General features: G+C 37.9%; 3 protein-coding genes across 5 annotated transcripts; 2 read left to right on the top strand and 1 right to left on the bottom strand.

Annotated features, from left to right (window-relative positions):
- Window positions 1-9,632: 9,632 nt before the first annotated feature.
- On the bottom strand, window positions 9,633-14,770 carry s100z (S100 calcium binding protein Z). The gene is made up of 3 exons (XM_058415875.1): window positions 14,640-14,770; window positions 12,473-12,632; window positions 9,633-10,259 (listed from the first exon to the last, which is right to left on the bottom strand). The coding sequence occupies exons 2-3, from the start codon at window positions 12,611-12,613 to the stop codon at window positions 10,107-10,109; spliced, it is 294 nt and encodes a 97-aa protein (XP_058271858.1). The 5' UTR covers window positions 12,614-12,632; window positions 14,640-14,770; the 3' UTR covers window positions 9,633-10,106.
- An 11,875-nt stretch (window positions 14,771-26,645) lies between these two features.
- Window positions 26,646-33,383, top strand: ch25hl2 (cholesterol 25-hydroxylase like 2). 3 transcript variants are annotated; one of them, XR_009207199.1, is made up of 3 exons: window positions 29,788-30,478; window positions 31,282-31,454; window positions 31,963-33,383. XR_009207199.1 is itself a non-coding variant. In XM_058414975.1 (2 exons), exon 1 carries the CDS (start codon window positions 26,862-26,864, stop codon window positions 27,765-27,767), a length of 906 nt encoding a protein of 301 aa, XP_058270958.1. In that variant the 5' UTR covers window positions 26,646-26,861; the 3' UTR covers window positions 27,768-28,075; window positions 31,963-33,371. The 3 variants fall into 3 exon arrangements, 1 of the variants encoding a protein (XP_058270958.1); XR_009207198.1 differs by having other exon boundaries at window positions 31,277-31,454; XM_058414975.1 differs by lacking the exons at window positions 29,788-30,478; window positions 31,282-31,454 and adding an exon at window positions 26,646-28,075 and having other exon boundaries at window positions 31,963-33,371.
- An 8,638-nt stretch (window positions 33,384-42,021) lies between these two features.
- LOC131369337 (ubiquitin-conjugating enzyme E2 B) lies at window positions 42,022-53,480 on the top strand. Its single transcript, XM_058415929.1, has 6 exons — window positions 42,022-42,181; window positions 46,431-46,511; window positions 46,633-46,658; window positions 47,066-47,155; window positions 48,863-48,951; window positions 51,965-53,480. The coding sequence occupies exons 1-6, from the start codon at window positions 42,138-42,140 to the stop codon at window positions 52,091-52,093; spliced, it is 459 nt and encodes a 152-aa protein (XP_058271912.1). The 5' UTR covers window positions 42,022-42,137; the 3' UTR covers window positions 52,094-53,480.
- Window positions 53,481-61,649: the final 8,169 nt, after the last annotated feature.

Here is a 61,649-nt window from a genome sequence, read left to right as displayed (position 1 = left end):
ACCCCACAACAGCTGTAGTTTTGGAGATGCTCTGATCCAGTGGTCTAGCCATCACAATTTGGCCCTTCAAACTCACTCAAATCCTTATGCTTGTCCATTTTTCCTGCTTCTAACACATCAACTTTGAGGACAAAATGTTCACTTGCTGCGTAATATATCCCACCCACTAACAGGTGCCATGATGAGGAGATGCTGTGTCAGTGCTCATAATGTTATGCCTGATCAATGTAAATGTGAAATAATATGCTTTCCTACACAAAAAAACCCACTGTAGTTCTTAAACAGTCCTTAAATGTTTTTCTGTAAATAATTATGGAATCGGTCAATCCAAACAGAGAGAAGTTTGTGTAATAATAATCAATTGACAATGAATTTAAAACTATTTTTGGTAACAGAAAATCAAAGTAAATGCTTCCACATTGAGCATATTAATATATTTATACCTTCTATATTGAGACCCAACATAATATATATTATGATATAAAAATTATTAATATACTTAAATTGTTATTGTAAAATTCTGCATCATTTCATCTAGGCTGATCAAAACAATTCATTAATAATGTTAATAATGTTTATAAAACAAACAAATCAATACAAGTTGCATATTAAGAGTCAAACAATACAATAATACAAACAAAATCAGTGTACACCATGAGTGGACAAAATGGTACTGTTTACTCCTATTTTGCTGTTTTTAAGTATTTTTTAAAACATCAACCACATCATTTTAATTATCATCAAATAACTCCTATTAAACTCAGAAAAATATTGTGGGAAATTCCAAGGTCTGATGAAATAATAGAACACTATTCCCAAAGATTAATTTTTTGGAGAGGCAAATCAAAACGTATGTTTGGCTTGTGCTCCATTCACTTACAAGGCAAGTGATAGAACTGTCCTGTTGCTAGCCAGTAGAGGGCCACAAAATAATTTGGCTTTACGTTTTAAAGTAAAGTGTATATTTCATTTCAAATGTCATTTGATTAGGTGTCCTGAATGTTACATTACATTTTTATCTGTATATCAGTTTGCCACCGGATGTTTGGCAATGTTATCTAAAGCATTCCCAAACTGGACACTCTATATGTAAACCTTTCAGACCAAAAGCATGCTGCTAAAACACAAGCAAGTCAAAGTCTCCAGAACTGTGGCAGATTCTCCAAGGTGTTCAGTACAACCTAATTTCCTTATAAGCATGTACCTGAGACTACAACCTTTTTATAGTTATCACACCAAATATTGTTTCATTTATTACTGCTCTTTAAAGTATTTCATGTACAATGTTTAAGTTATCCTTATCTTTGCTTTACAACATTTCTTTACATGTGCCGAAGATGTTTGCACAGAACTGTAACTGGTTAAGCTTTCAAAAAGTGCTATTAAGGAAGAGAGAAATCCATGGACTGCATTATATCAGTCATTACACCAGTCTTCTAACGTGCTACAATCCGTCACGCTCCTTGAGTTCACAAAACTCCGGACTTCTGGTAGTTCCCAGAACAGCAAAGTCTACGAAAGGGAGTAGAGCGTGTTTGTATTTAGCTCCTAAACTTTGGAATAGCCTTCCTGACAGTGTTCAAGGCTCAGACACAGTCTCCCAGTTTAAACATAGATTAAAGACATATCTCTTTAGCCTGGCATACACATAATACATACTATAACCTTATGCTCCAGTACATCTGATTAAATGCACAGCTTGCTAATATTATGAACAGCAGCTACGCTAATTCCATTCCACTTGTTTCCCTTTTTCTACCCATCCCAGGGCTTCTAGAGTTTGTGCCAGCTCCAGCAGACCTTCAGTGAGCAGAGGCCAACCCTGCGAGGATCCTGAGGCATCCAGAGATGGACCAGCTCCATTTGGATTCTGCTTTGTAATGATTTGGGTATTCGAAGCAACAATGCCAACCCTATGTGGACTTCGAGGACAACAACAACCTCCTACTCAATACACACAACATTTTACATGTGCTGTATCTACATCACACGACTCCATCTGACTGTATATGACTGTAGAAAGTACATTGTTCATAGTCATACTCTCTGGTGTTTATAATAATTTATAATCACACCCAGTGTCACCCAAATGACGAAGAGGTTCCCTTTTGAGTCTGGCTCCTCACACGGTTTCTTCCTCATACCATCTAAGGTAGTTAGTTATCGCCTCAGGCTTGCACACTAGGGATGATTTTGTCTAACATCTAAGACTTTTGTACTATGTTTCTTATGTTCTGTAAAGCTGCTTTGAGACAATGTCCATTGTTAAAAGTGCTATTCAAATAAAATTGAATTGAATATATGAAAAAAATAATAAATTAAATATTCCTTCATTTTTATTAACCACTTAATCCTGGTCAGTGTCATGCACCTGGATCCCAAAATATATATGCACACTGAGTGCATGTACAAATATACAAGCTGGAAGGAAAACCAGTCAGGCACATGGTATATGTGTGTTAGATAACAGATGGTACAAGGATGCACTATAGGAAAAACAGTGGAGGCAGTGTGATGCTATGGGCAATGTTCTACTGGAAAAGCCTGGGTCCTGGAATTCAAGTGGATGTTAACACGTACCACCTACCTAAATTATGGTACACACCAAGTACACCTCATCAAGGCAACAGTATTCCCTAATGGAGTTCAAGGTGTTAACCTGGCCTACAAATCCCCCAGACCTCAATCCATCCTAGAATCTGGGGATGTGCTGGACAAACAAGTGAGATTCATGAAAGTCCCATCTTACAACTTAGAGGACTTGGATCTGATGGTAGTGTCCTGTTGCTGAATAACACAGCATAGATATGCAAGTGTGTGTGTGTGTGTGTGTGTGTGTGTGTGTTTTCCTACATCCGTGATGCATTTCTAAAATGAAGTCAGACAATTCTTGTCAACCAAGCTGGCCCTGGCAGTCTGTGTAGCTGCTGAAGTTGTTCCAGATTAATTCCAGAGCTGTTTCTTTCACAACTAGCTAATACAATGTATTAAAGATCTCAACACGGTTTATAACATTCTGATGGTGTACCCTGGCAGACAATAATAAGAAGCACTCAAATCATGTAAATATCATACTTCATTGTGCCTGAGTGTCATGCTGTTAAAATTATTCTTTAGGTGATTGAGTCCTAAGTGATGTTACTGGTATTCTGTGAACTCACTGTGTGAAGCCACTTCATGCAAGTCGACAACTGACACACTTCCAGTCAGGAGGTATCCATAGTGCACGTCAAATGGCATTTAATTAAATTCGGTTGCATTTTATTTGTATAGTGCTTTCAAATAGATCCCATCCTCATCTCGGTGACACTGGAGAGTGTGATTATAAACAATTTCCTTTCTATAACTATCTATAGTTCAGTTCAATTTATTTGTGTAGCGTTTTTAACAATGGACATTGTCTGAAAGCAGCTTTACAGAAGTATAGAAACATTGAAATAAAATAATAAAGTTTAAAGGTAAGTTACTATTTTATCCCTATTTTATCTTTCAGTTCTATCAGTTCTAGCTATGTTTTAGTTAAAAAATAATCAACATTAGAAACACCATCACCTACAATGCACCTTCAGGGATCCTCTAAAGGTTCAACAGTAAAGGGGTTAACAAAAATCTAAGGATTTAGAAAGCTATACTCAGACTCTTGAACACACCTCAAGTACTTGACTAGGAATCATTAGGCAGATTCTCAGCATTATTCTGAGTAGCTGGGCAAGGCTAATAATACAGGGCACTATAAAAATCCCCCAAAAACTCTTTCTAAGTATCTGTACTTTGAAACTTTTGCACTTTTTTGCCATTTTAAAATTGGATTATCAGTAGTCATCTTATATTAGGTTAATTCTCATGGGGTGGGCAGCTTGGGAGAGTATTATTCTTAGGTTATGAACTAAAAACAAATAGCTCCACTCACTTTAATTTGAGCTAATTTGCAAAATATATCCAAAGTTAATACCTAGGCATAGATTTTTTTCCCCAAAAAGAGAAAATATTTTTTAATATCAGTTTACTCATGCAGCAAAATGAAAAGCAAAACCTTAAACGCAAATGCTCTTACATATCTTTATCTCTGCAGTGTAAAGCAATCCGTGGGATAATGCTTCTTTAAAAATTAAATGCTCACTATGCATGTAAAATGAATTTAATTCTTGATTTCACGTTCACATTTTCACATTTGTGAAATATAATCCCTGCCCTACGCTGTAACACCATAGGCTCTTCTTTCCTAGAGCACAAACACTTATTCAGGCATTCCTGAATGACTGTTAGAGTCCAATATTGTTAATATGCCGAAAAATCTTTACAGCTCACAGCGAAGATGTGTTATATAATTTGTAGACTTTTTAACACAGAATGAGTTACTGCTCTTCTCCCAGGATGAACAGGAGAGTAAGTAACAGTAAAGAGCATGACCTACTACATATTTTAGGTATGTTTAATATGTTGCACACATGCAAGGTGCTACAGTGGAGGAGTAGGATTATTGGGCAGTGAAATCCCTTCAGTGAATTTTGATTCATTGATTTTGAAGGAAACATCAGATATCGGATCCTGTTAAGATATATCAAAGAATGGAACAGGATTTTGAAAAATAAATTCATTTTTGGAACTGAAAATGAGTATTGGTCAAGGGTCTGTTATTTTCCCTGAAATTTGTTCTCTGAAGTTAGTTATTGAACACCTCAAACTGCATATTTTGTCTTTCTTTTAAATCACTGTCTTTACAATTTCACTTCCATAAGGAATATTATTCGAGGCCCTGTGTGCTAGCAAAAACTTTCAAATGAAGTATTTTCAACTGCAATTAGACAATGACACTCATGACATATAAAATTAATCTAATAGCTGTTACTGGACTGCTGTAATGTAACTTTTATAAGGCAGTTTGATTATCTATTAAAAAAATTCAGTTGCTTAGCTTTAGCAATTAGCTAACACACGTAAATACAAATTTTTTTGATTTAAGCCAACAACTTGCTGTCTGGTTAAGACATTTCTGTAAAGAGCACACTAATGTAAATGGCGAGTAGGAAAATAGCTTAGGCACTTAAATCTCATAAAAACTATTTTTATTGACAACCAACAAGACAAACGGAAATGCTGGATGAAACGAGTGACTATTTTTTTAGCGAGTTTGACCAGGGCCAAATTGTGATGGCTAGACAACTGGATCAGAGCATCTCCAAAACTGCAGCTCTTGTGGGGTGTTCCCGGTCTGCAGTGGTCAGTATCTATCAAAAGTGATCCGAGGAAGGACCAGTGGTGAACCGGCAACAGGGTCATGGGCGGCCAAGGCTCATTGATGCACGTGGGGATCGAAGGCTGGCCCATGTGATCTGATCCAATAGGCGAGCTACTGTTGGTCAAATTGCTGAAGAAGTCAGTCAGGGCTGTTTTGGCAGCAAAAAGGGGACCAACACAATATTAGGCAAGTGGTCATAATGTTATAGATCTCTCTGTAACACCGTTCTCATGGAGTCGAGAAAACCAGTAAGACACCAAAAAAGGAGGCCTCTTGCTGCCCTCTATCATGTCTTGGATTTTTATAAAATAAATGTAAATAAAAGATACAAATGTAAGACACCCAAAATAGGTCGATCGATTGAACCAAAGCCTCGTGCTGACATCTACTGTTGCAGAGTGGTATAGCAGGTACATTTCCTTAATCAGATAATAGCATTAATCACGTCCCATGAACAGCATTTTTGAGGGTATTGGTTAGTTCTGGATTGATCGGCCCACCTAATCACAGATAACTTGCTTAGGATAGTAGTGCATTAGTTCTTTGTATGAAGAACTAATGCACTAATGCATTATCTGAAGTCAGTTTTCTGAAACCTACACTGTTTGAGGAAGTGAATTCTCAACAATGGGCTATGTTTTGTTCATAAGGATGTGTTTGGTGCCTTCATGCCTAAATTTGCCACTAGCTTAACCACCTTACCAAACCAAATAACAGCTAATGTTAGTGAATGAGTACCAGTTCCAACAAAAATCCTCCAAGAACTTCTACCAATACCAAATTTGTCACCACTTTTTCGAACCAGTCCTTTGGCTGTTCTTGTGAACTATAATGACCCACATGGCCCTGGCAATCCTCCACATGTTAGTAGTGTAGTAACCATTTCATATATAGTGCAAATATAGGAACTGACCCTGAAGTATTTGGCAGATGTTACAGTAGAATTCAGGCATGTCTGTCTTGTGGAGATAATGGTGATCTTCAACAGTATTACAAACAGTACTATCCAAGGTAACTCATTAATATTAATGGAAGTTTTACTGCATTGTTGATTATAAGTAAATTATTCACAACACTTTTAAAAGTTTGTTAATGGAGAATATTTGTTTACTCTTTTTTTTGTCTGTTTGAATCGCATTTGAAATATTTTATGAAAAGTCAAAATGCTTATTTGTAGATGGCATTTATAACACACACACTGTGCAGCATATATTCACCATGTACTGATTATAACAATTTTTGTGCATTTTCAGTGAAATAATCATTAAAGTGGTTCATTTCCTAATCATATTATTAATGATTGCAGGAACACAGTCTTTATTACAGAAAAGCTTGGTGTGTGTGTGTGTGTGTGTGAGATCAACATCTACATCAATCTAAAAATTCTGCTTATTCTTTTAGCTTCATTGAACATCCACTACAAAAAAAAGTCACAGAAATATCCATAACATGCTGGCATCTTAAAACAAATTAATATGAATATCAGACTCTCTCTATCTATCTGTCTGTCTCTCTTTCCCCCTCTCCCTCTCTCGCTCTCTTTCTCTCTCTAACGGTTTATAGGTCTATAATCCCCTCATTCCTCTGTCCGTCCGTCAGTCCATCCATCCGTCTACTAACAACCCCCCTTTCTCCCCTAGTGCTGCATAGTTGCATAGTTAGTGTGCTATGGAAAATTATTCTAAATTGCATCTCCCCCCCCCATTTTGACACTGATCAGAAAACACAAAGTTCAAACCAAATTTCTACCAAACAGGTTTCAGATGTTGTGTGAGCTGAGCTCCATATCCTAACTTAAACACACTTGATGCATTAAGCCACTGTAGTTCCAGTTTATGTCAGCAGCCTCAGCATTACTATTTAGAACTATTCTAAGGTCAAACTGGGTATCCTCAACTGTCTCACACTGGAACAGGTGCCGTTTCTGCTGGAATTTAGCTTTGACAACTAACAGATGGCTGACATAATGTGTGCAAACCTGTGAGTAAGGTGTGCTGCTACTAGCTAGTCCTGATTACTATTCAGTAATGTTCCACTTTTTCCCAACAGGCAATTCAACTTTACTGGGGCAATACACTGATGTGACTGATCATAATCCTTGATGAAAGAATCATTGATCTGGTTGCCAGAAATGATGAACTTGAGAGGGTCATAGCTTCACTTTTGCTTAGATCATTCTGTAATCATGGGCCCAGACATGGGCTGAGACAGGACAAGTGTTTTTTTTTTTATACTAATTTTCAAGTATAAATCCTGCCCATGATAACCTCAGATTCCTGTTCATGAGTGACAGGAATAAAGCCCGATGTGGTCTACTGCTGTTGTAGTTTATTCACCTGAAGGGTTGATGTTTTCTGCTTGCTAATGTGTTGTTGTTTTTTTCTTTTTTGTTTCATTAAGTTCAGTGGAGAAAAAAATAGATGCTAGTAAGGGAATAACTATATATGTAACTCATATAATGTAACAGTCCTCTAAGAATGCTGAACACTCTCCTAACAGAAAATTGCACTATTAAAACAATTATATCTTTTTTTCTTTTACATATTTATGGAGTAATTTTTACCTAATTAGGCTATTAGGCTTAGATTAGTCCAAGCCAAAGTCCAAGCCCATCTATCTATCTCTAAACGAGATGAATATTTTGTCACTACTATGCATTTCATAAAGCAATCTAGCACTATTTGTTTAACTCTATAAATATCAGTAGTAAAATATAACACGTTATATACAGGACTGGGTCATTAAAATTAAAGGAGCAATAAAATAAAACAAAACAAAATTAAATTAAATTAAAATAATTTTAAAAAGAAATTCAATTAAATCAAATCAAATCAAATCAAATTAAATCAAAAAAGAAATAGAAAAAAAATTAAATAGAACAAAATAAAATAGCTACTGGACTGTAGGTGGCAGCTGCTTTGCAGTCAGAGGACCAAGTGAACCCTGAAATATTTATGTAGCCCAACAGGGAGCAGCAACACACTTTGGGAAGGACTATTCTTCAGTAGTTCTTCTATAGTCCAAAAGTGGTCCAAGGAAGGAACAGTGGTGAACTGGTGACAGGGTCATGGGGACCAAGGCTCACTGATGCACGTGGGGAGTGAAGGCTGACCTGTGTGATCCGATCCAACAGACAAGCTACTGTTGCTCAAATTACTGCAGAAGTTAATGCTGGTTCTAATAGAAAGGTGTCAGAATACACAGTGCAACACAGTTTGTTGCATATGGGGCTGCATAGCCACAGAACAGCCAGAGTGCCCATGCTGACCCCTTTGCCCCGTAGAAAGCGCCAACAATGGGCACGTGAGCATCAAAACTGGACTACGAAGCAGTGAAAGAAGGTGTTCTGGTCTGATGAATCACATTTTCTTTTACATCACATGGATGTACAACACATGGCACCAGGATGCACTATGGGAAGAAGTCAAGCCGACAGAGGCAGTGTCATGCTTCAGGCAATGTTCTGCTGTGAATCCTTGAATCCTGCCATCCATGTGGATGTTACTTTGACACGTACCACCTACCTAAGCATTGTTGAAGACCATGTACATGGTATTCCTTGATGGCTTGTGCCTCTTTCAGCAGGATAATGAGCCATGCTACAAAGTAAAAATGGTTCAGGAATGGTTTGATGAGCACAATAATGAGTTTGAGGTGTAGACTTGGCTTCCAAATTCACCAGATCTCAATCCAATCCAGCATCTGTGGGATGTGCTGTACAAACAAGTCCGATCCATGAAGGCCACACCTTAAAGGATCTGCAGCTAACATCTTGGTGCCAGATACCACAGCACACCTTCAGGGATCTAGAGGAGTCCATGCCTTAACAGGTTATGGCTGTTTTGGCAGCAAAAGGGGGACTGAAACAATATTAGGCAGGTGATCATAATGTTATGCCTGATTGGTGTAAATTCTATCAGTATTCCATAAGTGAATAATGATATCACATTATAAAAACTAAATCTCTCTCTCTCTCTCTCTCTCTCTCTCTCTCTCTGTAAAGGTTATGCTAGGTTATTCTGTTAGACATTGGATAGTAACATCATCCCAGCTTTAATAGCAGTGGTGGCTCAAGTGGTTAAGGCTCTGGGTCATTATTATAGATGTTAACAACAGTTTAAATGTTTAAACAAACAAAGAATTAAATAAATTAAAGTCTTAAATAGATTAAGTAGCTTTGAATTTTTTTTTCTCAGCTCAGAGCCTCAGCTCTTTAGTAAGGCTACTTATAATATTAATAATTCAATAAATCATGTCAGCATTTACCAAGTATTTAAAAGTGTATATTAATTTTAAATTAAATAAAACAATTCTTATGTTATTCTTGAACTCTGTGTATAATATTAATGTTATCTACTACAACACAGACCAAACAAAACTCAAAACTGCTCAGCACAAACAGGTTTTATTAAATTTATTGCAGACTATTTTGATGACACTTATTAACAGCAATTATTTTTAACTTATTTACTGCTAAATGAAATCTATGACAAACAACAGGGCTCCTCTGATTTGGCCAGTGTGGTAAAGGCAAGAATTTTATTAAATGAAGAATCAGTAACTTGCTAATTTAAATTTTGAGCCAAAGTAATCAAATCTGTTTCATTTTCAATCCAATAACAAGAACAATCCAATCCCCAAACAAGAAGGAGCCCAAAAAGAACAACTACAATTATTACCAGAGATTATTAGTTAAGGGGAAAGTTTTCTGATTCAGATACACACATAAACAACACACACAGCCATTCACACCATGACTTACACTATAGTTATGCACATTTATAATCACAGGCTAACAGAGCAGATTGTAACACATTATTATACCATGTCTATTTTAACATAGTGTGATGTTCTGCACTCTCATCTCTCATTTCATTTTCTGCACTTCCTGGAAGAAGTCGTTGCAGGCAACAGTCAATGCCGCCACCAGTACCACAAATTCATTAAAATCGACTTCATTGTCTTTATTGGAGTCAAGATCATTCATAATCTTCTCCACTAGCATAGGGTCCTTCTGTGACTATGAGAGAGAAAGAGAGAGAGAGAGAGAGAGAGAGAGAGAGAGAGAGAGAGAGAAAGAAAACAATAATTAATATACTGTCAACAGATGCCAAATGAATACAGATACAAATAGAGGTCTATAGGAAAATTGACATTTGAAAGTAAGGAACTAAAACATTAAAACATTAAAACTACTCCAGTGCCTTGAAAAGTATTTGAGACTTCCTGGTTTCTGGGGAGTTTTTTTTTTTTGCAGATATGTCACACTTACTAGCTTCAGACCCTTGAACTAAATTTCAGACAAAGACATAAAAAATACAGTTGATAAACGGTTACTTCCTTTATAGAATAAGGAAATGTACACCAACTGGCCCTGTGTCCACCTCTGTATGGCTCAAAAGAAACAAATCTAAGGTTTTGGATTGGCTTAGTCAAAGTCGTGACTTGATTTATATATATATATATATATATATTGAGATGATCTTAAACATCAGCTGATGCTTGAAAGCATTCCAGTGTTGCTGAATTGCATCAATTCTGCAATGAAAAGTGGTTAAATCTCTTTCCACTGTGAAAGTCTGTGAATGTCTGATGTCTAGTTATTGGAAGCTTTCCATTTCAGTTTTTGCCACAACCAGTTATTCATTTTAGGGGTCATTTTTCTCCCATGGCTGATATAAATGTTACATATCCTATTTCTTTCAATAAATGAAATATTATTTTTCAATTTGTTTTATTTTACAATCTGAAACAGTTTAGTGTGACAAAATACACAAAAGATCAAGGCAAGAACTTTTTAATTGCCCTGTAAATAAAACTATGATCAATACTATAAATAATAGTTCATAGTCCGCATCTAAATAAAATACTTCTTGCATGATATGGTTTTTCTCTGGACCCACTTGCCAAGCTTTCTTTCAACCCTGCATGACAAGGAGCTCCCTATATAACAGAGGCTTTTTTTTGTTCAGAAGATAAGCTATATTGCCAAAAGTTTTGGGACACCCCTCCAAATCATTGAATTCAGGTGTTGTTTTTCAGGGGTTTGGGCTTGGCCCCTTAGTTCCAGTGAAAGGAACTCTTAATGCTTCAGTATACCAAGACATTTTGGACAATTTCATGCTCCCAACTTTGTGAATTCACACCTGAATTCAATGATTTGGAGAGGTGTCCCAAAACATCTTCTGAACAAAAAAAGCCTCTGTTATATAGGGAGCTCCTAGATGAAATGCTGGGGCCAGTCACCTCTAGTAAGCTTGATGAAATTAGAATAAATCTCTGTCTGTAGTGTTTGGTATGCTACTGCAAGCTGATTACCTATTTCTGATGCTAGGATTACCTATGGCAGTAGTAGTTCTGACATATCCAGTGTATCTACCATTGCCATCAGTAAGCCATCTTTAATCTTTAATCATCAGTAATCCTTGCCAGTTGCAAGATCTCCATAGAGTGAGATTTCCTTTCTTGTAGGTGGAAATAAAGTGGCTCATGGAGTGATCAGGGAGTCTCAAAGCAGCATAAAGAAAACAGTGATAAGCCTCTTTTAATACAGTATATCATTGGTCCAGAGTATCTGCTGTCCCTAGTGGGACATGTAACATGTGATCTATATTGAGGCACTTCATGGTGCCTTATAATAAAATATAACGACACTGGGATTCTTTGATGAAAAACACGTGCGCTAGAAACAAAGCAGCTGCATATTTCATTATTATAGCTAGTTAAACATGTTACACTGAAAATTCTGTTGGCTTGCTCTTCCATGATAGCTCCATGCTTCGCTATAAAATATGAATAATAAAGCAAACCTCGCTCCATTAGCTCAGAGATGTGTTGTGATTGGCCAGGATTGCGTTCAATGGTAACCTGGTAGTGTCTTGGACAGCTATATCAATTTTCTTAACTTGATTTTTTGTTGAAGGTAATTTTTATTACCTGAATTTTTAACCTAATATTTTCAAGAGCACATGTATATGTTTCTTTCCAAGCATTAAAAATTCAGGTTCAGGTTATGCTGATTCTGATTTTTGCTACTAAGCAACAAGCAAACAAATACATAGATAAAGAAGCAAAAAATGACTCATTGCTTAACAAACTATTTGTTGTTTCTGTTAATTCTTTGTTTGTTTATCCGCCTGTACTATATGGCTGTCTCTCTCATTCTCTTTTTGTCTCTTTTCTGTGTCCAGAGAATGTGTCTGTGTGCGTGTGTGTGTGTGTGTGTGTCCTTACTGTAAGGAATTCGGTGAGCTCACTGTTCAGAAGCTCCTTCAGCTCGCCTTTATTCAGTTTGTATTTGTCTCCATCGTTACCGGAGTAGTTGTAAAAGACACGGATCAGAGCGTCCATTGCTCCCTCCAGCTGGCTTGGCATGATGACTGCACAGAGTACACTACACACAACAAAGGTAAATATACATGAAAAAAACCCCAATGAAATATATCTCATAAAACAATAGTACAACACTGATTTGAGCACAGCCCTAGGTGTGTACAAATAGCCTCTAGTGACCCAAAATTCAGGTAATACGTTTAATATATTCAAGTACTTGAATAATTGTATGTAGTAATACATGTATTAAAGCCTGGAAATATGTTTAAACCCTTAAATGACACAGAATTTATGCAACTGACACATATTTGTAAGTTGCTTGTCATCAGTATCCGCAGTAACATCATCTGCACACAGCTGTTTAAAGAGTAATTACACCACAAAACCATAAAATGCAGTAAATTATTGCTGATATAATGTTAAGAGCTTTCTGAAAACTTTATTTTGATAGTCTACAGGTTAATGTAATAATGCTATAACTATACATATTGGAAATAGACTTCAAATGTAGCTAATTGTTTTATTACTATACAATCATTTAAGATTAGCACAACATATGGTTTGTACCATTCACTGTACTGTAAAACATGGCATCCCCTATTGTTATGTGAACTTATTTGTTCTCTTTAACTCCAATTGTGATGACAATTTTTGGATTTTGAACTCAAATTCAACTCAAACTTAATGTAATCCATCTCAGTCTTTATTACTTGTGAGTTCAAACAAAGCTTATCTTTGCTAACAAGTTGAGTTGACTCACATTTTTAAGGTAAAAATGCCTTACAGTGTGAACATGACCCTCTGATCAATCTCCATATAACTGTCTACATGTTCAGCAGCAGATGCAGAATCTTCAGGAGCTATATCTGCTCCCTCAGCCAGAGGCTTATATTGGTAAGGTTCTGAGCTATACTCTGCAGATCCAGCTCATTATCACTGCATTAGTCTAATTCTCAAGGAGGTTTTTTCCTCATATCATCTCAGGGAGATTTTCCTTGCCACCATTGCCTCATGCTTGCTCATTAGGGATAAATGTTAGGGATAAATATTAACTTAATTTTAAACTTTATAATTGTTATTCTATGTTTCTATGTTTCTGTAAAGTTGATTTGAGACATTGTCCATTGTTAAAAGCGCTATACAAATGAATTGAATTGATTCTGATTGTTGTGATACTGCTCTGTGGCTCTAATGTTCATTATTAACATAACGCTTTATTCATGTGATTGCTTACGTGGACAATCCCTCCCTCTCACCCGCTTCATTACCATTGTCACACACTAGGCCCCGCCTCCGCGCACACACTTGCAATTTGGCACCGAAAGGGTGTAGTTACTCTTAAAGCTTTATTTATTGTCAAAATCTCAATGCTACAATTAATAAAATCATGTCTCCCGTGGTTTAGTGTTGATGGATAAACTTGAAAATACTGGTTGTGTGGATCTCCTGACCAAGACTTCAGGTTCTAAGGCCATTGCTTAGTCATTCAATTAAATAATAATGCTTTAGAGTTAGCAATAATTTGTATGAGGTTCCTCTATTTGCAATTGTTAACTTGTTTTTTATTGCTTATACTAATGAATTTGTTATAACTATTGATGTCATTGATATTAAAATCAAGCTTTTTTTCAGGTTACACACATTTATCCCAGACCTGAGCTTGACTCTATAGATATTGCCAAAGATAAAATAATGAAAGTGATGGAAAGGAAACTGTCACTGGTATTTAAATATACTCATTTCAGTACTGTTTAGTGTGACAACCTTTTTCCCTACACAAAACCAAAAGTCATGAAATCAACCATGCACATTAAAACAACTCTACTCCTAGTCTAGAAAATGTGGCAGTAATTAAAAGCTACAGTGTAAACATTACTCTCCGGAAATACACACCATTATCATATGAATTGCATATGATTAACTATACATGGCAGAAATAATTAAAATAATTTATTAAACAGACTGATTAAATGTTAAAAAAAAAAAAAGATGTTAAAAATTAAAGACATTTAACCTAACATACTGTTTAATGCTAGATCTGTCTATGTTTGGGAGCAAGAGAGCTTACCTGAGTAAGGCCAATAGGTGAATTCTGGGACTGATGGTCCGTTCTCTTTTAGAGTGTGCGAGAGTTGTGGATGTTCAAGGTGAATAATGCATGAGGGTTTTGAAAGAAGTTGTTTATGAATGTCCTTTCGACTGAGGCCCTCCTCCGTTGTTGTGGTGACGTGACGGTTGAGCTGCAGTCCCATGATGATTCCATGATTTTTTCTGATGCCTGTTACACACCTGCCCACACTGCGAGAGAGGCATTATTAACCTTGGCATACACTGTATCACTGTACCACATATCCACTGAATGTAGACTGTAATAAACAGGAATGATACGCAAGGTGCAAGTCGATGTTTTAGTAGTCAGAGAATTCAGCAGAAAAACTGAAAAAGTCCAAACCTTCCACAGACAAGGTTATATTAAAATCACAAGATACCAGATAAAACATACACACATGATCTTGACATGGGGAATCAAGACAAAGGGGTTGTATTTTCTTGTTTCCATTAGCAAATATAGGAAGTGGAAACACAATGGTTCAGATGATCTGGCCTCACATACACGGATTCACCATAAAGTGAATACTCACCATGAGTTTGAAGAAAGAAGAAAGGAAATTAGTAAGGTCTGCTGGATTTCAGTAAAATATTTGAATCACTCTATCCGGATATATTGATTTCTAGATTGTTATCAAATTGGCTGACTGAGTTTTTAGTATAAAATTTTTGTCAATTTTATTTATTATTAAAAATGTATATTTATATTTTATTTTTATTATTTATTTATTTATTTTTCAAATCAATTTAATTTATTCGTATAGAACTTTTAACAATGGCCATTGTCTCAAAGCAGAGAAGGAAAAAAAAAATATGTAAAGTTTAACTTAAAGTTGCTATTTTATTCCTGTTTTATCCGTAATGGGCAAGCCCGAGAAGGCGGTGGCAAGGAAAAACTCCTTGAGATGATATGAGGAAGAAACCTTGAGAGGAACCAGGCTCAGAAGGGAACCTCATCCTCATTTCGGTGACATTGGACAATAAATAATGTAACTGTTGATAATGCCCTTTCTACAACAGCAACCAAGAGCTCATGAGGAACTATTAGGTCAGTGTAGTTTCTGAGGTCATTATAGACACTAATTTCTTGTCATCAAGCTGACAGATGTAACGGCAGATCTGTGATGGTGTGATTGTCTTCCAGTGGCTCTGTCCACAGCTGTCCCCTGGTCATAGGCTGTCCACACAGATCCATCCATAGCATCAGTGAGCAACCAGGGATGGAGTGTCTGGATGGATCAGGCGGGTCCGGAATATATAAGATAGTTTGCAATTGAAAAAGCTCATAAACTCATTGCACACAATTCATAACAATACTGGATGAACTTTATTAGCTTTTTATTAACTTAATGCTATTTATTAACTTTCTATATATCATATTGGATGATCTAGTGAATTAGATAGGAAATTATTGTACAGTGAAAATATTGATTTCCTCTATGTTCTGTATATTTGTCACAAATATCATTTCACATTCTAATTCAAAATATAAGACAAGGACAACATCAAGAAACACAAAGCACAAGTGATAGAATTTCATTCTATTGTAGGAAAAAAGCTAGACAACAATATGTGATAAATAAATAGCTCTAAATATATTGGGATTTCATATACAGCTAAAATGTTTTGATAGTGTATTTTACACTGTATGCATAGCACTAAAATGTTCGTTTAACTTTAGTGCAAAATAAGATTATGAAAGATGATTATGAGACAATTACTGCATTAATAATTTTACATAGTTGTGTCCAAGGAAACACACCTAGCCAATGATGTCATGTAACATCTGCTACTCTCTGTAGGACTGTTTTGCTTATGACATCGTCGTCACAAGGCTTGCTAGACAAGGATGAGATCTATCTAAAAACATCATTGATTTCGTATTAAGACGCAAATTTGACCCCATCTCTGTGCTGAGGTTTAATACATGGCCGTGTATCACTGCTGTTTTCACCAACTGAACATAAACTGACAAAATGCATAATGAAGTCATATCAATAATTGACTTAATTAATTAATTTAATTCTCAAGTGTAATAATAGTATTATTGAATTTAATATTATTATTGAATATACTGTAGCACTAAAATGGAAACTCTCCTGAACACGTAACAGTACACCAGCAGTGTACACTCTGGAGCTCACACCTTAGAGACTAAGGTGTACTTATACACACCTGCTACACCTCAGAACATCCCAACCCCCCCTTTGCTAACACACACCCATTATATAGCACATCTTGTGCCTCTCTAAATATAACTGTTACCGGATAAACAAGTCTCCAGCTTAGGTCTCTTGGGACCTTGTTTTCTCAAAACATTGTTTCACTAAGACTTTATGACACATACAGTTAGAGATTTTATAATGAAATGTAACACTTTAGCTTAATATGTGTTTCCTATACACTTCATAGCTAATTGATTACAGATTATAACTTTTTACAAACAGAAAAAGTCCAGCTTATACAATTTTGTTTTTTCTCAAGTTCTCAATGAAATTCAAGTTCTCTTTTTTCTTAAATATAGAACAAATTATGTAAAACATAAATTAGTTAAACAGAATTTTTAAAAGAACATTAAACAGTTATTGATAAAGCATGTAAGCCAAAGAACATGAGTGAAAATAAGGTAATCAGCCATAACATTATGAGCACTGAGAGGTGAAGTGAATAAGACTGATTATCTCCTCATCATGGCACCTGTTAGTGGGTGGGATATATTAGGCAGCAAGTGAACATTTTGTCCTCAAAGTTGATGTGTTAGAAGCAGGATAAATGGGCAAGCGTAATGATTTGAGTGAGTTTGACAAGGGCCAAATTGTGATGGCTAGACCACTGGATCAGAGCATCTCCAAAACTGAAGCTCTTGTGGTGTTCCCGGTCTGCAGTGGTCAGTATCTATCAAAAGTGATCCAAGGAAGGACCAGTGGTGAACCGGCAACAGGGTCATGGGCGGCCAAGGCTCATTGATGCATGTGGGGAAAGGCTGGCCTGTGTGTTCCGATCTAACAAGACAAGCTACTGTTGCTCAAATTTTCCTGTCCCCCCCTTTGGTCCACCTTTAGCTGTTTTGGCAGCAAAAGGGGGACCAATACAATATTAGGCAGGTGGTCATTATGCCTGGCCAGTGTATAGTCTTACTATGGAAGTCTGATTAGCAGTGAATGCACAGTTAGCATAATTCAAGACGGAACAATGTTTGTCTACATTGTATCGGGAATCCTGTCTTTTATGACGTTTTTTTGTACAGTTAAAGTTTTAAGTTTAAATGTTCCTGTATTGTTTAGTTGCCGTAGAAAATTAACATTTTTTCACTGTACCAGTATTCTTCATATTTACAAGTGTGTTATTGCTCTTTTTAGAAATTGGAAATTCAATTCAAGTGTAGAGAAAATTTGGGGTTTTCTTCCTCTTTCTCCTTCTCTTTCTTCTCAGGCTTCTCTTTCTACTGTTTACATAACATCCTCAGGATTGCTATTGGAGTACTAGTGGTAATGGCATGATTAGGCAAATTTGTATAGTTAACTCTTTTTTTTCTTTTTCTTTTTACAATCAAAGCATACAATCTAAAACATTGTCTTCCAAAACAGTAGCTGTAGCTGTTCTGAATGTTGCATGGAGTTGTGTATTTCGCAGATCTTTATAGTTAAAGCTTAAAGTTAAAAAGGTCTATAGAGGTCTCTTTAATGATGTTATTTATTAAAGCTCACTTGTGGTCTGTCATCTGTACCAGTAGATATACAGTATGCTGCCCTGTACACATACACCCGTGTTGGTCTGCATGGGCTATAAGGACTGGCAGCTCCATATATTATAACTACACTATTGGAGCTAAGAAAGACCATGTTTAGATCTGGCTACAAAAGCAAACAACTAACAATAACAGCCAAAAAAGAGAATTGTATCATATTAATAAACGTGGATTTTGTTCCACAAGTTGGGGGGAGCATGGTGGCTTAGTGGTTAGCACTGTTGCCTCACAGCAAGAAGGTCCTGGCTTCAAACCCCAGGTTTGAAAAGGCAGGGATCTTTCTGTGTGAAGTTTGTATGTTCTCTCTGTGCCTGTGTGGGTTTACTCCAGGTACTCTGGTTTCCTCCCACAGTCCAAAAACATGTACATTAGGTTGATTGGTAATTCTAACTTGCCCATAGGTGTGAGTGTGTGTGGTTGTTCGTCTATATGTGGTTAGATTTGCTTTTTATAGTTAAAAAAAATTAAAAATTAAAAAATAAATCTGATAACTACTATATTAGTTACTACTACTATTATAGCCAGGCCTAATCAATGCCATGCAAATTAGCCTAATCTTGGTAATCATTCTATCCATGCTCAGAGATTTAGGACTGATGAATAAGGTTATTATATTGACTTACTGATTACATACAATAAAATTTTTCATTTAAAAAGCTTGTATAAATAGCCATATCTTAATAGCCATATCATCATTCATAATGGTGTAGGTGGAAATTTTTATTATACTTTAAAGAAACTGACAGGTCTTTCAGGTGGCACAATAGAAATGCACCCTATTGTCTAGAGACCCTGATGACAGCCATCTGTGGCCAGGAGACCAAGACAGCAAATTTACCTACGTTAACACAAGCAAATCTCAGGTATCTGTGATCTCATATATGTAAGAGTGTGCTCGTACACTCAGTGCTTTCCTCTGAGTGTGTTATGCCTCCCTGTGATGCAGTATGAGCATGCATTTGATTGGCTTTACGTGTCTCAGAGGAAGTACATGCTGGGGAGAAACAAATATGTGAGCTGATTGGTGGGTGGGAATTGGGCAAGATTAACCTCTCAAACAGGGGTACACCTATCCCTTTTCTATCTAATAATTTAATTTAAATGACTTAAATGCACCAAAATATTAAACAGTTCTAGATGAGTTGTGGGAGTTGTGGCCTATTGTTTTCCCATACTGTAGTGAGCATCCTTATTAGCATGTGTTATAGGCTAGTGTTTCATAGAAGGTGTGTTCCCACACATTAAACACATTACACTAAAACCTAAAACATCTAGAGGTGCTAGTCACAATGTGATTGTGATGTGATTAGACAAGGATGTAAGGGCAGTTTTCTTACCAGTTTCTTGAATATATAAACAAAGTTATCATACAGATGTTAGCCTGTCACTGTAGGTAAAAGTGGCAATAAACTTATCATTAAACTGTTTTGTTGAAAGATATCAGAGAGGAAAATAACAAATAAGATAACAAAAGATAATGCAGATTTGCTTCGATGATCATAGTAGTGTAGTCCTTATTACTATCTCAATTATTACTACTTAAATAAACTCAGTATGCCTGGAGGACAAATTGATAGGGAAGATAGGGCTCAGGTGTGTTTCCGGTGTATCTCTCTCTCTCTCTCTCCTTTCACCTCGTGAGCCTGAAAATGTTGTTTGTTAGGATGATGAAATATTTTCCCAGGAGCATTGTCTGATTCTGGTCTGGGTTAGTTTCTCAGGGTGATTGCCATACTCCCTCCATGATAAAACTCTTGCATACGACTACAAATGATCACGTGACATGAATTTCCACCAGCTAGAGTTCTGTGCCACACATGACAATATGACCTCATTGTTGGATCATGAATTTATTTATAGAAAAATACAATCAGGATATTGTGTCAAATGCAAATATAAAGTTCAGATTTACATATGCTACCTTCAGCTCTAATTATACTATAACAAACCATAATGAGCAGCATTCCACAAAGGAATAAAACCACAGAATTGCACTTGCAAGAAAATTATCCAATCTAATCCTATCTGGATAGAAGTTCAGTCACCAAAAAGAGAATAACCAGCCCTTTGTATCCCACCCACTAACAGGTGCCATGATGAGGAGATAACCAGTGTTACTCACTTCACCTGTCAGTGCTCATAATGTTATGCCTGATCGTTGTATGTAAGCTACAATATTTCATCCCTGTTAGTACAATTAGTTAAACAGGTGTACCATACACATTGCACTCTCTAATGATAAGGAAGGTAATAGAAAAGCCACTAGTTACTCACAAAAGTGTAGGACAACCAGAAAGCAGCAACACAACAGTTTTATTATTATTATTATTATTATTATTATTATTATTATTATTATTATTATTATTATTATTCAAATTAACATGTATGTTTTTGCTCATATTTTTAATTACAAAGACAAAAGATATTGTGTCTGTTCATTTCCATTGAATTTATTTATTAGACGTATATTAAGTAACAAAATGAACTATAAAGAGCAGTAAACAGCAATACACAGCAATAAACAACAATACTAACAACATCTAATTTTGAAAATCTATATAACTCACCAGTCAGTTACTGGCTAAAATATATTGTAAAAATATTGGGTTTTTTGGAGACTACGAGTGTCACACTCTTTTAAGGTAATCCCTGACAAGCATACTTTTTTTTGTCTCTGGTCTTTTATGTGATACAATTTATAGCCAAATGTATGTGGACACCTGTCTATTACACCCCTATGTGGGCCTTCTCTGTTGCCACAAGTTGGGAACACACAAAATATGTTTAAAATGTCTCTATTGTCAGGAGCTACTGGGACAGTTCGCTGCCAGACCACCACATGTTATGCCATGTCCTTCCTATTGTTCCTCTTTGTGTCACCTATTCCCTATTTACCCTAAAGTTTTGTCCTATATATACCAGCCCTTTTGTATCTGTCTTTGTCAGTCATTGTTTGTTTGTGAACTCAAGTGGCCTGCACAGAGCCTTGACCACGACCTCACTAAACACCTCTGAGATAAACTGGGATAAACACCGACAGCTCACCAGGCCTTCTCATTTTGCATCATTGCTTGTGTGCTGTTAAATGGGAGAATTCTGTGCTAGTTGCATTTGGGTTAGTCATGAAACTGTCAAGGAAGCTTGAGCAGGTAGTCAGTTTTTTATTAATCATAGTAAATAGGACAAAAATGTAATCCAAAACAAAAAACAAGCACTCAAGAAACAGGTAAAGGTAAAGCTGTTATTTGCAAACAACATAAACAAGGACAGACTAGAGCAAAAATTTGAATAACATGTATTAGGTCAAAAGAGGTAATCTAGCAATCAAGTCAATGCTTAATGTCACCTGACACAACTACACAGAGCATATTCTTCACAATGAATGTGAGAAGCCAGACGTTCACTTCTGCCCCGACTACGCCTGCATTACACAGCCAGGACTCCCCTACTATTTTATTGTCACATTTCTCAACTGTAGCAGCAGAAGCAATTCTACAAGTCATCCAGTCTTGCAATCCTACCACCTGCCCACTGGATCCAACCCCTTCCACTGTACTCCAGACCATCTCGCAAGACCTCCTGGCCTTTATCACTGCAATCATTAATGGATCCGTAGCATCTGGGTATCTATAGCTTCTCACATTTTTGCAACGTCTGTTACAGAACAACCTCCAGGATCCCAACCAGTCTGGCTTCAAAAAGGCACATTCCACAGAGACTGCCCGTTAACTGTCACTGAGAAACTACATGCTGCTAGATCAGCCAAGCTGTCATCTGTCCTCATCTTCCTCGACCTTTCGCCAGCATATGACACGGTCAATCACCCAGAGTCTCTTATCCACCCTCAGGAGTCTTGGAATTCGTGGAGTAGCATGGGAATGGTTTGCTTCCTACCTGGAAGGTTGCTCATATCAGGTAACATGGAGGGGATCGATATCTGCTCCACTCATACTCTCCACTGGTATCCTACAAGGCTCAGTACATGGTCCTCTCCTTTTCTCCCTCTATACTCACTCTCTTGGTGAGGTTGTAACCTCACATGGTTTCTCACTGCTATGCTGATGACACACAACTTATCTTCTCCTCAGATACCACGTCGTCTACTCAGATCTCAGCATATTTAGTGGACATATCATGGATGATGGCTCATAATACGAAACTCAATCCCAGCAAAACTGAACTGCTGGACATCCCTGGTGATTCATCCCCAGGTTAGGATCTTGCGCTATCCCTGCACAACTCTATGATCTCCCCTCTGACCACTGCTCACAACCCTGGGCTAACCATGGATAATAAACTTTTTTTTTTTAAAAATCTTTTTCCTTGCATATTGCTAATGTGACATGATTGTGTCGGTTTCTTCTCTACAACATCAAAAGGATTCTGACATGTTCATCCACAAAGGCTGCTCAGGTGCTTGTTCAGTCTCTTGTCATTTCAAGAATGGACTACTGCAACTCTCTGCTGGCAGGTCTACCCCTGAATGCAATTTGTCCTCTACAAATGCGTTACTTGTTTTCAACTTGCCTAAGTTCTCACACACCACCCCACTTTTCCGAGCACCAAATAAGGACTCTCACTCCCTGAACTCCCACAATCTCCCTGTCAATTTCCCAAATAATTGTACAAACAAAGCTTTTTTAGGTAGGATTCATTCTTCTGATAGGAAAGGCCGTAAGGAGAGAGTGAAGTCAAATCTGGATAAAAACAGAGCCCAGCATGTGTGATGGCAGTAATTTGGCATACATTATATAAGCCAGGTCTTTGTGGTCCATGACAATGTTGAATGGATGAATGGACCTCCTTCCAACCAGTGGCATAATCCCTTCAGGGCAAGTATCACTCTGAGGAACTGCAGGTTGCTGATACTGTAGTTCCTCTTAACAGGGGAGTTGGTAGCTTAGTGGTTAAGGCATTAGACTACTGATTGGAAGGTTGAGTTCAAATCTCAGGTCCACCAAGCTGCCAGGGCATGCCAGGAAACAGACAGAATTTTAAATGTAATTTTCCTGGAGAAGAATGCCACTGGGTGGAGCTTGGGCTATTCTCCTTACTGCTGGGAGAGGACAGCACCTATGCTGGTCTCTAAGGTGTCAACTTCTACCATGAAAGGCTTGGAAGGGTTTGGTATTAATGAGTTTCTTTAATTGTTTTCCTTGAAAGGCCTGCTGAGATATCCCCAAGCAGCTTCTTGATTCTTTTGTCTAACAGGGCAGTCAAAGGGGCTGGAATGTTGCTGAAGGCCTTTATGAAAAGCCAGTAGAAGTTGGTAAATCCTAGCCATTGTAGTCCCCTAATGTAGGTTGATTAGAGGCCAGTTACTACTGAGACGTTGTCCATATCCATAAGCACTCCCTCTGGTCCTATGATATAGCCTAGAAAGGCCATTTTTCATACATGGAGTTCTAATTTGCCCTTTTACATAGGGCTGATGCTTCAGTACTGGTGACAGGACGTTTGGGCCAGGACAGGATCTGCTGAGTACGCATGGTTTTGTCATAGGAGACACAAATATCGTCAATATAAGCATGTCATTACTGAGACACTGAAACTCTGTTGTTGCTGAAGGTAGCCCACATGCACTTAATGTGACTAGAGTGCTGCATAATGCCATCTAATGCTGTTTTCCAGGCCATCTTCCACTCATTGCCTTCCATGATGCACACAAGACTGTAAGCCTTCCACAGATCATGTTTCTTCTACAGTAAATTGTACATTCTCATCCCAGCTCTATAAGGCACATATAATGGCAAGTACCCAAGTTTCTCAAGTCTCTGTCTCTGTAATAATGTTTTTTTCTATCCATGCTAAGCATCCTGCACTGACTATTGCCACAACACTGTGAAATGTAAATATTATAGTGTATTCTTGCTGTCTAATGTGATACCATTGACAGATTCTGACATTCTCCTACTGCGACAGTTCTTGTTCTTGACTACCAGAATTGCTTGATGTTCTTGATGTTATGACTCAAGCCATGCTGGTGATAATTTCATCAGGTCAACCTACTACTAGTTGCTGTTTTAAATTAAGTTAAAGCATTAGTTATGCTTGAAGAAATTTCTGCCTGCACTGTACACATAATATACATTGTCTTTAAACATCATATGATCACAAGCGTACATAATATCTTTCTCTCTCTCTGTCTTTCTTTCTCAAGCTATACATCCCACTCCCAAGCTCCCAGTGTTCTGGGTTTCCAGTGTGACCACTTCTTCTTTGTTTGATCCATCCAGACACTCTACCCCTGGTCGGAGTCTTGTCACTTGGTGGTGCTCACTGATGCTGTGGATAGATCTGTGTGGACAGCCTGTCACCAGGGGACAGCTGTGGACAGAGCCACTTGAAGACTATCACACCATCACAGAACTGCCATTACATCTGTCAGATTGCGACAACAAGGAATTAGTGTCTATAATGAACTACACTGACCTAATAGTTCTACATGAGCCCTTGGTTGCTGTTGTAGAAAATTATTTACATTTAGATTATTTATTGTTCAGTGTCACCCAAATGAGGATGGGTTCCCTTCTGAACCTGGTTCCTCTCAAGGTTTCTTCCTCATATTATCTCAGGGAGTTTTTCCTTGTCACCATCGCCTCAGGCTTGCTCATTAAGGATAAAAAAGGGATAAAATAGTTATAATAAACTAAAATAGTTATAATAAACTTTTTTCTTTTCTTTTCTCTTTCTATACTTCTGTAAAGCTGCTTTAAGACAATGTCTATTGTTAAAAGTGCTATACATATCAATTGAATTTAATTGAATATGATCAATCAGTGTTTCAATGCAACACACACAGAAATTGTTCGTGAGTGTGTGTACAGTAGTAGGCTCCAACCAGATGTACAGCATCAGGATGAATCAGGCAGGCCTGGAAAGCAAGAGAAAATAGCAGTAAGCATCTGTATAACATTAAGCAACAAGAAACAGAGCAGATAATTAGGTATGTTTTACAGTGGTATAAAAGAGCAAATTTTGGGATCAGAGAGTAAGTAGGTAATCTATCAGCATAAAATAAATGAGAGTGCTGGAACACCAAACCGCTTATTATAACCGCTTACCACATATTCTGAGGCTCAGACACAGAGACGCTAGTATTACCAAACACTGGCTCTTTTGTTTTCTGCATAATAAGATTGAATGGTTTTGATAATATGGATATTAATATGCGTATATTGTGTATATGTGTATTAATATGCGTAGCAATGTAGCAGCACTGTGTGTGTGTGCAGGACGAGTTTATTAACAAAAGAAATCCATAGAGAACAGCATTGCTATGCTGTGACCACCCCCCCTCTGTTTTTCTCTTTCTCCAAAAAGACATACCATGCTGTTAATGTTGCTTCCTGCTGTAGAAAAAATACTGTGATACATCAGCAGTGCCTCTGATAGCTGACAGCCAAGATATGATTAATTACATCTGCATGTGTGAAAGAGCAACAGTGAAAGAGAAACACAGAGAAACAGTTGCACTCTATGGTCTACTAAAGCCTAACAATTATGCATATTTATGTCTAGGGTCTTATATAATGTGTTATTTCCATTAAGTGAGAGTTTACAAACTTTAATTTATAAAAGTTTTTAAACTGTAATGAATAACTCTATATGTATGCATGTATAAATAAATAAATAAATAAATAAATAAATAAATAAATAAATAAATAAATAAAACGTGTGTCCTGTGTAATGCATTAGGAAATATTCTGTGTAATGCATTAGAGTTTTATTTGTGAAAGCGTTATTTTGCTCATGAAGCATAAGTACGTAAAAGCTACAAGTTAATCGGTCTTCATTTGATGTGTTGTTTATATAATAGAATCAATGTTAAATGTCAGGCCATGTGCCTGGTTCAGGGTATATCTACAATGGCTGAGCTTTTAGGGGCTTGTATTCTAGTGTAGATATAGGCAAGTAAATTCAACACCATGTAAATTCTCTCTGCTGCATAGAAATTATCACACAGACTTACAAAAAATCCATATCTTTTATATCTTGATGTAAGAAATGAGTCAGAGATCAGTATTCTGGATCATTCTCACACTAATGATAAATTCCTTTACACATTCTCTCTTTCTCTCTCTCTCTCTCTCTCTCAAACACTGAGGAGAAAGAAAAGCGGTGAAAGTGAGAGATGGAGAGAGTCAGAGAGATAGATCTAGAGGGCGAGTGAGATTGAGAGAGGGAGAGAGAGTGCGGATGTAGGAGGTGGTTCTTAGCTGCACAGAGCTTTTCAGTCTTGTCTCATTTGGCTTCTCCGACTGCAGACTATCTGCCATTCCAAAATTCGATAAACCGTCAGTACCTTTAAAGCCTGAGCTGAGATTCTAACTTCCTTCTATCTTCTGCAAAGAGCAGCATCACCTTGACTGGAGCTGGCACGGACACAATCCAGGCTGTGGGTTTGTCTCCATCTCTCTCGAAGAGCACAGAATGAGTGTGGAGAGGCTCAGCAGGTCTCTTTGGGGTGCGTGGGATGGCGCAAACGCAACATGGCCGCTTCCTGAACAAGCTCTACTCCAGCCTTTCTGGGACTACCTGCGTCAGAGCCATGCCAGCACTCTCCGCTCTCCACTTTTCCCTGTACTTCTCTCTGTCTCCACCTACCTGGTCCTTGTCCTTCTCTACACCACTCTGGACCTTCTGGCTCCAACGTGGCCAAGTATTCGCCGCTACCAGCTGCACCCGGAACGCACAGTCACATGGTCCAACGTGGGCAACACACTAGCGCTCACCACCTACAACCACCTGCTTTACATCTTCCCGGCAGCCGTGGCACAATGGCTGTGGCGTCCACCAGTGCCACTTCCACACCATGCGCCCTCGCTGACTTCCTTTTTGCTTGGTATTGCAGGCTGCACAGTGCTTTTTGATTTCCAGTACTTTGTTTGGCATCTGCTGCACCACCGCATTGCTTGGCTATATGCCACCTTTCATGCTGTGCATCATCAGTACCGGCAGACATTCAGCCTGGTCACACAGTACCTGTCAGCATGGGAGCTTATCAGCGTGGGCCTGTGGACTACTGTGGACCCATTACTTCTGAACTGCCATTGTCTTACTACGTGGGCATTTATGGTCTTCAACGTCTGGGTTTCGGCTGAGGACCACTGCGGCTATGACTTCCCCTGGGCCATGCATCGGCTTGTGCCATTTGGCCTGTGGGGTGGTGCACCACGCCACGATGTGCATCACACGCAGCCTGGCACCAATTTTGCTCCCTTCTTCACACACTGGGATTGGTTGGCAGGCACTGCCAGCGCACCTGTCAAGTTTTGCAACAACAATGATCACAACAGCCTGAAAGAGAACGGACTGGGATCAGACAAAGGGGACTAAGAGACTTATTCCCTGGATACCCACTTTTTTTCCAACCCTTCCAAATTTTTCCAAGAATTCTGTTCTTTCATCGTCCACCTCATCTTCAATCATTTAGGTCATTTTGAATGTCTGTTAATTGTAAGTAAAAGAGGATATAGTTGATATCATTTGAACAATGAATAATCCAAGTAAACAGACAGAGAGCCTGCGAATTCTTTTATGCCCCTTCTCCTGCTCCATCTCTCTTGCATCTCTTTACAGAAGCTCCCTCTATGTCCTTCACATCCTTACCCATACAGGGTATTTTGAACTTTCAATCAGTTAAGGTAACTGGACTTATGTGTCAATCTTCAAGCAATACAATTTCAACAATCCATTCATTTTATCTCATAAAATTACAAAACGTTAATGTCTGAGTGATGGATTTTTTGTATAACTTAATTTGTATATGTAAATCCAATGAAATCAATGATTACAGTCCATAGAAATTTTGCTTAATATATGGTGATGTTTATAGTGCAAATTGCCACTAACTTATGACTCTTTAGACACTTAATAACCTAAACTAAAGGTTTTCATAAGCATCTCTTGTCTAGTTATCTCGTACGCTTACTCGGTTATCAGGAATATAAATTTGACTTTCTAATTTTTCACTGGTTTATTATGGTGTTAGTTTCTTTTATACCACAGTACTACTGAATAATGTTCTATAACAGTACAGCTCTAAAAAAATAATAATAATCACAGATTATTTCTATTAATGCACTCAGTCTAATATATTATCGCTTCTACACTAACAATAATATTATAGAGCCTAATAATGAAATCTATTGCTAATTAACAACATAAATAAGCAATAATTAAGTTTTCTGTTAGGAAGCATTTTTGGAAGTGTCTCTGGTGTCAGAAAAACAAACAAAAAACAGCTGTAACTTTCCTGCGATATGAAATTCTTCAATTCAGATACATTTCTTTTGTCTTATTAACTTCGAAAGATAGAAGAAGACACACACACACACACACACATGCAGACAGCACCAGATGGCGAAGAAAGGTTTATTAGCTGTTATAACATGCATATCTGTGACATAAGTGTACGAAATTATGTTTCACAGACATTAAAATTGATAAGAAGTGCAACAAACCGTTCTTTAATAAATAAACTGCTGTGGTATAAGAAGAATGAAAACACTTTGATATGTGCTATTTATACATGGATCTGTTACGGTAACAGCACATCCTATTTGTTTTATTCCTTACTTAATTTAACCTTAAAACTGACTGCTTGCTGTTCTGTTGGTTGATTGTATGAGGTGATTATTCTTGTGAAGCATATATATTTTTCTATAACCTTTTTACTGTTAGTGAGTGGGCAGTCATACTGGATGCTGTCTCAGGTCAGATCTGGCATTTTATATATTTGCAGAGTGCAACTGAATCTCCCTGAATGACACAAATTATATAAACATGTTCCCTATTCCTACTTGAGGTGGTATTGGAGTTTATGAGATATATTTTTCACTAAATACTGTCCAATAAAATACTGTTCCTAATTTCTGTCAGCCTGTAGCTTTGACGAGGTTTGTTTATGTTTATTTAACATCAGTGCTATGATTTTAGCTGGAAAGGAAACCTAACTAGAGAGATGTCATGTAGTTTAAGGTATTATGGCACATTGTGTAAAGGAAAATGCATAGAATACAGCACATTTTCTTTACACACTGTACTGGACCTAACACGTAACAACAGTAAAATGATATCTACATAACTGAAGATGTGTGTGTGGGCATGTGTCTATTTTTTTTTATGAGGATCAAATGTCTCCACAGGCATAGGAATATTTGACAGTTTTTACCTTATTGGGACATTTAGCTGTTTAGCACAATGAAAACCTTCTTCCTTGTCTTCTAATACTGCAGTTGTAACCAAATAAAAAACAAAACTAATAGAGCCAGATTTTTTATTTTAGTTACTGAGATTAAGGATAAAAGTTAAGTTTAGGTGTTGCACAGCAATAATTGCCTGTATTAATATTAGGTCATGGAAGTTGTGTGTTTGTGTTTTGGTGTAATATTTTACTATTTTACTCTTGTGCTCATGTCCTGTCTCTTGGCTGTTTATATAAAAATGCTAAATAATGATAAGTAGATGTTAGCGATTGTCAGAACGCAGAATGTACTCAGATCATTTCACACTGCCTCTCTGTAGCCGTTTCACTCTCACTTGCCAGTTTCAATTAATCATCTCTTTCAGCCTCCTACGAGCTCACTGAGAATAGTTTTGCATCTTCTGCACACACACACACACATCCGTTTACACGCACTGTTATGTTCAGAATTGTATTTGCATTTTTTGGAGCTGAAGATCATAAGTAGCTCTGCTGGCATGCATACATTTGTGTATGTGAAAGTGTGAGACTGATCACACTGAGTCAAGAAAGACTTGCTAATGAGCTGTTTAGTTAGATCAGGTGTGTGTGAACATGGAAAACCGCAAAGTATGGGGATAGGGGGGTGGGATGGTCTAAAACAGAGTGGTTATTGGCACAGCCAATAAGAGAGTCATTATCCGGAGCCCAAAACAGGAAGCACTTGGCCAGTTTTTCTATCAGGCAGCAGCTGAACTCCCCAGTGTGCCAACAGAAGCGTCCTTCAGGTCAGGATGAGACATGTACTGAGTTCAGAATGAGGCTTCACAAGATCAGCAGGAAGAAGACAAGAAAGAATAGGGTAAGCTAAGGGACTAAAACTGACTGGATTAAAAAAAAAATTATTATTATTATTAAATTCTGTATATAACCATTAAAAGCGATTCAAGTAGGTGATAAAGGAAGTGATACTACTTAATTTTGTTATGAATGGATCTGCTTACAAGCAACCTGAGTTATAATAATGATGATTTACTCCTTAAATATCCTTTTATCAATTTCAATCTTTTAGATGCTTTTAGCTTCTTTGCACATATACACCACTGCACTGGATTAGGACCAGCCATGTTGAGGTATCTACTCTAGAGCTGTAAAATGAGCCACAACAGCAGAACCACAATTTTTGCACAGCAGCTCATAACCAGAACTGAAAAGAAGAGGTCCAGCATAAAATACTGATACATCTGACTATAATGGATCTCTCACTAGAAACTAATGAATGAAATCAAATAGTCAATAATTGTAGTTTATTAAACATTGTTAGGACTACAGCATTATCGCAACATCTCAGGCAAGTCCATTAAAGCATCTAATTTGTTCACATCTGTTTTTAAAAATGATTTTAAAACATTTTTTATTTGCTATATTCCTAATTCCAGTGTGTCAAAAGTTTCCATACACCAAACTGTTTGTCTCTTTAAACTGTCTGGAAGATTTCAGAACTTTATGTATTGATTTTAGAAGCTTCTGACTGGCCAATTGTCATAATTGAAGAATTCATTTGTAGTGCATTTACGGCTCTATTTAGAGTTGCTGTTGTTATTCTCCCTGTTCGGGGTCGCCACAGCGGATCATTTGATCACCATATGTTTCGATTTAGCACAGGTTTTACACCAGACGCCTTCCTGACACAACCCTCCCATTTAACCGGGGCTTGGGACCAGCACTGAGAGTTAATTCTCCAATGGCTGGGTTAGAACCCTGCCCGGGAATCAGACCCGGGCCATAGCAATGAGAATCCGGGACCGCTGGACCACCAGGAGGGTGCTGTATTTAGAGTAAGTGCCTGAAAAATTGTAAACCTCCATAAGTCTGGTTACACCTTAGGAGCATTTCAAAATGGCTGAAGGTACCACAACAAACAAACTATTGTATGCAAAGCTAAACATTCTGGGACCATGCAGAACCTCATGGTCTGTAATTATGTAACAGTAATTCAGGAAGGTGACACAAACAAATTCACACGCATGAACGAACTTTGGTCCGAAATGTTCAACTGAGCTCCGGGGTAACAACAAAGCTGTTAGTAATGTAGTTGAAGGCATGTGTGTATCCAGCATTGTGTGCCTTTTAGAGGAGTGTTCACTTGTCATAAGAACTGTTTGTCTATGTTTAGCCTAAGAGTATGTATCTATCCATTCGTGATAAATTGACAGTTACACACTTGTGTAATTATGTCCACTACAGTGTCCAATACAGGCTCTGTGATTGTATAATCAAATGATTATTTTTGTTACTTGTCACTTATTCACTGTCTGGGTTGTTTTTTCTTTTTCTTTCCCACAGGAATCGTCTGCACGTCAGGAAAGCCAAGAGAATGTTTTCTTTGAAAATGAAGCATTTCACATTTCAGTTGGCAAGACATTAAAAAAAAACAATGGACATAAAATTAAAGACATTTCCATTTTCTTTGCAAGCTGTTGCTAAGGAACAATGAAGTGAGGGAGCTTAAGGAGAAAGGGCTCATCTACTGTCTCTGAATTATAGAACCCCATGGAATGAATGTCATGTTTTGACAACAGCTATTACATTATCAGCCATTTGAGACACTGATTGGTTTCGCCTCCTACACAACACTCTATTTGAACAACTACTGAAGGACTTCTGTCCAGAATGTCATATAACTATCTCTATTACTTCTAATTTAATTAAGCATGTTGTTCTGCAGATGTGGCACTTTGAGTCTGGTGAGTGTCAGTGACATAAACAGGTACTTGGTTCAAACTTTGTGTAAGTGTGGTGCACTGAGGATTGGACTGCGTTCTGAATTCCACAGTAATCTGGCACAAACATGCTTGCAGTCAGAGCAGTTTGTTGGCATTTTATGATACACCTAAAGGCAATAAAACACAAGAATACAAATGTACAACCAGTGTGCAGATTCTCAGAGGAAGAGTAATCACTGAGCCAAGAAACAATCTTCTAGAAAAAAAAGAATTACATTTACCCCACAGAATGTAAAATTAGTAAGGAAAAAAGAAAGTACGAGTATATTTTCATTCCTACTGTTGCCTCAGCCATGCTAATTAGAGATTAAAAAAAAAAACACATTATAGACAAAAGTATGTGGACACCTGACCGCAATATTCATATGTATTTTTTAACACCCCATTTGGCTCACTGTTGTTATAATAATAACAACATAATATTAATATAACATCCATCCATCCATTTTCTATACCCACTTTATTCCTAATTAGGGTCACAGGGATCTGCTGGAGCCTATCCCAGCACACATTGGGCACACCCTGGACAGGTAGACAGATATATATAGACAGACAACCACACACACTCACTCCGATGGGCATTTTAGAATTACCAATCAACCTAATGTACATGTTTTTGGACTGTAGGAGGAAACCAGAGTACCCAGAGTAAACCCACACAGGTTTGGGGAGAACATGCAAACTCCACTCAGCAAGGCCCCTGCCTGTTCGAACCCGGGATACGGACCCAGGACCTTCTTGCTGGGAGGCAACAGTGCTAACCACTAAGCCACCATGCTGCCTTAATATATCATAATAATAATAATACATAATAACTCCCCTCCTTGTTGTTATAATAACTTCCATTCTTCTGGGAAAACGTGCCAATGGATTTTGAAGCACGCCTGGCGAAAATTGCCCATCCAGGCACGAGACTATTAGTGAGGTCAAGCACTGATGTCGTTAGAAGTGCACAATTAGCCTTCTAATTCATCCCAAAGGTCTTTAAGCAAGATTGAGGTCAGGGCTCTGAGGAGACCACTTGAGTTGTTGCATTCCAGCCTTGGCACACTATGTCTTCATGGACCTCGTTTTTGCACAGGGTCATTGCCATATGGAAACATGTTTAAGCTCATCCCCTTAGCTCCAGTGAAAGGAAATTTTAATGCTAAAGGATGCTTTACATCAGTTCTTGGAAGAAATGTATACCTGTTCAAGAGTTTGTGTGTTGAGAACATACCTAAACTAATATTATGAGCAAAGGAACTAGTATGTAGAAAAGTTCAGGCAAAATCAGAGCACTAGCAAATTTAACAATATGTGACTACCTAGAAGAGTCTGTCTACCAAAGGTCTGTGACTAGCTGAAGAGGGCACTAGCCAGAGCAGTAACCATGAGGACAAAGCCCTGAAGTAGATTGAGAGATGCACAGCTCAGATCTGAAGAAGCTGGTCAGGTAACATATAATCTTAGGGAGTTTTCCTTGCCAGTGTTGACGCTAGCTTGTTCATTAGGGATAAGTATAAACTTAAATTTAAAAACTTTTCATTTTTATTCACTTGCACTCATTTGTACAAAAAAAACATCTTTGCACAGCCCCTCCAGGGTTCCAGTATTCAGCAGTATGCATACTTGTTTCCATAAAGTTTGTGAAAAAGATATTGTATGTAATTTCATAGTAGTTAGTAAACACCATTAATCCATCCCTATTCCTGAGGAACATACCTAAAGCATAAAAAACAATACTCAAGCCGAAATGCAGTGAAAAATGATCTTGATGGTGATTTTCTTGTAATAGTAAATTCATATACAAGCAGAATTTATTTACATAGAACTAGAAAAATATAAAAGATACCAAAGATTGATGGCAAATATGCAATCAAAGAAATTCTCTGTAAACTGACAAATTACAGGGTAATTAAAAAAAAATCTATTTTATTTATTTTTTATTTTATTTAAAATTTATTTGTAAAAGAAGCACAGTCTATCTAAATGTGAGTCCTGTTTCAGTACATGGCATGATTTTGGTTTTGAATAAAATTGCATGCAAAATAAATTGTCTTTAACTATATGCTGGTAGAGCAAACAACACCACCTGATAAATTCATCCGCCTGTCTGAGATCGCAATGAATTTCTGATCATTTAATTAGACATTTGGAAGTGAGCAGTATAAGGATCTGACATATATAACAGTAGCCTAGTTACCACCATCACCTAAAGTCTTTGCTATCATCAGTGTGGTTTGGTTGCTTAGTAACCATATTCACATACTCTAGGCTGCACACGCCAGTTGACTTGCTTTTTTCATGAGTTCGAAACAAACAGCAAACTGGGTCACTGAGAAAAAGATAGGTCCTGCATGTCAAATAATAAAAAAAAAAGTCTTGTGTATCACTGCAGTAGAAAGAACGAATAGAAAAAAGAGCAATGTACTGACTGCAGTAAAGAATTTATTTGTTTACACTGGGGATCATTCATTTTCCGTCTAAGGTGTAACTTTGGAAAGCCTTGCAGTTTGCACACCCGTATCATGATAAAAAAAAAAGCCTTTATCTTCATCACATGTACATTACAGAACAATTGGAGTCAGAGCATAGGGTCAGCCATGATGCAGCACTCCTGGAGCAGACGGGGTTAAGGGCCCAATAACAGCAGCTTAGCAGTGACCCTGACCTTCTGTTTAACAATCCAGAGCCTGAACCACTTCCACTACCACTTACCACTGTCCATTTATGCCCATGTTGTAATATGTGAACCAACGGGAAGCATCTCCGCACAGTTTGAATTTCAGCAGTGTGATGTCTTTTCCTCTTTTTATGTATTTTTAATAAGAACAATAGCTGTCATACAATAAGGGCAGGATTGCTAGTACATTATATACAGTGATTAAACATCCAGAGCCACTTTTAGCCATTTTATATGTAAAGAGCTTTTAACAATGGACATTGACTCAAAGCAAATTCACAGAAATATAAAAATTCTGAAAAAGATTTTGGGGGGAGGCAACAATGCCAAGGAAAAAAAACTCGCTGAGACGATATGAGGAATAATCTTTAAGAGAAACCAGACTTTAAAAGGAATCCAGAATCATCTGGGTGATAGAGTTTGATCTGGGTTTGATCATGAAGAATGTCCTTAGAAGACCGGTTGAAGAGATCACACTTTTTCTTTTATTGTCTAAACCCAAGACTATGGTGCAACAATCAGAGAAAAGTGGGTCATTTAGAATATTACAGTTTGTGGAACTGAGATTATTTTCATAACTAGTGTGTCCACGTACTCAGGGGAAATTGACAATTGTCTCAGCCAATTGTCTCACACGTAATGATGGAACAGCAGGATAAAGCCTAGAGTGTTTCTGGAGAGATTGTGAATGTGGAAATTGCAATAGTCTACATGTACCTAATAACAAGTATTTAACAATGTGCATCTATATTGGCCATAATTATGGCTCTGTGTCATCAGTGTGGGAGCTGTGGGAAAAAATAAAATAAAATGAAAAATAATGAAAGGAAAATTTGTAGTTTTGGAGAAAAGCTAAAAAAACAACTGGGGCATTCCAGCAGCGTATATAAAGACAAATACACATAATAAATAAAGTGAGAATAAACTAAAGATAATGCGAGTTATTCACTTCAACTGTCAATGGTTTTAATGTTATAGCTAATCAGTGTAGATACCATATAATAGTAAACCTACTGAATATAGTATGTATCACCTCGATGGACTCAGCTTGGATGATGACAGGAGCATGAGGGGATCCATCAGGAGATCTTTTGTCTTCCTGACATTTGGTTGGAGATGGTTCTATTGATGCCAGTCCACAAAGTTGTCCACCAAGCTCCTGAACTCCTCTTCCATGATCTCATAAATACACCTCACATTAAGTGTCATTAGATAACTTTTGTATAAATTCATAAGTCTAGGTGTGCAAAGTGAAGAGAAGGGGGGTATCATATAAGAATATATGTAAGAACAATAATGGTGTTGTATTGGAAAAAAAGCTAGAAGCAAAAGCTATATTGCACACTCATTGGATATATGAGGTGGAACAGTAAATGAGTACTTCTTGATACCTGGGATGTTATTGTTACTGAGATGGATTCTGTAGAAACAAATCATCAAATGAAGCAGGACTCTTTACATTGAGAAGTCATTAAACAGGGGTCTCGTCTTATCTGCTAAGGGCCGGTGTTAAAATTTCTGTCCCTGATCATGAGACATGAAGGTTGTTTTCATAGCATGGCAGTTCAGGAATGATGGAGTATTTGGGAGATTCAGACACTAAGGGCACTCTCATTTGGCACTGGCATAGATCAAAATTAAATGAAATCAAGTCAAATTTTATTGGCCGCACACAAACATACACAATATGACATTTAGTGAAATGCCTGGTAACTTAAATAAGAACTTGCATAAAATGCAATAAGAAATTACATAAAATGAATGTACAAATACAAAAAAAATTATAAAAATATAAATGTAAGAGATATAAAATATAAATGACAAAAAATGTGATATAAATATAATATAAATAAATATTATTGTATGTGTTATAAAGTGCAGATATGTGCAAAACAATGCTGTGCTGAGGTAGTTGCAGTGAAAAAGCTAACAACACAATAAATATTTATAAATACAAGATATGCCATGTATATTGACAGGAATGTTGGGTGTGTGGGTGTTGTGCACAGAAATCCAGGGTCTGTATTTATATGCCTATGTATAAATAGTCCTAGGTGTTGTCCTGGTTGAGGGCCTGCAGAAGAAGCGCTTTCTCATTCTCTCTGTGAACAGAAAAAAGAGGCCATTGTTAAGATGGCTCAAGTACTTCATTATCTTCCTGGCCTTGGTCCAGCACCGGTTGTTGTAGATAGACTGTGGATCAAGGAGCTCAGTTCAGACGATTCGCTCAGCTGATCACTCCATCCTCTGGAGAGCTCGCCAATCCTGCTAGGTGTTGTTCCCAAAGCAGGCTGTGATGCTTCCTGTCTGGATGCTCTCAATGGTGCAGGTGTAAATGTTCCTTAGAACTTAAGATACTCTGTTGCTTAATTAGAGGAGATCCCCCCACACAGTAGAAACACAGCCCACTTTCAAGGTATTTCTGACATCATTAACACGGAGCCTGCAGTGGCAGATCTGCACTAGATCACTAGTTGCAGTTATAAACCTCTTCCAAAGGTTTGCTGGAAGATGTGATGATCTCATCTCTGCTCTGAATGGAGTTTGTCTAGATGAATGGTGAAGTTAATAAATAACAAAATGTTTATGTCTACATTTCCAGTTCTGTGATTTCTGTGATCTCCAAAAATTAGTAACAAGGTTTCATTCCATCTTAAACCTGCTTCTTAAGCCATTCCATCTTAAACCTGCTACTAAACAGAAATATTGTTGTATGTGTTTACAAGAACCCAGTGTAAAAAATAAGCAAAAATAGGAGAACTGTAAACAAACAAAAATGTATACTGGTCGGTGCTATTCTGTTTATATTGTGTATCTTGTGTATCTGTCCTGTATTGTTTTGTGTTGTTTTGTCTGTTTGCACTGTCTTTTGTCTCATACTGTTTGCACATGTTACACTTTATGTAGCTAGCATAACTCCTTTCAGTCCATAGCTCTGTGTTGTTCTGTGTTGTTTTATGTAGCACCAGGATCCTGGAGAAACGGTGTCTCATTTCACTGTGTATTGCGTCAGTTATATATGGTTGAAATGACAATAAAAGCTTCTTTACTTAACTTGACTATAGTTTGGAGCTCTAGTAAATAACTCCCCTGCTGTCCATTTTCTTTGCTGTAGGGAGTAGGGTTCCCCTAGAGGTTAGTAGCGGCATTGCAAGGGGCCTGCAATGGAAATGTCAATGACGAGTTACATTTTAACAATACAAATTTAACAACAGATATGAGTATAATGTAAGTATGAAATTACTTAAAGCCTCTTAATTGTAACTAGATTATTAAAAGCTACTAGAAATGTAAATATTTATGGCTCATGAGGTAGTAGTTGATGTAAGAGTTAGACATATATTACTGTGAGCTATTGATAGATACTGACCACTTTTGATAGATACTGACCACTGCAGGGAACACCCCACAAGAGCTGCAGTTTTGGAGATGCTCTGATTCAATCGCCTAGCCATCACAATTTGGTCCTTGTCAAACTCGCTCAAATCCTTACGCTTGCCCATTTTTCCTGCTTCTAACACATCAACTTTGATGTGATGAAGCAGGAACTTGAACTTTGAACTTTGATGAAGCGGGTATTTTTCACTCAGTATGGATCTTCAGCTCACATCACAACTGTTGATTATGTGTTGAAAGAGCAGGGCTGGTTGATCCAGCACAATATTCATTTGGGAAAATGCCATTGTAATATTGTGTAGGGAAAATAAAATGATATCACACAACCGAATAGTAATGTTTGTACTGAAGCCAATAACCATCATACAACACAGTAGGAACAGATAGCTGATCCTTTCTGTGTCTGATGTTAACCTGCAGGATGTGTACTTTTTTCCTTCTCGGATTGCAAGCAGACAATACTGCCACCTTTTGATATAGAGAGCTGTATCACTACACCACTATAATTTTGTATATGTGGAGCCCTGACAATATCAATGTGTTTAACCACAAGTTTAATTATTCAAAAGGTTTGCTTTAAAAGTATGTTAGTAAATTTTAGAATGATTTTTGCTGAATATTCTTCGCTATGAGGTTTACGAAAGAGTTGATGTGAAAACTGATGTGTAAAAGACTGTCACACATCAACCATGTCAAATGTACATCATGATTAACACATTTTGTGTGTTCTGCGAAAACTGGTTCTGTATCCTTCATTTCTGTACCATAGTAAAGATGAGGTAACATAAGGTACCAGAATTTACTGAAACCCACCAAGACATCATACATACTCCCTTTTCTCTTATTAGTATATTTCATTATTGTTAATTGTAATAAATATTAAACTAACTAGAGTCATTGTGCCACATTTAAAAAAACATATTCACTGCCAGTATCATAGCATTTACATTATAAAATCTGTTGCAAGATCATCTTGAGCAACCGAGCTCAACTATTCCCAACTATTCATAGTCAGATATGTAGATTATGTATACTACTGATCTAGGTGTTTCAGATGCACACTGCTTCACAGAATCCCTGCTCAGCTGCCTCTTACTCCAGCTGACTAAAGATAAAAGCTTGATGTAAATGGATTGTCATTTCCTAAGCAAGTGTGCTTAGAGCTTACATACCTTACCAGAGCCAAAGTCTTTTTCTGGCATGTGAATATTAAGTTTCATTTGTTTCCATTAGCAGAATAATTGCTAGCAGTAAGCACCACACATTTGTGCGCCCTTTGTTGCACCAAAGCCTCCAGATGGTCTGAGGTTGCTAAGGACAGAGGAGCATGCCAGTGATGCCACAGCTGCTAAATGCAGCTGTGATTGAAGGGAGGGAAAATGTTCACAAAAATAGCAAAACAATTTAGGCATAATGCCCAGAATGACATCTGACATAAGCAGAATGATCTTGGTCTTGATTCCCTGGATAGCATCTGACATAATTCCCAGTATTATAATGTGCATGAAATTCCAAAAACTTTGTACTGGACAAGACATATACACCATTGGCATAGTTTCTCAATAAACTATGATGAAATATCTGTTTGGTGTCAGTATATATGCAAAGTGATGAAGCAGTACAAAGAGTGTACTTGCAGTTTGATATGTTTACTGTGGCTGTGAATACATGTGCCATCATTAAGCAAGGGTCCAGGCATGTGTACACTGGCACACCCTCATGAAGTAAAGATGTAAAAGATGACAATTTACATAAATGTTGCTTAACATGCTAACATTTAATCACTGTTGAACCATTATTACCATTACAAATGGTAATTTGTATTTGAGATACAGATGCAACAGGGTTTTTGCTTCAGAGCACTTTTTATTGGCCATCACTATGGCCAAACAAGTTATCAGTTGACATGCAGTGTCTGTATTGGGGACTGAAATTCAAATAAAGTTTAATAGTATAACAATATTCCTGCTAGATATTAATACAGAATTGTATGTGTTCTTATAGACAAGAATGTGACCATTTGGATCTATATCAAGTGAGGGCTCTCAAGCACTGTGTGAAAGTGATTACCAGCTGGCTGATCCCCGCCCAGATGTTTATGTGCTTTGGTACACGTTGGCTTCAATGAAGAAAGTCAATGCAGTTAAAAAAACTGGTGACCCTGACAAGGATAAATCAGTTACTGAAGATGCAAAGAGGAATCTGACGATACACTGGGCAAAGGATCAGTGAAACTGGACAGTTGTACACCAATTACGCATAACATTATGAGCACTGCCAGGTGAAGTGAATAACACTGATTATCTCCTCATCATGGCATGGGTGGCATGTGGGTGGGTGGGATATATTAGGCAGCAAGTGAACATTTTGTCCTCAAAGTTGATGTGTTAGAAGCAGGAAAAATGGACAAGCGTAAGGATTTGAGCGAGTTTGACAAGGGCCAAATTTTGATGGCTAGACGACTGGATCAGAGCATCTGCATCTCCAAAACTGCAGCTCTTGTGGGGTGTTCCCGGTCTACAGTGGTCAGTATCTATCAAAAGTGTTCCAAGGAAGGAACAGTGGTGAACCGGCAACAGGGTCATGGGCGGCCAAGGCTCATTGATGCACGTGGGGAGCAAAGGCTGACCCGTGTGATCCGATCCAACAGACGAGCTACTGTTGCTCAAATTGCTGAAGAAGTTAATGCTGGTTCTGATAGAAAGGTGTCAGAATACACAGTGCATGATGGGTCAGGGCTGTTTTGGCAGCAAAAGGGGAACCAACACAATATTAAGCAGGTAATGTTATGCCTGATCGGTGTATATAATAATTTTTAAAAATTCCCTGGTGTTTTTCAAATATTAAGCTGTCCTGTGTTGGCAAGTCTGTGTTCACTGTAACCTCAGGTTGTTCTACTACTGTAGCCCATCCACCTCAAGGTTCAACACGTGCGTTCTTTGATGCATTTCAGCTCACCGTACTTGTAGAGTGCTGGATCTTTTGTGTCCGCTCAAACCAGTCAACCATGTCTGGATGAAGGTCAATGGGATGACTTTTTTTTTTTTTTTTTTTCTTATTCTGGTGTTTGATGTGAACTAAAGCTTTTGACCTGAATCTTCTGCCACATGGTTAGATAAAACCATAAGATCTGTTTGGCCCGTAACACTGTTGGCACCAGTAGGCTGAACACTGAATGCACCTACTCTGCTGCTTTTTTTTTTTTTTTTTTGCAAACTTAAAATGATGATGATGATGATGATGATGAGTATACATGCCATGCACTAAGGTGGAACATTATTCCCGGGTATGGTTTCTGCCCGATGGCGCTACGAAAACACGAGGCTTGACCAATAGAATTTATCAAGATAAACTAATGATTTGAACTAACATGGCACGAAGCAAACAAATCATATGTTGTGATAGTAAATGAGCAGAGTTTGGGGCTGACCCATTTTGTGGAACCGCAACTGAACAAAAGCATTGAGGAAATGTTGAAATAAATCCGAGTTATCTCGCCTCATAGTAAGTTAAAAAAAAAAAAAAAAAAAAAAAAAGCCCTGCCATCTTCCTGGCCCAGGGATCTATGACGTCACTTGTTGTTTGGAAGAAAGAAACACGGCACCTAGAGCTGACTCTCTGAATCTGTCCTTTTATCACTCCTACACGTTTTATGACTAAATAAAAACCCCGCCATGTCTACCCCGGCAAGGAGGCGTTTAATGAGGGACTTCAAAAGGTATCTTTCACACATATGTTTGGTGTGGGTTTATCTTTTTCCTCCAGTATTGCTGTTAGCTGTTTAACACTGAGATAGCTCGTTAAGCTAGCCGTCTGCTCCTTGTGAGGCTAACTAGCTCGTAGTGTACCGCTATATCACGCTAAACACGACTTGTTCTGATGCTTGAGTTTATTTTTGGGTTTCTTTTTGCGTTTTTTTTTTTATCCAAATGTGTGCCATGTAAGCGGGAGGTTCAGCAAGCTAGCTGGCTATATATAGGTAGCTAGGTAGTGTAATTGTAATAAATTAAATAACAGTCTGAACAAACTGTTCTGCTTAACTTGTTTTGTGTGTAGTATACCCAAATACTAGTCTCTGTGTTAACTAAACAAGTGAAACGAGAAATTATTTTTATTTCATCTCTCATAGTCGATGAGGATCACCTGGATACCCTTTTTTTGGGGGGCTCGTGCTCACGCATGCGCAGACTTCCAGTGAACTGATGAACGTATGACATGTATATTTGACAAAAAATATCGTTGTCACAGACTTCTTTCTTCTTGCCTTCTACCCATGTCGGATCTCATGCACACCTTGAGTCTAGGGTTAGTGGGAATTAGCTTGAGGTGGGTCCCCTCATGTTGTCTAGTGTGGACCATGTTCCATAAGTACATCTGTCTGAAATGGACAGATATTTAGCATCCTTGGCCAGTTTACCTGCACCTGTGGGTTGAGCACTATGGCCCGGAAATCCAGGGCACACTCCTGATTGTACGAATCCCTAGTATCCCTAGTGCACTCTGGTGAAAACGTCTGTGGGTGGAGTGCACCCCATCTCTTGTGTACAGTTATATACGATATACTGGTTCTTAGAGTTCTAGCCAAACTGCAGAGTCCCCGTATATGCTGAAGGTGTATATGGAAGCGCTTGCACTATGATGGAGCACCATCTCTCATATTTTTTGTGAACCAATAGGTTGCTTTCACTGATTGAGAACTTCTAGTGGTCCTTAAAAGAAATCTGAACTTTGTGTGTGTGTTTGTGTGGAATTGCATATGATTGGAATATTGTCCTGCTCTGAAAGTCAACCATGACCCATGTCCAGGTTCTTGGCAGAGATTTCATTTAAATCTCCTGGTATCTTATGAATTCCATGTAAACTTCGAGGCCATTTGGAGGAAAAACATCCCCAAATCCAACACAGATCCTTCATTGTACTTAATAGTGGGGATTTTTTTTTTATACATACAGAATAACAATCATATATTTTATATCAAAATGCTAACAATTTCTAGGGATGAACAGTAATTGTGGTACATTGGCTTTGTGTTTTTTAAAAAAAATATAAATCTAATTATTTTAGAATCTTACTCCATTTACAGTCATTAGTACGCTAATTAACTTAACTAAAACAAACATGCTCATCTTTACTAAGGGTGCCATTAATTCTGGATCTGACTGTATGTTATCCGGGTGATCTTCACCACCCCATGTTGTTAAGAGGCATGAAATACATTGCTATTTTCTATAGAACTGTGCTCCAATGAACAACAGATAACCCCCAGGGTTTCCTGTCATTCTGAACCAATGCAGACCCAACAAGAACTCTGCATGAATGTTCCATGGAAATACACCGATCAGGCATAACATTATGAGCACTGAGAAGTGAAGTGAGTAACACTGATGATCTCCTCATCATGGCACCTGTTAGTGGGTGGGATATATTAGGCAGCAAGTGAACATTTTGTCCTCAAAGTTGATGTGTTAGAAGCAGGAAAAATGGGCAAGCATAAGAACTTGAGCGAGTTTGACAAGGGCCAAATTGTGATGGCTAGACGACTGGATCAGAGCATCTCCAAAACTGCAGCTCTTGTGGGGTGTTCCCGGTCTGCAGTGGTCAGTATCTGTCAAAAGTAGTTCAAGTTGGACCAGAGACAGGGTCATGGGTGGTCAAGGCTCATTGATGCATGTGGATAGATGAGCTACTGTTGCTCAAATTGCTGAAGACGTTAATGCTGGTTCTGACAGAAAGGTGTCAGAATACACAGTGCATGACGGGTCAGGGCTGTTTTGGCAACAAAAGTGGGACACAAACAATATTAGGCAGGTGGTCATAATGTTATGCCTGGTGGGTGTATAATATGATGCCAGTTCATGTGATAAGAGTATGACAACATAATGTTACGCCTGGTGGGTGTATAGTATGACTACATCATTAGGTCACTTTGTGACATCATTCACTGGTTTCAGCATCTGTGTGCATGTGCACATAAATTCGTGTCCTGAAGATATTCACCATCCCTGGTGGTTATTCATGTTAGAACCACAGATATACACAGTAATAAGAAATAGAAAGTAAACCGTCCTTCAGTTTAATTTATTTACTTTATCAGGTCCTCAATAACAACTTCTGTAAACCAACAAATAACCTTAGATGACAACAAAAAAGATTTCATCATGTAGTCATTTTGTCCCAAACAATAAACCAACATTCAGAATTCAGGTGTATAAAACTACAGTACAAATGTATTAATTACACAATAAATAAGAGAGTAATGTGCAGTCAGGTAGTATTAATGAGATCACAATCACACAAATGCACAAAAATGAATCATCAAGTGTAGCTGTATGGTTTTCCTCAGTATAATGCAAAGAAGAAAGAATATCAGTCATGACTGTCCATCTGAGAAGGGTTATAAGGCCATCTCCAAACTATCTGAAATTCATCATTCTGCAAAGACAAGGATTCAAAACAGTTGCCAGTTTTCCCAGGAGTGGGCATCCAAGCAATTTCAGTCCATGGTCAGACCATGTAATGCTCACAGATTTTTAAAGAAATACCCAAGAGTGACATCATGTGGCCTACAGGCTTCTGTAAGTGTATTAAATGTTTATGGTCATGAGAGCACAGAAAAGGGCTGAACAGGTTTGGCTTTCATGGAAGGGTGGCTAGGAAAACTCTCCAAGAAAATGACTGATTTTAGGTTTACAAAGTTGCATCTGAATAAGTTACAAAACATCTGGAAAAATGTGTCTTTTGGACTGATGAAACCAGGGTGGAGCTGTTAGCATACACGTCACATTTTTTGGTGAAAACCAATACAGCTCATCACCACAAACGCCCCATACCAACTGTGAAGAATCATGATTGAGGAGTGATGATTTGTAATTGTTTTGCATCCACAGGACCCTGCAGTTTTTGAGACAGTGATGAAATCTGCTTAGCATTTAGAATATTCAAAAGTAAAAAATTCCATTTTTTAAGTAGAATATTCTTGAGATATATGTGAGGCCATCTGTCCAGCAGCTTAAGTTGGGCTGAAATTTGACCATGCAACAGGATAGTAATCCCAAAGACACCAGCAAATCAACATCTGAATTGCTAAAGATGGAAACAAATCAAGGTGTTAGAATAACAAACTCCAAAAGTCAAATACTGAAAACCTCAGTCATGCTGAGATGCTGTGGCAGGATCTTAAGAGAGCTGTTCATAAATAAATACACCCAAACATGAATGAATTATGAGACAGTAACATGAATGTGAGAAATTCTACAAAACCTTCTACAGAAAAGATTTAGTTTATTTTTGCTAAAAGTGGTTCAACTTTTTCGTTAATGATAGGGTATACATATTATTTTTACTTAATACTTATCATATTATTATATACACCAATCAAACATAACATTATGACCACCTGCCTAATATCATGTTGGTCCCCCTTTTGCTGCCATAACAGCCCTGACCTCTCAAGGCATGGACTCCACTAGATCCCTGAAGGTGTGCTGTAGATGTTAAGATGTTAGCAGCAGATTCTTTAAGTCTTGTAAGTTACAGGACTTTTGATAGATACTGACCACTGCAGACCGGGAACACCCCACAAGAGCTGCAGTTTTGGAGATGCTCTGATCCAGTGCTCTAGCCATCACAATTTGTCCCTTGTCAAACTCGCTCAAATCCTTATGCTTGTCCATTTTTCCTGCTTCTAACACATCAACTTTGAGGACAAAATGTTCACTTACTGCCTAATATATCCCACCCACTAACAGGTGCCATGATGAGGAGATAATCAGTGTTATTCACTTCACCTGTCATAATGTTATGCCTGATCTGTGTTATACCACCTGGTTTCTGGATGTTAGACTTTTTTGTTGTTGTCTCCTTGGTCCTGAGATGATTTATTTCTTTATAGAATTTGGTGAGGACCACTCAGTTGTATGTGTATAGCATGACTGTTTATAAGTTCATGTTTGCATATTGTTCATTAGACTTCAAGAAGACCCACCAACTGGTGTGAGTGGTGCTCCCTCCGAAAACAATATCATGCTGTGGAATGCCGTTATTTTTGGGTGAGTAGTAAAACATATTTATTCTTGTTCATTAACCAAACTGTGTATTGTGATAAATAAAACACAAGAATTGATCTATACTATACTGATCTATATAAGTAACTTTTGATTTATTTCCCAGACCTGTAGGAACACCTTTTGAGGATGGTAAGATTTTGTTTGCTTCTTCATTACATTAAGTACATTTTAATACCTAGTTCTGTTGGAAGGCATGAGAGTTGGCACAGCATTCACTATGATCTTTTAAAATAATTCTGCATTACTGAGGTATTATGTAGTTGTGCAGAATGAGGAGCCACAAGAGACTGATGAAACCTCAGTGTGTGGGAAATGCATTTTCATTGTAGTGGTGTCATTCAGTCTTGGGTCATTCTACTGTTTAGTATCATTATCTAATAATGTGGAAGTATCAGTGCCTCATGTAATTTGCCTGCATACAGAAAAACTCTAGTAACTGTAGTAATTATCATTATACATAACGTTAATGTATCTTAATGTTTTAGCCTATGCACAAAATGTATTCTCTGTAAGGTGACTTGTGTATACTCTTGCAGGAACTTTTAAACTTGTGATAGAATTTTCAGAAGAATATCCGAATAAACCTCCTACAGTTCGATTTATCTCCAAAATGTTCCACCCAAATGGTGAGTAACTGTTTCCTGTGCTTTATTTCATTTTTGAGATACATGCTATACATTGAATGAGAACACTGATCAGGCATAACATTATGAGCACTGAAATGTGTAGTTCACACCTCCTCTAAATACCTTGCAGTGAGGTCACTCATTTCTTTGCTCTTTATTGCTGTGAAAAGTACACTGATCAGGCATAACATTATGAGCAGTGAGAGGTGAAGTGAATAACACTGATGATCTCCTCATCATGGCACCTGTTAGTGGGTGGGATATTTTAGGCAGCAAGTGAACATTTTGTCCTCAAAGTTGATGTTAGAAGCAGGAAAAATGGGTAAGCGTAAGGATTTGAGAGAGTTTGACAAGGACCAAATTGTGATGGCTAGACGACTGGATCAGAGCATCTCCAAAACTGCAGCTCTTGTGGGGTGTTCCCGGTCTGCAGTGGTCAGTATCTATCAAAAGTATCCTTTAAGTCCTGTAAATTGTGAGGTGGGGCCCCCACAGGATGTAAAGGATCTGCTGCTAACATCTTGGTGCCAGATACCTGAGCACACCTTCAGGGATCTAGTGGAGTCCATGCCTCAACAGGTAAGGGCTGTATTGGCAGCAAAAGGGGGACCTACACAATATTAGGCAGGTGGTCATAATGTTATCTCTGATCTGTGTAAATATTAATGCAGTTGTCTAATCCATTAATCATGTGGCTGCAGTGCAGTGCATTAAATGATGCAGATACAGGCCAACAGCTTCGGGTAATGTTCACATCAACCATGAGAATGATTTGATTGTGGGATGAGAGTCGGTGACAGGCAGGCTGGTTTTAGCAATTTCGCTGATCTCGTGAACAACAGAGTTTACTCAGTATGGTGAAATAAAGAAAACAAAGTCATAATTTGATACTGACATCATAAATCCATGGACCCAACCTGTCTTGTGTTAACAGTACAGGCTGGTGGAGGTGGTGTAATGGTGTGAGGAATGTTTTCTTGGCACATCTTGGGTCATTAATAACAATGATCACTTGAATGCCACAGACTGTCTGAGTATTTGCTGCTGACCATGTCCATCCCTTCATCTTCTAATGGCTATTTTCAGCATTATAATGCACCTTATCACAAACCAAAATCATCCTATACTGATAATGAGTTCAGTGTTACTCACTGACCTTCACAAGCACCAAGTCTGAATCCAATAGAACACCTTTGGGAGGTGGTAGAGCTGGAGATTTGCAGCAGGAAGTGCATGTGAAAAACCTGCAAGAATTGACCATGTCAGTATGGACCGGAATCTCAAAGGAGTTTTGTGGAATTTGTGGAATTCCATGTGCATTTGAGTATTAGTAGTGCATAGTATTAGTATATACAGTATAAATGTTTGATGAGTGTATTTAATGATCTCACCCAGCACTACTCCATATTAGCTTATTAGCTAATATGCTGGTTCTTTGCTCTAAAATGTTACTTATATTGCATATTTATTGTTTGCATGATTACTTATATTTCATGATTATATTGTTTGAAGTATAAACTTGCCAAATGCAGTTTTTAGTACCTTTTATTAGGACTGAGTAGACGGCAGCTGTGTTTTTTTTTTAATAATTTACACTCTGAGTGAAGCTGTCATGCTAGTGAGCTCATATTGTCTTTAACTTCATTTTGTATTCATGTATAATTACAATATGTTTTGTGCTAGCGGAAAAAATGTTTTATCTCACAGTTTATGCAGATGGCAGTATATGTTTAGACATTCTTCAGAATCGCTGGAGTCCTACATATGACGTATCCTCTATTCTGACATCTATCCAGGTGTGTATCCATCTTTTTAAGATCATTCATGAGGATAACATTTAATATTGTGGTGAAGTTAATGCTTCTTTATTTGAAACAACTGACACTGAGCTTTTAATATACATGTTTAACTCGCAGCTGGAAGGAAAACCTCGTGTTCACTGACTCATTGTGGCTGTGTTACTGTGATATTTATATTGACATGGACTAAGAACAATCCAGTGCAGTCTGTCACAGACATTCTGATGTTAATGCGCCATAACAGTTATGATCACTGCTGTATTATACTAATGCATGATAATGTGTCCATATAGTTTTATAGACATACGTTTGCACCAACTTTATAACAACAGGTTAATTAGGAGCTATGCACTGCTGTTTATTAACAAGCCTAGGCAAGTCTAGATCTGCAGGAACCAATTGTGTGGGTTTTCTATCACCTCAGCATTTTATATTCATTCAGTCTGTATACTTCTGTTATTTCTACCAGACCTGCCATGAATCAGCTTTTAGTAAAAGGGAGCCTTCATTATCAATAAAATAAACCTACTCACAATCAGTATGAGTCTGTATCTAGATGATTTACAGTGTTTTGTTAATGCCGAGAGTAATAAATAACAAGCTCTGCATCATCTCATGTATGTATTCATGGGGTAAATGCATTTTATTTTAATGGAGATTATTTTCAGTTTTCTTCACCTGCATTTGTGAGTGTCTGAATGGAGAAGTTCACTTTCGGAACAAAAATCTACAAATAATTTACTCACCCCCTTGTCATCCAAGATGTTCACGTCTTTCTTTCTTTAGTCGTGAAGAAATTGTTTTTTTTTTTTTTTGAGGGAAAACATTTCAGGACATTTCTCATTATAGTGGACTTTACTAGTGTGGAGAAGGAGGACCACTCCGTGTAGAAAGACCAAACAAAAAACTGACACAAAGACACATAACTTTGTGTCATTCCACACAACAACTTCGGACCGGTCCTCCTTCTCCACATTAGTAAACACTGGGTCTGTAGATCCGCCTACATCACACATGACCTGACAAGGTTAAGTAGTACAGTGTCATGGACGCGAATCCCAGACCTAGTGCTAGACGAGCTTTCGTGGTTAAAAAGTATCCGATTTTGTTGTTTTTTTATAAGAAAATGACTGATCCTTTCGCTAGATAAGACCCTTCTTATTCAGCTGGGATCCTTTAAAGCCCCTTGGAGCTGCATTTAAACTGCATTTTGGAAGATCAAACTTGCGAGCACCATAGAAGTCCACTATGTGGAGAAAAATCCTGAAATGTTTTCCTCAATAAACATCATTTCTTTACGACTGAAGAAAGAAAGACATAGACATCTTGGATGACAAGGGGGTGAGGAAATGATTTGTTCTGGAAGTGAATTTCTACTTTAAGGGCAAAAAGTCTCCCAAACAAGCTGATTCTCCGACAATACTTTGGCCCAGTTATAGTCCGAAATCTGTTGGTTATAATATGGTAGGACTATTCCTAAACATTTAATAGTGAAATGCTTATTGTGCATAATAATTGGCCAGTGGATTATCAAAAGAGGCACATAGGGAAAAAAAAAAAAAATATATATATATATATATATATGTGTGTGTGTGTATATATATATATACACTATATTGCCAAAAGTATTCGCTCACCCATCCAAATAATCAGAATCAGGTGTTCCAATCACTTCCGTGGCCACAGGTGTATAAAATCAAGCACCTAGGCATGCAGACTGTTTTTACAAACATTTGTGAAAGAATGGGTCGCTCTCAGGAGCTCAGTGAATTCCAGCGTGGAACTGTGATAGGATGCCACCTGTGCAACAAATCCAGTCGTGAAATTTCCTCACTCCTAAATAGTCCACAGTCAACTGTCAGCTGTATTATAAGAACGTGGAAGTGTTTGGGAACGACAGCAACTCAGCCACGAAGTGGTAGGCCACGTAAACTGACGGAGCAGGGTCAGCGGATGCTGAGGCGCATAGTGCGAAGAGGTCGCCAACTTTCTGCAGAGTCAATCGCTACAGACCTCCAAACTTCATGTGGCCTTCAGATTAGCTCAAGAACAGTGCGCAGAGAGCTTCATGGAATGGGTTTCCATGGCCGAGCAGCTGCATCCAAGCCATACATCACCAAGTGCAATGCAAAGCGTCGGATGCAGTGGTGTAAAGCACGCCGCCACTGGACTCTAGAGCAGTGGAGACGCGTTCTCTGGAGTGACGAATCACGCTTCTCCATCTGGCAATCTGATGGACGAGTCTGGGTTTGGCGGTTGCCAGGAGAACGGTACTTGTCTGACTGCATTGTGCCAAGTGTAAAGTTTGGTGGAGGGGGGATTATGGTGTGGGGTTGTTTTTCAGGAGCTGGGCTCGGCCCCTTAGTTCCAGTGAAAGGAACTCTGAATGCTTCAGCATACCAAGACATTTTGGACAATTCCATGCTCCCAACTTTGTGGGAACAGTTTGGAGCTGGCCCCTTCCTCTTCCAACATGACTGTGCACCAGTGCACAAAGCAAGGTCCATAAAGACATGGATGACAGAGTCTGGTGTGGATGAACTTGACTGGCCTGCACGGAGTCCTGACCTCAACCCGATAGAACACCTTTGGGATGAATTAGAGCGGAGACTGAGAGCCAGGCCTTCTCGTCCAACATCAGTGTGTGACTTCACAAATGTGCTTCTGGAAGAATAGTCAAAAATTCCCATAAACACACTCCTAAACCTTGTGGACAGTCTTCCCAGAAGAGTTGAAGCTGTTATAGCTGCAAAGGGTGGACCGACGTCATATTGAACCCTATGGATTAGGAATGGGATGTCACTTAAGTTCATATGCGAGTCAAGGCAGGTGAGCGAATACTTTTGGCAATATAGTGTATGTATGTGAGAGAGAGAGAGACCGACCAACCGACCATCATGACTTCTGTGTTTCACCACATTGAATCATCTGTTATTGTGAGTGAGAAATTACAGAAATGACTTGGCAAACCACAACAGTCACAATTTCTACTTTTCTCCCATTCCTGCAGTCCTTGCTGGATGAGCCTAACCCTAACAGCCCAGCCAACAGTCAGGCGGCACAACTCTATCAAGAGAACAAGCGAGAGTATGAGAAGAGAGTTTCTGCCATTGTGGAGCAAAGCTGGGCTGACTCGTAATGTTCATCATTTAAATGCTCAAGTACCATTTATCAGGTTCTTCAATCTTTTATTTAACGTATCTCGGACACACTCGAAAACAAACCCGTCAGCTGCAACTGGAAAGCCAGTGTGTAGGAACTCCTTTTACTGAGGTTTTGCTGCAAGCAGAAATGATTGTGCTTTTGGTTTTTTTTACTTTTTACTTCTTTTTTTTTTTTTTTCATGATAAATTATTCTTAAGAGTTTATAATGTTTTACTGTATCTCCAGAACTACTGGCACTCTTACTGAGAATTGTGCAAAAATTAATGTATAAACTGAAACACACTCAATATTATAAGATTATCATTAACTTAACTATTTTTTTTTCCTGTGATAACTGGTCAGATAAAGAAGAGTAGGATAAAACCTAGTTTAGTGCATGTGGAGTCTAACAACACAATATGAAAGATTGTTCCAGTAATGCACAGTAATAGGTTCTGCATTTTGTTGGTTTATCTCAGGAAGCATCTGGTTTCCTTTCCAATAGTTTACTGGTTCTGGAGATGGGAACTAATCGTTGTTTAAAAAAAACTGTACAGTTCTGAAACTTTGGGTTTTATTTGCTCTTCACCATGTGTGTGGACATAAAGCTCATAAATCCTCTTTCTGCCAAAGTTTCAGCTGTTAGAGATTTGTTGTATTATTATTATTATTATGTTCCTTCATGGTATTTTAACATGTATATGTATTTTTATATCCAACTGTGTTAAACCCTGTTGTGATGTATGGGAGAGTTTTAAAAGAAATCAAGCCAAACTGTATTCTCTTATTGTTTGTGAGAACTAAATATGAACCTTTTTTGTATGTATTAATTATTGCTTATTTCCCTGTAGGGTGCCAATAGTTCTGGAGTTTATTAATATTTGACTGATTTAATTTTAGACTTATTTTTTAAGTTAACAAAAGTGGACTATAATGATGATGATAATTCTTAAATTATTTATAGTATAACTACCTACAAAACAGCATGTGGGTTTTTTGTTTTGTTTTTGGTCTGGAAATTAAATCGGCTATGGCAGTGAGACACGATAGAATCTTACCAATGTCAATTTTCTTGTTTCTCTCTTGTTACAATAATAATTAAATGTACTATAATTAATATCCGTGTGTGTGTGTAATATATATATATATATTACACATACACTCACACTCTGTCCTATATAGAAGTATAGCAGCCAAATTAAAAATTAATCTGAAAAAATGATAGTGTGGATTATATGCTGTGTAAATGAAACAGCTTTGATGATAACCTTTGTATAATCATGTTCTTTTGAAACCTGGATGTATTCATATTCAATTTTGGGGGCCATTCAAATTGTTCGTCTTGCTAATAATATAATAAAGTGTACACTTTTGTTATCTCAGGTCACATGGATATGTTGGATATATTGCATGATCTTCATGAAATTGTACTATTTTAAATTATTCCTCTCAGTAGGTCAATTTCTCCACAACTCTTATTGTTCATTTTTTGAAAATTAGTAAACAACACAAATGTGTCTTAAACGTTTTATCATTTTTTTAAAGCTAGGAAACACCCACAAATTCAGGTGTAGAATGACAGTTTTGTTTGAAATCAAGTGGAAATCTTTTCACTGAATTCAGTTTTCAAAACTGTGTGAAGATTTAAGAAAAAATGTACATCTCTGTCAACTCGTATTGAAAATGTAGAAACAGAGGCTTACTGTCAGAGAATTAGTGTCAGGTTGGGTAATGCTAATATTACAAATAAAAAACATACATTGATCAGGCATAACATTATGACCACCTACCTAATATTCTGTTGGTCCCCCTTTTGCTGCCAAAACAGCCCTGACCCCTCATGCACTGTGTATTCTGACACATTTCTATCAGAACCAGAACTTCTTCAGTAATTTGAGCAACAGTAGCTCGTCTGTTGGATCATATCACACGGGCCAGTCTTCGCTCCCCACATGCATGAATGAGACTTGGCTGCCCATGACCTGCCCTGTCGCCGGTTCACCACTGGTCCTTCCTTGGACCACTTTTGATAGATACTGACCACTGCAGACCGGGAACACCCCACAAGAGCTGCAGTTTTGGAGATGCTGATCCAGTCGTCTAGCCACCACAATTTGCCCCTTGTCAAACTCACTCAAATCCTTACACTTGTCCATTTTTCCTGCTTCTAACACATCAACTTTGAGGACAAAATGTTCACTTGCTGCCTAAAATATCCCACCCACTAACAGGTGCCATGATGAGGAGATAATCAGTGTTACTCACTTCACCTCTCAGTGCTCATAATGTTATGCCTGGTGGGTGTAAACTACATAATAAACTCCATCAGGAAGAACCATAGTTGATAATGTGTTTCTGCGTTGGCAAAGATTTATATTTGTGCCTTGCCAAACTTTTTCAATGTCTGGGACACCACTGGGTGTAGATGCCTTACTAACTGGCATATGTGCTGTCTTGACAGTGTATCTACTACACCAATATGCCGTCTTTTTAAGGGAGTTGCTCTCACTGAGGCGGAGTGTGTAAGTGGGAAGAATTTAAAAAGATCTAGACCACCGTTAGTTTCAGTTCACTGATTTGTTCTACCTTCATTCCAGGGCTCTGCATTCCTGTGCCTCTCTGACAGTACACTGCCCCCATGCTGTGGGAAGCATCTAGGGGTGATTATCACCCTTTTAAAGGGGTACTACTTTCAAGACCTCCAAGCCTTACTCCTCACATTAAGACAATGCTGTTTTTCTGCCTGCAGTATTGGGGTTTAGCCATTGAGTTGTCATTAGTTCTGTAACTCCATTAGACCTGCTTTTCCAGCTGTGGTTAAGAATGCAAGCATCTGTAGCAGGAGCCATTTTTCATTCATTTTGCAAGCATAGTAATGCGCTCATTGGGATCATAGAATGACTAGCATTCTCAATAAATTTAGCTTGATATCAATGAGTTGTGTGGTCTGTATAATTAAGCTTTTCTTCCAGCTCACAGAGCACTACTTAGCGGATACTCAGTCATCCAGATACAGCAGTATTCTTCTACATTTGGCCATCACAAGTGATAGAGCTGCCTACATGCATCCCGTGGATATCCTAGAGAGGGAGGACAAAGGTAGAACTTTGTCTATTAAGCTGAAGAGTGTCTATTCTAGATGTTTCTCTGTAAGCTTGAGATGAGGACATGAGACTGTAAAAATTGGAAAAAGATTGTCTATTCAACCTTGTTCTGGAAAAGACATGAATTTTTGATAAAAGTCAAGTCAAGAAGCTTTTAATGTCATTCCCACCATATATATCTGATGTGAAACAACGTGCCTCCAGGATCCTGGTGCTACATAACGACACAGAACTAAGGCTAAACAGTAAAATCCTATTCAAACCTATTCAAAATATTCAAATAAAAAGTGCATGTGTGCAAGCTTGTGTAAACAGTTCAAGACAAGAGACAATACAATACACTACAGGACAGATACAAAAAATAGCATCGACCAGTATACAGTCCGTGTGGTTCTTAGAGCTTTATTTTCTAAACATATATAAAAATAAGGCAGCAGCAGTTTCTAGCAGCATTGAAATTTGTTTGTAGCAGAAAATGGCTCATCTGCTGAATGTCTACAGTGAGGCACAGGTACGAAGGTGTATAAACAGAGACTCTGGGAGTTTAGGAAATTCCCCTCTGACAAATGGGAAAATAGGGACTTGCATGAACCTGCCACTATTTATTAAGCTAAGAGATAAGGACCATGATGTACTTGCTGAGGCCTAGGAACAAGAGACCTAGGATTCCATTGAAAGAGCCATTGAGAGTTAGACCATGTACCCATACTCTGTGAGAATGACTAGCCAGGGTTTGAGAACTGGGGACAGATATGCTGAAATAATCACTTTAAAGTGAATATTTTATATGTTTATAAATCAGAGAGACAGAACATTACCTCTGTCCTTCAAAATAATAAAGCACTCCACAAGCAATTCTTTTATTAAAACCTTGCTGCAATTTCTTTGGTAAATGGTGTCGGTCTTGGTAGTCTGGTGGTTGCATGATGATTTGGGCTTTAAATGCTATGGCCTGGGGTTGGTTCCCAGGCAGGGACCCAATGTTGAGATTTTTCTGAAAGGTTCACTTAGTTTAACTTAAGCTTAAACATTATAATAGCAGGATATGCACAAAGCAAGGTCCATAAAGATATGGATAAGCGAGTTTAGGATAAAGGAACTTCACAGAGTCCTGACCTCAACCCGATAGAACACCTTTGGGATAGATTAGAGCGGAGACTGTGTGCCAGACCTTCTCGTCCAACATCAGTGCCAGACCTCATAAATGCGCTTCTAGTGGAATGGTCAAACTTTCCCATAAACACACTTCTAAACCTTGTGGAAAGCCTTCCCAGAAGAGTTGAAGCTGTTATAGCTGCAAAGGGTGGACCAACTCCATAATAATTTCAAGTGCATGTAAAGACATGTCCCAGTTTTGACCTGGCTGGCTCTCCGCTCTAATTCATCCCAAAGGTGTTCTATTGGGTTGAGGTCAGGACTCCTAAATTCTCACAATACAAAGATAATTAATCACTTAGACAAACACAACTCAGCACTGTGTCTCACTCAGAGTTTTATAGAAGCTTAAATTCAAATGTTTATCAATTAAATAGATGGATAGGTAAAATAAGGGGATTTCTAAGAGGGTACTCAATTCTAAGAAGCTATGCAATTTTAAGAAGCTATGCAAATTTAAAAAAGGAGGCTAATTTTTGATTTTTACAGGACTCCTTTGCACTCAACTGAACCAAGCCTGATGCTTTGTGTTTGGTATCTTTTGGGTGGATTATTGCTGAAGTCATCTTCTGAAGATAAAACCAAGTTTTGCTCTTTCTCATCCAAGCCTGAAGAGTCCATCCATCCATCTATTTTCTATACCTGCTTTATATCTAATTAGGGTTACGGGGGTCTGCTGGAGCCTATCCCAGCACACACTGGGTGAAAGGCAGGGGTACACCCTGGACAGGTGAGCCTGAAGAGTCTTTATTGTTTATTAGGCTGTTTAATTTTCACAATAGTAAATAATAGCAAATTGGAGAAGACCCTGGACCACCCTGTGATGTGGCAGAGGTGTACTCTGAGTTCCAACACCAACCAACCCACTAACTCTCAGTGCTTATTCCAAGCCTGGATCAAATGGGAGATTGTGACAGGAAGAGCATCCAGCATAAAACATGGCAAAATCAAATATTCAGATGAGATCATCCGCTGTAGCGACCCGACCAGGGATCAGCTTCAGCTGAAGGACAACAGTGTTGGTCTTGGTGGAGTATATCACTATGTAGAGCATACCTTAAAATATCCTATGCTTTTGTATGATCTTAGTATCTTCCTGGAGTAACATGCTTACTCATGCCCTTACATCAATAATATGAAAAATAGTATGACACCCATCTCAGGGCACAAATGGAATCCTGGAGTTCTTTTAAGAGCTGACAGTTGGACCATGTCTCACGCAAATACACCTGAGTGTTAGACTGGTCAGAGTATCTCATGTTTTCGTTATTGTTATCTGTGTTCTAGAGTCATTAAGCCATTATGTTTAATGAGACAGGGTTTTGAATAATGAGAACTGTTATCTACAACTGTTATGTAAATGTTGACTGAGTGGACTTGATCAAGTAAGAATTCACAGCTAACTCATCACTCAGTCAGTCACTTACAGCAACTAGTTTATCCTGAACAGAGCAGGGCACCAAACACACACACACACACATTCCCATACTCATTTATCTCAGCCAATCCACCTTATGGCATATTTCTAAGAGGTCGGAAGAAACCAGACAACCTGGAAGAAACCTATGCAGATGTGATGAGAACATCCACAGAAAATATGATCTCAAGCTCAGAATAGAACCTAGGGATCATTTGGAAAAATATTGATCAGTAAATTTTGTTGGTAGGATTTTATGATGAAATTTTACATAACTTGATTTAATCCTTATTTGGGAATGTTTTCTAAAATAAAGTTGTTTCGGGATAAAATGGAATATATATGTACCTATATGTTTTTATCCAAAGACAAGAGATATTGAGTTAAAGTACGCTTAACATCAACATACTGGAATTTTCATACACATGCCCAAACCACGGCTATACAGTACCTATAAAGCATTTTAATTGATCTCTTAAAAATAGATATTGTACAAAAGCGGGCATAGCTTAGGGACAGATTTCTTTCATGCCATAACCTGCCAAAAACATTGGGTGTAGTTGTCTATCCAGACTGATCTTATCCATGCTCACCCATCAGATGATTATACATGTTATTCAGGAAAAGCATACAGTGTTTGATGTACTGGGATGTTTGGATGCTGTCGCCTTACCACCTTGACAAGTCGCCCAGGTTTGCTGACTGTGAAGTGGTTGGACGCTTTATGTCCCAGGAAGCCTTCATGTCTGTCACCTTCTGGCTCTACCTTTTAATTATGCCGTCATAGCTAGTCTTGCCGGAGTCCCTGCCTACACATAATTTACATTGTCCTTAAACATCACATTATCAGAATCATACTTAATATCTTTCTCTTTCTCTCTCTGTCTTTCTCTGTCGTGCTATACACCCCACTCCTGAGCTCCCAGTGTTCTGAGTTTCCAGTATGACCACTGGCTCTACCCCTGGTCGGAGTCTTGTCACTTGGTGGTGCTCACTGATGCTGTGGATGGATCTGTGTTGACAGCCTGTGACCAGGAGACAGCCGTGGACAAAGCCACTATCACACTGTCACAGAAACTGCCGTTACATCGGTCAGCTGGTGACAGCAAGGAATTAGTGTCTATAATGAACTCAGGAACTACAGTGACCTTATTATTCCTCATGGGCCCTTGGTTGATGTTGTAGAAAGGACATTATTTAGTTATATTCAGATTATTTACTGTTCAGTGTCACCCAAATGAGGATGAGGTTCCCTTCTGAGTCTGGTTCCTCTCAAGGTTTCTTCCTCATCTCATCTCAGGGATGCTTAATCTTGCTTAATGCTTAATGCCTAATCTTGCTTATTAGGGATAAAACAGGGATAAAATAGTAACTTTAATTTATATATATATATATATATATATATATATATATATATATATATATATATATATATATATATATATTTGTTTGTTTGTTATATACTGCTTTGAGACAATGTCCATTGTTAAAAGTGCTATGCAAATAAATTGAATTGAAAAAACAAATTGAATAACAGCATTCAACATTTTACTGTGTACATAAGTATAGCACTAATGCAAAATGTAAAACCATAATGTAAACTACTGAAATTTTCAATCAATATTTCTAGGAATATTAATTATATTCACTCCTAACACATGCTGGCCTTAATAGCTATAGAAGGCTTGATGACCAAGCATCAAAATGGGAAATTTCCATCTAAGTGACACTGACCATGGCATTTTTGCTGGTTTCAGAATGGCTTCACTGAGTATGGTGGGTCTGGCACTTATACAAGCATGTGGTATTGTGCCTGGTCACTTTAGCCAATGGCTACAGACTACTACAAAGATAAGGGGTGGACCGCATGATGCTGAGGGGGTTTTAGTCTGGTCGAGATCCAATCCATAAAGCTAACTTTTTTTTTTTATTATTATTTATTTATTTATTTATTTAGATGAATTGGATCAAGAATACACAAAGAATGATCATTGTTTAAAAAGTTTGCTTTGCAAAAGATATACTTGATTAAATTAAATAAGCATTAATTGAGTACAAATCAGTTCCAGTCAATTATCAATTTTCACCTTGAAAACGTGAAAACGTGAATTTTAAAATCTTTTCTAATCTTAAAGAAAGTTAATTCCACACAAACAAATACAGACTTGTGTTTCTGAAAGTGATATGTTCAGTGCTATGAATTCAGTGGTGTTTCTCTGATCTGATTGCTCAGAAGATGTTGTTAAATTTTCTAGGCAAGCATCTCCGAAAAATGACGTTTATGTTTATGCACTGATTTAAATACCTTGTAACACATTTCTCAGGGAATTGTATTGCAGATGGTCCATGTAATCTAACACTAATAATAATTTTTAATAATAAAGTCCTGCTATATAACAAAGTAAAAATATGATTGTTGACATGGTGAAGCAGTTACTTCACATCTGTAGGAGTTTCTAATGACTACAGAATTCAGTTCCACTGCATGTGATCGAAATCATGACGTTTTTTGCAAATGCGCTTCATTGAGCGTAGTGTTGGTGTTATCATTGTGTACTTTTATTATTATTATTATTATATTTTTAAATTTGAAAAATAACATATAATAACATTTTGTCCTTAAAGTTAATGTGTTAGAAGCAGGAAAAATGGACAGGCGTAAGGATTTGAGCGAGTTTGACGAGGGCCAAATTGTGATGGCTAGATGACTGGATCAGAGCAACTCCAAAACTGCGGCTCTTGTGGGGTGTTCCCGGTCTGCAGTGGTCAGTATCTTTCAAAAGTAGTCCAAGGAATGAACAGTGGTGAACCAGTGACAGGGTCATAGTGGGGAGTGAAGGCCCGTGTGATCTGATCCAACAGACTGTTACTCAAATTTGTCGTTAATGCTGGTTCTGATAGAAAGGTGTCAGAATACACAGTGCAGGACGGGTCAGGGCTGTTTTGGCAGCAAAATGGGGGAATAACACAATATTAGGCAGGTGCTCATAATGTTATGCCTGATCGGTGTATATGTGTGTGCGTGCGTTTCTTTTCTTTTTGTTTGTGTTGTTAGACAACCTGAAGTTCTCTCCAGTCACAAATAAGCTATACTGCATTGCACAACACGCAGTCTGTGTGGTTATTTTAGATTAACACTGAAATCACAGGGGTGACGGATTTTCCTGGAGTCTTGAGAAAAGTGTTTCAAGTGTTTCCACAAGGACTGGTTAATCCAGTTCTCTCCATGGTATGTTGTGAGGGAACAAAGTATAAATGAAACGTGCTGAATGAAACGTGCTGATTTTCTAGATCGACTTCTCAACAGGAATGCGTAGTACTTAACTGAGATTAGTCACCTAAAATAACACAGACTGCACATAGGATAATAATAATAATAATTATTATTATTATAATAATAATAACAACTGTCCGAACAGGAATATATTAGTTAATTCTATTTGACGTGTTAATTTTAGTTGTTAAACAGACTCAGAAAACAGAATGAAAGTTATACTTACCAAGTACACCATTCAGGCATAACATTATGACCATATGCCTAATATTGTATTTAGTCCCACTTTTCCTGCCAAAAACCCAGCCCTGACTTGTCGAGGCATGGCCTCCACTAGATCCCTGAAGGTGTGCTGTGGTATCTGGCACCAAGATGTTAGCAGCAGATCCTTTACATCCTGTAACTTACAGGACTTAAAGGATACTTTTGATAGATACTGACCACTGCAGACCGGGAACACTCCACAGTTTTGGAGATGCTCTGATCCAGTCGTCTAGCCATCACAATCTGGCCCTTGTCAAACTCGCTCAAATCCTTATGCTTGTCCATTTTTCCTGCTTCTAACACATTAACTTTGAGGACAAAATGTTCATTTGCTGCC

The sequence above is a fragment of the Hemibagrus wyckioides genome, linkage group LG18, assembly GCF_019097595.1.
Source record: "Hemibagrus wyckioides isolate EC202008001 linkage group LG18, SWU_Hwy_1.0, whole genome shotgun sequence".
Lineage (NCBI taxonomy): Eukaryota > Metazoa > Chordata > Actinopteri > Siluriformes > Bagridae > Hemibagrus > Hemibagrus wyckioides.
The sequence above is the reverse complement of the archived record's forward strand: the minus strand, read 5'-3'. Positions and strand labels throughout refer to the sequence as shown.

Coding starts and splice junctions, on each gene's coding strand:
- s100z (XM_058415875.1), bottom strand. CDS start 12,613: ATGCCAAGCCAGCTGGAGGGAGCAATGGACGCTCTGATCCGTGTCTTT. Junction 10,260..12,472: donor AGCTCACCGAATTCCTTACA/GTAAGGACACAC, acceptor TCTCTCTCATAG/TCACAGAAGGACCCTATGCT.
- ch25hl2 (XM_058414975.1), top strand. CDS start 26,862: ATGAGTGTGGAGAGGCTCAGCAGGTCTCTTTGGGGTGCGTGGGATGGC.
- LOC131369337 (XM_058415929.1), top strand. CDS start 42,138: ATGTCTACCCCGGCAAGGAGGCGTTTAATGAGGGACTTCAAAAG. Junction 42,182..46,430: donor TTAATGAGGGACTTCAAAAG/GTATCTTTCACA, acceptor ATTGTTCATTAG/ACTTCAAGAAGACCCACCAA. Junction 46,512..46,632: donor TGGAATGCCGTTATTTTTGG/GTGAGTAGTAAA, acceptor TTTATTTCCCAG/ACCTGTAGGAACACCTTTTG.